At 38.3% G+C, this 71755-nt stretch overlaps 3 protein-coding genes, 5 long non-coding RNA genes and 1 pseudogene across 23 annotated transcripts in view; 5 read left to right on the top strand and 4 right to left on the bottom strand.

The window, feature by feature from the left end:
* Positions 1–8534, top strand: part of LOC129739941 (Golgi apparatus protein 1-like) — a 10049-nt pseudogene extending 1515 nt beyond the window's left edge.
* A 6322-nt stretch (positions 8535–14856) lies between these two features.
* On the bottom strand, positions 14857–30420 carry LOC129739944 (uncharacterized). Of its 2 annotated transcripts, none has more exons than XM_055731495.1 (3): positions 30256–30420; positions 29778–30177; positions 14857–17123 (listed from the first exon to the last, which is right to left on the bottom strand). In XM_055731495.1, the coding sequence occupies exons 2-3, from the start codon at positions 30160–30162 to the stop codon at positions 15298–15300; spliced, it is 2211 nt and encodes a 736-aa protein (XP_055587470.1). In that variant the 5' UTR covers positions 30163–30177; positions 30256–30420; the 3' UTR covers positions 14857–15297. The 2 variants fall into 2 exon arrangements, with proteins under 2 accessions (XP_055587470.1, XP_055587469.1); XM_055731494.1 differs by having other exon boundaries at positions 29778–30174.
* On the bottom strand, positions 17163–28230 carry LOC129739938 (uncharacterized). 4 transcript variants are annotated; one of them, XR_008736021.1, is made up of 2 exons: positions 20396–28230; positions 17163–20336 (listed from the first exon to the last, which is right to left on the bottom strand). XR_008736021.1 is itself a non-coding variant. In XM_055731489.1 (2 exons), the coding sequence occupies exon 2, from the start codon at positions 26980–26982 to the stop codon at positions 20806–20808; it is 6177 nt and encodes a 2058-aa protein (XP_055587464.1). In that variant the 5' UTR covers positions 26983–26993; positions 27057–28230; the 3' UTR covers positions 17163–20805. The 4 variants fall into 4 exon arrangements, 2 of the variants coding, with proteins under 2 accessions (XP_055587464.1, XP_055587465.1); XR_008736023.1 differs by having other exon boundaries at positions 17163–20607; positions 20669–28230; XM_055731489.1 differs by having other exon boundaries at positions 17163–26993; positions 27057–28230.
* Positions 30421–33120: 2700 nt separating the features above from the next.
* LOC129739961 (uncharacterized) lies at positions 33121–33716 on the top strand. The gene is made up of 3 exons (XR_008736035.1): positions 33121–33233; positions 33292–33449; positions 33525–33716. It is a non-coding gene; the product is annotated as an uncharacterized LOC129739961 (long non-coding RNA).
* A 2475-nt stretch (positions 33717–36191) lies between these two features.
* Positions 36192–42981, top strand: LOC129739960 (uncharacterized). 11 transcript variants are annotated; one of them, XR_008736032.1, is made up of 11 exons: positions 36198–37087; positions 37168–37319; positions 37746–37894; positions 37962–38429; positions 38496–38818; positions 39874–39950; positions 40014–40299; positions 40363–41385; positions 41746–41803; positions 41875–41972; positions 42039–42979. It is a non-coding gene; the product is annotated as an uncharacterized LOC129739960 (long non-coding RNA). The 11 variants fall into 11 exon arrangements; XR_008736029.1 differs by adding an exon at positions 37389–37625 and having other exon boundaries at positions 36192–37087; positions 40363–41972; positions 42039–42981; XR_008736025.1 differs by having other exon boundaries at positions 36192–36483; positions 36543–37087; positions 40363–41972; positions 42039–42980.
* A 664-nt stretch (positions 42982–43645) lies between these two features.
* On the bottom strand, positions 43646–48645 carry LOC129739964 (uncharacterized). Its single transcript, XR_008736039.1, has 12 exons — positions 48517–48645; positions 47712–48415; positions 47090–47655; positions 46645–47025; positions 46301–46586; positions 45891–46187; positions 45582–45826; positions 45283–45417; positions 44941–45207; positions 44765–44883; positions 44072–44216; positions 43646–44012 (listed from the first exon to the last, which is right to left on the bottom strand). It is a non-coding gene; the product is annotated as an uncharacterized LOC129739964 (long non-coding RNA).
* A 7120-nt stretch (positions 48646–55765) lies between these two features.
* On the bottom strand, positions 55766–60415 carry LOC129739963 (uncharacterized). Of its 2 annotated transcripts, XR_008736037.1 has the most exons (7): positions 59806–60415; positions 59532–59740; positions 59106–59314; positions 58039–58772; positions 57685–57976; positions 56857–57380; positions 55766–56228 (listed from the first exon to the last, which is right to left on the bottom strand). It is a non-coding gene; the product is annotated as an uncharacterized LOC129739963 (long non-coding RNA). The 2 variants fall into 2 exon arrangements; XR_008736038.1 differs by lacking the exon at positions 58039–58772 and having other exon boundaries at positions 59111–59314.
* A 505-nt stretch (positions 60416–60920) lies between these two features.
* LOC129739965 (uncharacterized) lies at positions 60921–61516 on the top strand. The gene is made up of 3 exons (XR_008736040.1): positions 60921–60954; positions 61013–61212; positions 61280–61516. It is a non-coding gene; the product is annotated as an uncharacterized LOC129739965 (long non-coding RNA).
* Positions 61517–64134: 2618 nt separating this feature from the next.
* Positions 64135–71755, top strand: part of LOC129739939 (protein slender lobes) — a 10583-nt gene continuing 2962 nt past the window's right edge. The window contains exons 1-4 of the mRNA XM_055731491.1: positions 64135–64323; positions 64386–64696; positions 68290–69138; positions 70761–71755. The exon at positions 70761–71755 is cut by the window's right edge and continues 898 nt beyond it. Of these exons, the coding sequence (XP_055587466.1) occupies positions 64293–64323; positions 64386–64696; positions 68290–69138; positions 70761–71755 (2186 nt within the window). The 5' untranslated portion in view covers positions 64135–64292. The remainder of the gene's footprint in view (positions 64324–64385; positions 64697–68289; positions 69139–70760) is intronic.

The raw sequence follows: 71755 nt of genomic DNA, 5'->3' as shown, positions 1-71755 counted from the left end.
AAAACAAAAATAGTACCTACTAATATTCCAAATTTCACCTATTCAGGTTGCCAGAAGCAGTGTTTTTGCTTGCCGAATGTCGATGGCTGAAAAATTCTTATCTGGCGTCGCCTTTCCTGCTCCTGATGTTCAACATCATCGGAGGTCATACCAGGTGAGAAAAGTTAAACTTGTTAAAAATTTGGCATTCATAAAAGATAAATTCCATTTATAATGGAATACTGCAATATTTTTTCTCTTTTGCAGATTCTGGAAATTGGAAAGATGCCATCACAAGCCAACATTAGATTTTAGTCATTTGTACACTATCGCTGCAGACCGTCCTGCCTTTCTAATGGTTTCGAGGATAATATTATAATGTTATTACGGAACGTCCAGTTATGGTTTGATGATGACCTGGAGAAATTAAGGCGAGACAACTGGAAATGGCCACAAACCGGTAAGATTATTATTATTATTAAATAAATATGCCCTTATTCTGCGCCGCGCGTGAGGTGACGTCGGTCGAGGCATCTTACCCTCATGGGACTCTAGTCACCTTATTCAGATAGTCGGGGTAAATGAAGTGACAGAGGTTCATTACCAAAATTCATCCGAAGTGACGTTCCTCACCCAAAGCGACTCCTGGAATGGAGTGACTCGACTATCGTCACTTCACGTGCGGCACAGATTGAGGATCATGATGCTTTTATAAATTAATTATGTTTGCACTTAAACCACTGATGAACTGATGTACAAGCTAAGCCTTGAAAAGTGTGTAAAGTCCCGACGACCGTTTTGAATCAATTTTATGTTTTTTGGTTGAGCCACCAGATGTCTCCAAGGACACCAGAGAGAACTGTCAAGAAGAAAATGAAATGTAAACAAAAAAAAACAACAAACTTTTAGTCAATTATGAAAAGGTCGTATCTATTTGACGAGTTTCGATCAAGTTGATGTTGAAGATTCGTTACACATTTCTGATTTGCATTATCAAAATTTTACGCTTAACGCTGTTTTTCGAATTGCTTCAAACTAGCATGAAGCACTTAATATAAACAGATATGATGCGTGAAAATGCCCTCTCAGAGAAGCCTAGAATCTGTATGTCTTTGTTGGATTGTTAATTTTAAGCTCAACTGGATAAAATAACTGGTTCGTCTGGCTTTGTTAGTTAGCCTCCTTAGTAAAAAGAATCGAGGTAAAATGAACCAGATGAATTTATCTTGCTGTGAATATATTGAAGCCGTCCATTTTTCTACGATGTTAGTTTATTAATTTTTAAGATCATATACAATTGCGCTCTTCCAAGAATCAGGTACTTCAAAAGTTGATTCGGCTTGCTTGAATGATAGCATTTGTATATGTGTCATTTCGCCAGTCTCTCTAGTGACAATATTATAATGATGCTATTTTTTTCAGCTGAAATTTATTCTTAGTTCATCTAATTACATACATAGAGCAATTCATCTAATTGTATTTAAATTTATTTATTAATGAGTTCAAACACCATTTCGCCCTCTCGAAAAATTCTTACTTGCAAAAGAGCTATCTAGAAACAGTGCCATCTGTTGCGCCGTTCAAAAGTTACAAGTCAAGCAATAGATGGCACTGTTTTTCGTCACTTTTTAACGGCTTCTTTAAAAGAGAGCACTGGAAATTTTACACAAGTTTTTGAAGATGTTTTGTTCGAGCTTGTACATCAGTTCATCAGTGCTTAAACCCTCCACTCTGGTCACTGGTTGTACAAGAAGTGAAGTTATAGAATCAACCGGATGTGTGTCTGATCAAAGTGTTGGCATCATAGGATGAATGAATTATTATTTCATGTTAGTTAGGGTTACTATATGTATTTGATAATGAATGTTCATACAACTTAACATACTCCCCCCGCCGAGAAAGTTATTGAATAGGCAGTGGACACAATTTGCCAACGGATCTTCTGATTTCTCCCTTAGCTGTTTTTAAAGTGACTACTCTCACACGTCCTCAGAACGCAGCTGTCAAATCTTGCTGGTTCTTCTTCTCTTTTTTCGTCGAGTTCGCTTCGACGAATTTTTATCATCGCTGGACTGGACACGTACCAGGGAACAGGTTTACAGTTTTTCGGCTCCCTGAAGTTCAGCTGAATTAATTAAAAAAGTTCCTGTTTTAGTTTTCTTTTCTGAAGATTTCGAGAGTGAGCGAAATGTTCCGCCTATAACGGACCGACTTCCGGTCGAGATTCGCTCATCTGTTTTCCAAGTGTGTCAGAGAAAAGTCGAACCAGAAAAAAATTAATACCGGGAACAAAAGAACAACAAACCCTGGGATACCAACTGGAAAATTCAAGTTAATGTGATGGAAGGATTCGGGAAAGCCATCCTTCCGATTCTTTTGCTGGTAACCGTGTGGTCACCGACAACCCAAGCTCAGGCAGTCATCAATGCGGGTGGCCCACAAAATCCGAAGCTGCTGGAAGAGGTAGCCTGCCCGGAGCTTAGGACGCTGTGCCCGAATGTGCCGGAAACGGCCGGGGATCTGAAGGCCCTGGATGGTGTCCAGAATTTGCCGCAGGAACGGGTCGATGCGCTCAGCGACGACTGTCAGCATCTGATTTGGGCCCACACCTCGGCCCTGCTGGACGATCGGAACGTGCAGCGGCTGATACAGAAAGGTAATTTCTTCTGAATTTATTTTCAAATTATGATTTTGAAAAGCTGAATTCTGGATGAATAACCCAGTTTTGGATGCGTCAAGTTAAAAAAGCAGTATTTTTCGTCAAATATATTGCGTTTTTCCCCTTTCAGGTTGTCCAAAGCACTACGACAAGTTCCCCTGCACACCGAGCGCGGATCTTCCGGGTCAGTATCTGTCCTGTATAATCGACCATCGGGATCAGGTCAAGGGAAACGGTTGCCGGGAATACATTCAACGTCTGGAGTACGTAGCTTTCTCCGATTACCGGTTAATAGGGCCGTTCCTCAAGGATTGTACCCGGGACATCGAAACCCTGAACTGTGGTCGCCTGGGCAACGATAACAAAAAAGTTTCCCAAGAAGAAACGATCGCCTGTCTCCAAAGCCATCTGGACACTTTGAGTGAAGTTTGCCGCAAGGGAGTGCTGCATCTGTCCGAGATTCAGGTCGAGGACGTAAAGCTGGATAAGCCGCTGTTCCTATCCTGTGACGTTGATGCAATTCGATTCTGTCCCTCGATTCCGGCCGGGTCCCAGCTGGTTTTGAAATGTTTGATGAAAAATCGGAACGATGCTGCCATGACCGACCATTGCCAAAAACAACTGCTTCGAAGAGAGAAGTTGATTGCCCACGATTATAAGCTCAGCAAGGGTTTGACGAGGGCTTGCAAGGAAGACATCAAACTGCATCACTGTCGCCGGGGTGTTTCCGACGATAAGGACGTGCGGTTGGCACAAATTTTGCTTTGTTTGGAAGGCGTTCAGAAGAACAACACTAAGCTGAGTCAGGATTGTGTGGTCGAAATCAACGACCACCGACGAATGCTGATGGAAGACTACAAACTTTCGCCGGAAATTCTAACTGGATGTGCTGGGGACATTGATAAGTTCTGCAGCAATCTGGATGCCGGAGGCAAGACTATCCACTGTTTGATGGATCATGCTCGACCGAAGAAAAAGAAGGAACGACGCGTCACTGAAGTGTGTCAACGAGCTCTGGAAACTCTGGTCAAAGTTGCCGATGCAGGCGAGGACTGGCGGGTTGATCCTGTGCTTAGGCAGGCCTGCAAACCGGTGGTGGATGTAGCATGCTCCGATACTGAAGGAGGCGATGCACGAGTTATGTCCTGTCTGATGGAAAAGTTGGGTACCAATTTCATGAACGCCGATTGCGAATCCGCCCTGCTGCAGATTCAGTACTTTGTAGCCCGAGATTTTAAATAGGATCCGCAGTTGTACAGGTAACGAATATGCACAAAGTAGAAGCGTTTTTTTTAATTTTTTTTTAATTTAATGTTTTAGAAACTGCAAGGACGACGCCATCAAATTTTGTCGGGCGAAAAAAACTTGGGCGATTTGGACACGGCCCAGATGGACCCGGAACAAGGTCCCCTGATCCTGCCTTGTTTGCACCGGTACACGTACCACCCGGAAAAGGACTTGCAGCTGAAACAGGAATGCTTCCAGGAAGTCAAACGTGTAATGCGGCAGCGAGCCCGATCGGTCGATCTCATTCCGGAAGTCGAAGATGAGTGCATTGACGATCTCTCCTACTTTTGCTTCGACAAAACAGGAAAAGGCGAAGAAATGCAATGCTTGCAGGATAACCTAGACAAACTTGCGCAAAATTGCAAAAACGCCGTGATTCGTTTTACAGAAGAGGAAGCCGCTCACGTAGAACTGAATCCGGTAATTATGGCCGTTTGTGGGGACGCTATGCAGAAACACTGTTCCAACATTCTAAAAACTGGCAAAGACGAGGGAGAAATGATGGGAGTGTTTGATAAACTACAAAAACTACGCAGATATGAGAGTCGACACCAAATGTCGCGCCGCAATCGAACACTTCCAGATCATCTCCCTTAAAAACTATCATTTCACCTATAAATTCAAGGAAGCCTGCCGCCCGTACGTGACCCGCTTTTGCCCGCGCAGCAACACCAAGTATGACGTCGTCGCTTGTCTGAGCGAGGTGATGCGCAACGATACCATCAAAGAGGCGAAACACTCGATACCGAAGGAGTGCCGCAAGGAGGTCCGGGCCCAGCTGTACCAGCAGCGGGAAAACATCGACTTCGATCCGCTGCTGAAAGATGCCTGCCAGGCCGAGATCGCGAAGCTGTGCTTCAACGTGCCGCACGGATCCGGTCAGGTGAATAAGAACAATGCAAGTGTGATTTGTCCTTTCATTCGTTAAGTGTTATCATCTAATCGTTGCTTTTGCGTGGATTTTCAACATTCAAGTGATTGCAGATTCAAGATTCAGCATTTAGAATTCAGAATTCAGAAGATTCCGAATTTACATTGATGATTCGATTTCAAGATTCAAAATTCAGATGCAAGTCTCAGATTCGAGATTCACATACAGAGTCAAGAACTAAAATTCAAGGTTCAAATTAAATATTATAATACAAGATTCAGGTCCACGATCCAAGACTTGGATTCTGTTTGCACTTAAACCCTCCACTCTGGTCACTGGTTGTACAAGAAGTGAAGTTATAGAATCAACCGGATGTGTCTCTGATCAAACAGTGTTGGCATCATAGGATGAATGAATTATTATTTCATGTTAGTTAGGGTTACTATATGTATTTGATAATGAATGTTCATACAACTTAACAAATTACAATACAATTACTGCTATCTAATCATCGAGAATAATCGTTCAAAGATTGGTTGATACTTTTTATTAGGAGATAAGAAATTTAATTTAGTTTAGTAAATTATTTTATTTTTGGTAAAATGATTCACAAGCGGCTGATCTGATTTTAATTTGATTTTTTTTTCTTATGCTAGCAACGGTACAAAGATGACACCAAAACTAGTACGGCGACTTCATTCACCGAATGAGACGTCTGCCAACCACGAAGACGATTCATCAATCCGCGCTACTATATTGTCCCCTCTTACAAAGGTAACCAATTTAACAATAATTCATTTGAATCAGTTTATCATTTAGCAATTATTGATTCGTTTTCAGATTTTGTTGATAAAATTATGCCGAGATTGCTGGATTGTCGATTTTGACAATCTTTGGATGCCACTGGAGCCAGACGTAAACCAGCGTAATGATAAAGCAATAAAATGCTTTAGTGTTGAAGTACGATTGAGTCTTATGCTACGCCAGGTACCGAACTTTAACGAAGTTTCAGTACCATAGGTCTGAAGAAAGGGCTGAAAGATGCTCAAGGCGGTTGCTCAAATCGATAGTTATAATCACGAAAACAAAACCTCATCGCATCACCCGGTTAAACCATTAAAATTTTCCTCGATCAACGTGACGCTGGTTCCGAATCAGCAACAGTTCGCTGCTATCGGAAAACGGCTTCCTCCTCTTCGGCACCCTAGTCGACGGTCAGCTGGGAGGGCATCCTAGAACTCATCAACATGCCCGAGGGCAGTCTTAAAATCCCAGTCAATTCCATCTCGGCCTCCCAGTTATGCGAGGGCTTGAATTCACTCCTGTTCTGCTGTGTTACATTTGCCGACAACGAAACGCTTCCACCGCACACTAAGTTTCACTTCCGGGAGCTGATCACCCGGGTAGAGAATTAGTCGCTCTCGCTACGTTCTGGGGGCAGAAAGAATGTGCATGACAATGAGAAACTCCTGCTGGAAGTCGGTCAGTCACTGAAGCAAATCTCGAACAGGTAATTTTAAGTCAAGTTAGTCGATTTTAAGGAGCTGTGTCAGAAGTTTTTTGCATGCTGTTTCTTCTTTCTTTCCTTCCTTCCTAACTTTACAAATCTTATTGTATAAGGGGGTTATTTTTCGTTTGATACTCAATTTTCCTCTCATAAGAAGCGATTCCTTCCAGGGATGATTTTAATGATTGATTATAATGAATAATGATAAGCAAAACAAGAAAATACCAAGAATCATTGCTGCCGATTGCAGACATCGAAGAAGGAAGAGGGAATGTATTTTGTTTTTTGTTTCATTTTGAATTTAATTTTAGATTTTTTTAAATTACTGTTTTTTTTTTGAAGATAAATATATTCAAACAGTTAGAATAAAGTAGATTATCATATTTCAACCCGTATGTTGATAACTTAAATAAAACAATAATTTAATTTTTAGTGTTAAGTTTTGCTAGTATTTTTGTTTCAAAAAACCATTTAATCAGGTAGGGTTGTGAGGCAAGTAGGATGAGGCTAAATCTGTAAGATAGGTTAATATATCCATAATCCTAGGGTATAATTTTGTGATATTATGATAGGTATAAGATAAAGTGTATCTGTTATTATATAAGTTGAAGTTGTTGTTAGATTGAGCGAGGTTTCTTATTAGATATTGATAAATGATATGAACGAACGTCCTATTTGTTCTCTGTAACGTATGTTTCCCGTATCTGACCTTTTTTGATAATAAATGTAAAATTTATGATTTTTTTTCTTGTAGGTCTTTTTGACTTGAACAACAGCCAGTCAACAAGAGTCGGTCACCGGAATGTCATCGTAATTTTCATGTCGCCTGAGTAGCCGTTATTAAGCAATCTGGTTTCGGCTGACCAGCGTTATTTTAAACAACTGTTCATGATTCTGAGATGGCCCCACGAGCTGCCCTCCGACTCTGTTTAAATCGCAACTTGTCCGTGTTCATGTAAGTATAATGGAGTTTTACTTAGTTTTCAATAACGTAAAAAATAATTTGCAAAATTTGATCATAAAATATTTTTAATTTTACATTTTTAATTACTTATTAATTAATTTTAAATAAAATTAGGATAGCTAACGAGTTCAGTGTAACATACTATTTAAATAAGTTGTAAATTTGGTGCACTTTTGTTTACAGTACTTTGTAAAGTAAAATTTGGAAAAAGATTTCAAAAATTCAATTTTCCTAAATATATTTCAATTTGTCTTTTTAGGTTGAAAAAGGGGGTTTCTTACCGAACGATAATAGGTGCAACATGGAGAACAGTAGCCTCAATGAATCCATGAGTAGCATGGACAAATCTCAGTTCGATAGTAGCGGCCAGTGGCTTGGTTCGAAAAATTATTATTATTCACCGGTTGGTTACGAGTCTATCCGAGGCCTGGTTTCGGAATCTTCAGTTGAACCAAAACTGCAACAGTCCCATAGGAGCAACAACGGTTCGGAGAGGTTAAGGAACAAGCCAAGAAGGAGTAGAAGGCTAAGAAATTAATGAAGGAGTTGCCCCCGTGTTCGAGGAGATGGAGGTATTTGCTGCTACCCCATTTTATTGATTTTGAATTATTTGAAAATCTTTTTCCTTTTGTATCCGTAGGTGCATTTCATCCTTCAATATCTACAAATCACAGGAGGACTTCTTTAATGAACGTCCTGCTCATCTTTCACAACTGTGAAATGTACAACGATGACGATTCGCCGGTGGGCACAGCTGTTCATAGAATGTGCCAGCTTTGTAGAGGCGTTGGGCTGAACTGACCGAAAAGCCGGCCACGCAACAACCACAACGACAGCAATCATCATGACAGCAGGATCAACAACACTCCGGATACTCATATTGATGCCAGCAGTTAGCGTCAACCGTTTCAATTACTTTATCAGAAGTTAATTTAAACAGTTTTACGTTAACAATAAATAGTTAAATTGAAACTCGGTAAAATAATAGGAAACCAAGGCCTAAAATGACCTCCTAGTGGAAATAACAGGTTTATTTAATAGATCATGTAAAAAACTGTAGGCAAATAGGATTGTAGCATTGAGACTGCGTTAGAAAATTCCCAAAATGAATGTTCACTCGGTGTTGAGAGGTTCAATTTAGTTTGGAAATTTCAAACGTTAAACCATTAAAAATTGTTATTACTTTCTATTATTTTATTATAATTATACAATTATGTTTAATACTAGTTATGATTTAAAGCATAAATTAGGAGAAAAATAAAAAAAAACAAATAAATTTAAATACCTTTCTTTATGAAGAAAAACCGAAAAATCTAAATGAATGGCAACAATGCTAATCGGCCCAGAAACGGTTCGAAAAACCGTTCGGTTTCGGTCCGAAATCGGTCCTTTTTTCGGATGGATGCAATGGCAATCGACCCAGAATCGGTTCGAAAATTCGTTCGGTTTCGGTCCGAAATCGGTCCTTTTTTCGGATGGATGCTATGGCAAACGGCTCAGAAACGGTTCGAAAAACCGTGCGGTTTCGGTCCGATATCGGTCAATCGTTTCGGATGGACGCTATGGCAATCGGCCCAGAAACGGTTCAAAAATCGTTCGGTTTCGGTCCGGAAACGGTTCGTTTGTTTTGACATTTGATCTGCTCGAACTGGTTGAAAAAACTTATCGTCGTCCGAAAAAGTGTTTCATTTTCGCGCGATTTTGTACTAAACTCGGCCCGATTTCTTATACGATTTCGGACCGATCGAGCAGATGAACGGACAAAAATCGGGCCGATTTCGGGCGATTTTTCCTGTCTGGGTACGTAACATAAATTGAGAATAGATGTTAATAAAAACCATATCAAGTATAAATAATAATAGATGTCACATTATTCTCGATTTAATATAATTAAATAAAAAGCTTTTGAAAAAAAGAAACGAAAAGAAAATTTTAATACTTTTTCGATGAGGTAAATCAAATATTTAATTGTTTATGTTTATTGTTTGTTCTATAATTTTTGTTTTATTTGAGATATTGAGAGATTTCGTATAGATTGCTCGGAGTTTTCGCCAATGGCAGCATATTATTCTGTATCCATACATAAATTTACAAAGTGAAACAAGTTTTTGTCAAACAAAAATGTCGACAAATCAAAGGAAAATTTCCTTTGACTTTGGGATAAACATTTCTCGTTTCTTTTATCAATGTCAGCAATAGCTTGAAAAAAAAATGCTTTTTCATTTCATTTTAACAAAACCTTATTCCATTGATTCAAAGCAATTTGATTAAATCAATTAAAGAATTGTTTCAATTGACCTTTTTTTTCCTCGTTGTGTAGTCATTTTTGCTTTTAAATTAATGAAATCCTGGTAGAATAGTTAAAATCATTGTTCTGTCAAAAAGAATATTCGTAGAATTAATTTTAAGACAATCAACCGTGAAACTCAAAACTTATGCCATTTTTCCAATAAAATGGGTTTTTTCTTCTCAATTATTGAGTGTCTGTAATGAAAGTGTTCCCGTTTTAAATTTGCTCCTACACCGGTGGGGAGTGGGTGTTTTAGCCGATTCTAAAATTTAAAATTTTGCTAAAACTGGTATACTTAAAACCAATATTTACGCCTGAACCGTTGCAGGTGCTCTTAGCATAGTTTGTCAGAGAGGCTGACCAGAATAAGGATTAGGTTTTAGAAGAACAGCATTCCCAGACAACCATTTGGTGGGTGTTTCGAATTTGCAACGCAAATATACATGCAAATATACCTGTAAACATATCGTATATAATGTAGCAAAACCAGTATATACGTATCATTTTGGAGGCCATATAGGTACATTAGCAAACATATTCTTGATTTGGATTGTATTAAATTACGATTTGCACGACTTGTCATGCGCATCATTTACGACTACCCTGATTCTTTTTGGAATATACTATGACAATTTGCATTATCATATAGATGGTTGAGGTTGTAATATACGACATTTTTCGTAACAATATGGAAAGTTTGACGATTTATTTGGTCGTCTTTTGCGACTTGAGTGCAGGGCTCTCATTTTCCGTCAGTTGAATAAAATTAAGATTATTATTTTTTTTATACTTTAAACCAATCAGTTTATTCATCCATAAAAATAATAAAAATGAGATTATTTCAAAGAAATGCATTTTTTGCTGTCAAATTCAAGTTTATATCGTACAAGTTTATTATTTGCCAGATAGCTGATTTTATTGTTAGTACCTGGACTTGATCCCCTGACCATACGATCTGCAGCTCATGATGGTTCCTCGAAGCTATCTGGGATATATAAATTCAAGGGGATTTGCTTCAAAGGCATTAAACCAAAAGCAAATCGTATATTTCTATAACTTAAATCTTTTAAACCGTAGAACACGTCATCGATGATCTAAAAATAGACCAACATTTTGAAGCCACCTTTAATTCGATTCCAATCATCGATGTCCCATTATCATAAACGATTTTACTGAACTTTTTTGTATTCTTTTACGATTGCCAGCAGATACGTTTTACGAAAATCAGACATGCGAATTAATTTGCAAAGGTATACGATTGCATGCACATTATTACGAATCAATACAGTTATAAACGTTTTTTATTTCGAATTATTTTATGCATAGCACGACAAAATCTCTCAGTCACGGCTGATCACCATATATGGGTCGTTTCACGGATTTGTTTGCGAATTGTCGTACACAAAGGTCGAGTTCATATGTACATAAATACGAGTCTCACTTCTTGTCGTAATAAAATCATGCAATGCTTTTAAATACGATAAAGAATATGCATGAACCGCACATTGTAGGTGCAGATATACGAAAATGAGTATAAATAACATTCTATACGATGTAATCTGTAAAAGAAAATACGACTTCTGGTTGTCTGGGTTGTGCATTTCATGTTCTAAGTAGACGATATCAATCAATATATTTAAACTAGATGGTTTGAACTAGGCTTCCTATTATATATTGATAGAGGAAATGAACTATATTATCCTATTTTTCTTTTCTTTTTTGTATTTCTTTTCATGTGATCTTTTGATGATGACGAACAAGCATTCAACCATCTCCTCTCAACATTGGACCCCTAAGATGGTTTCGCATGATGTGGTGGTCATCCCAAGGATTTAATCAACACCTATTGGCGATTCGCAGCTCAAAACGACACTCAGAGGGCCCTGCGATCAAAATGATGATGTTATGGACGCAAGTGTCAAAACGCGTAGTAGTTTTCCAAAACACAAGAAGGTTTTTGAAAATTTCGCAGTTAAATGGTTAAACAAACTATTTAGTCAGTTTTGATTGAATAATATGGTAAGAAAAAGTGAATTCTTGAATCGCCTATACTTTTCGAAACATGTTAATCAGTTTTTTTCATTAATTTTTAGTTCTCCGGAAATACACACGGAAAATAAAAAAAAGGTAAAATTTACCTTTTTTTCATTCACCTAGCAAAAAGGTAAATTTTACCTTTTTCGCATTCACCTAGCAAAATAGTAAATAATACCGTTTTCCCATTTACTGATTTAAAAGGTAAATGCTGGTTGGTTTGATTGTTTTCTTCAATAAGAATTTAAAAAATACAAAATTCTTTCAAAAATGATATTTATTGGAGATAGATAGGGACTGGTAATTCGGCTTCGCGTTCTTCTGAGCCGCTATGGCCGCTGAATCCACCTAAGTTGCGTACATTCATGGCCTCCTCCGTTCGACTAATCCGGTCAGGTTCGGCTTTTCCGGCTGGAGTATGATGTGGAATACACCTCAAAGCTCTATGGGCCGATCTGAAACAAAATCAACAGTATTATGACGAGAACCAGCACAACTAATGTTTAAGAACATTTACCATTCTATTCCGATTTTCACATATTAGGCACAAAGCAAAACTTGTTCCTAGAATGACAAAACAGCTTAACCTCAATGAATGGGTTCGGCGAATAGTTACTTTTTTTTAGAAGAATTGTACCGTTTTGTTTAGCTCAATCCAGGTCAATTACACCTCGCTACGAGGTAAGTTTTACCTTATTTGGATTTACCTTTTTTTTATAGGTGAATTATACTTTTTTATCGAGCTCAATTCAGGTGAACTTCACCTCGCTACGAGGTAATATTTACCTTTTTTGGATTCACCGTTTTTCTCGGTGAATTGTACCTTTTTTCCAACCTCGATTCAGGTAAATTTTACCTCACTGTGAGGTGAGTTTCACCTCGAAGAGGTAGAAGTTACCTTTTTAGCTTTCACGAGCGTTCACCTTTGCTAACTCGGTAAATTTTACCTTTTTATTATTTTCCGTGCATGAAAAGTGTCAACTTGCAGCTGCTTGGAAGCAGGGGTGTCAGGTGTCCTGATTTATCAGGATTTGTCCTGATTTTCGAGAGACCGTCCTGATTTTTCAAAAACGCTTGAATTGTCCTGATTTTTGAAAAATTGGCCTTAAAATGTCCTGATTTGTCCTGATTTTTAGAAAATATCCAAATCATAACTTAATTTATTGTTAAATGACGAGAACATCAAACAAATCTTAAATAAATTTGTTTAACCAGTTAAACCAAAGAGATTCTTTGATTCAAATGACATTCAAATGAGGTTTTTCGATATGAACTGCAGGCCAGCCAAGGTTATTCTCGCTTCAGCTGCATAATTCGAGGCGTCTTCAGCACCTATATTTCGCCTTTAGTTATGCAATCTTAGCAGAACTGCATTTTGTTTTCACCAATTTGGTGGTGTCCTGAAAAATCATGATTTTTTCTTCGCGTTGTCCTGATTTTTGACAAAACGACCTGGCACCTCTGCTTGGAAGGCCTATAGGCATTTCCTGAGACAGATTTTGGTAGGGTAGCATTTTGTTTTTGTTTTGAAAAATGTGAACACTTACTGGTCGCCATTTTGAACTTGGAAGATAAGCACTGTTAAATTATTTCTTCAAAATATATAATTTTTTCAAATTAACATTACATAAGATCAACATTACCTTCAAAGTATGTCATGTCTACATTTTTTTCAATTTTAGCTAATTTAAAAAAATTAGAATTTCGCATAACCATTACTATTGCATCGCCAATTTGGTTTCGTTACTATCCGGCCATTGAACATGCGTAGTGTTGTTGTTATTTTTACCCTACCACCAGATGCCGAAAATTGTAAACATGAGGAATCAGCTGTTTGGTTGACAAGTCGGGAAATGCCTTATACGCGGAAAGATTGTTTAATGTGCCGTTTTTGAAGCAAAAGTTTTCGAAAAAGGGACGATTTGGAAAAAATACGGCTTGGAAAGAATTTTTGTTTGCAGCATCATTGGATGAAAAAATAACTTGAACCTCTTTCGGAAAACAAGTGCCAAATAATGTGACGGAACGGACGGAACTGATTAGGAACTACCTTGGCAAGGGATGTTTTATTTGTCTACGTTACCTATCAAAAATATTATTCGCATCGGCCTGACAAAACCACACACCAATGCAAATATTTATGCATAGCTATAAGTGGTTTTGAGTCATTTAGAATTTAACAGTTATCACTTGTATTTTGGTAAAAAAAAGTTAATAAACGAACAAATTACTGTTCATTGTTCTTTACTTTAACATTGGTTCAATTTTCAAGGAAATTATCAGGACGTATCTTTTTTACTGATTTGTGTCTGCGACCCTTTAAATTAGAAAAAGTATTTACACAGCCCGGACATCGCTCAACATCTTATTGAGCAGCCCATTCACCTCCTGAGTACTTTTTGTGGTTTGAATTGGGAAATTCAAAATTGAATTTGACTGAAAATTTATGCGAAATAATTTTTACTAACGAAAAAAGCAATGAAACTAGTAAAATAATGATTTTCTTACAAGATTTAGCAATTATAATGGTTAGAAACTTGATAGTTTCCACAAAAAAACTTAGTTTTTAAAAAAATTTGTATTAACTGACATGTTGAAAAACTGCTATCATCACCCTTTTGTTAGTTCCATTAGTGGCAACCAGTTGGCGTTGCATGTGAAATAGCTTTGCTGCAAATCGTCAATTATAGTACCTGTTATAATAAAAGAGTTCTATAACATGGTGAGGGCTGTCCATTTTATTTTATTGTTTCAAATTATATATAAAATACCTAATAGTAGTTAGTTTCGTTAAGATTAAGTGAGCGACCTGTCTTAAACCGCCAACGTAATTCCTCCAACTGGTATCATGAGAGGGTTAGTTCACTATCTTGTTCTGCTTTAAGTTCATATTCATCCTAAGTGGACTTGAGGAAGTGTAAGATGGTATAGCCAAAATCTTAAGATCGCTTACTATTCTAAGCTGCCTACTCTAAACTTCAATTCCCTGACCCCTCTACCAACATTTCCTTTTCAGCGTCAGCTTCCCACAGCTATTTAAATGCAACAAAAAAAAATATCACGATTTTTCAATATTGCAGCTATACCTTCAAAAGAACACATTAAATGTAGTAGGTAGGTAGTAGGTAAATCGTGAAATAAAAATTCAATTTAATACAAGCTTCGCGGGCTGCACAAACATGTCTCCAGGGCCACAGGTTGCTCATCCAAGTGTTAAAATATCCTCTACCATAAACATCGGATTGGCTCAGAAAAAAAAAACAAATTAACTTTCAATATAGATTTATTATTAATCAACAAAATTATTTGAAGTGGTTCAAATCCAATAAATCTTTCTTTTATAATCGAGTCGGTTTTATATAACCTACGCTTAGTTCTGTGTCAATATTTTTTTTTCGATTTTTTTTTTACAACAAACACAGTTTGTTCATAGTGTATTAGAAAATAAACGATTCAAACGAATGCAGGCTTATTACAGGTGCAGTACATTTCTCTATTCGAAATGTTTTGTTTTTGTTTTTTTTTTCTCTCTACACTCTAATTTCAACAATTCGAAACCAAATACTTCAGTTCATCTTCTTGTCAAAAGAAGATTGGATAGTTAGTTTAAAAAAAATGTCAGTCTGATACAACAATTCGATTACAGCAAGGCCTAAGGGTACTGCTGTCTGTACATTCATCTAAATTACACATTCCAGGAAAGTGGTTACCATCGTCCGCCACCACCACCTCCTCCTCTTGCACCACGTCCACCACCATCTCTACGACCTCCCCCTCCTCGTCCACCCCGACCTCCTTCCCTGGCATCGCGTTCCTTTTTAGCAGCAAATCGATCTGCCATCGCACGAATCTCATTCGGAACTTCTTGATCGGCTTCCTCCAAAATCTTTATCAACTCGGAAGCCACAGCCCAGTCCGTACGCGTAAAGAAGCTCAGCGAGATTCCGCTCCTTCCTGCTCGACCTGTTCGTCCCACACGATGAACATATTCTTCAATATTACGAGGAAAGTCATAATTTACAACGTGGGTAATGTCCTCGATGTCCAGGCCACGAGAAGCCACATCGGTTGCAATAAGAACTCTGACGTCACCGTTTTTAATGTCTGCCAAAGCTTGCTCGCGATCTGCTTGATCCCTGTCCCCGTGAAGACTTGTGCAGTTGATTCCGGACAGCACAAATTCGCTCGAAAGATCATCGGCTCGTGTTTTGCGCCCACAGAATATGATAACCTTGTCAGTGGGACCCATATTTTTCACGAAGTTCATGATACGTATGAACTTGTCTTCCTCATCGATTACCTCTATCTCTTGAGTAACCGTGTGTGTCGCTGCTAAGTCTAGCGTACCAACATAAATCTGAATCGGGTTACTCATATAGCTTTGTGCCAACCTTCGAACACCAGGAGGCCATGTGGCGCTGGTCATGATAGTTTGGCGGTCTGGGCGGATATCCAGCAGAAGTTTTCGTATTTGAGGTTCAAAACCCATATCCAGCATACGGTCGGCTTCATCCAATACCAGATATGTTATACTGGTTATGTCGATTACATTAGCACTAACCAAATCGTTTAACCGGCCTGGCGTTGCGATAATTATCTCGACACCTGCTTCAACTTTGTTGATCTGAGCCCGACGGTCGCCGCCGCCATACAAACAGATGGCCTTTATGTCCCGGAATTGATACTTGAACACTTCTTTTTCTATTTGTAGCGCTAATTCACGCGTTGGAGCCATAACTAGCACATTAGGGCCACCACGTTCACCTCGTGGCACCGTTTGTCCCTCAATATGGATGAAAGCCGGCAACAGGAAAGCCAATGTTTTCCCTGTGCCTGTTTGGGCGATTCCAATAAGATCTTCTCCTTTCAGTAGCACGGGCCAGGCCTGTGCTTGAATAGGTGATGGTTTTACAAATTTAGCTTTGGCAATTTCTTCCAACAGATCTGGATAAGCTCCAAATGCTTGCTCAAACGTTTGCACTGGATTAGGAATAGGAGCGTCGGTATCTGCATTTTCTTTGAAGGTACGGTCAACAACAATATTGTTGTTTGCTAAACGGAAAGTATTGACCTCTTCTGCGGTCATGTTTGCTACCTCTGGTAGTTCGTTATAGAAATTCTTCGTCAGCGGAGGACACTTCTGCCAGCGTTCTTTGCGAGCCTCATCGCACTGTTTATTCAAGGCATCCCAATCGATCAGGCCAGGACTTGTGCTACGATTATTGTTATCATTACTGCCAGAGTTGTAAAAATCGTTGCGCGATCGATCTCGATTGCCATCATTTGTACGATTGCTGAAGTAATCATTCCCTCCGCGTCTATCGCCACCTCTCCCTCTTCCACCGCCACCTCCATAGCCTCCTCCACCGTAGCCTCCACCACCGCTGCCAGATCCTCCACTGCCACCGCTTCCTCTTCCTCCGCCATCACCTGATCTCAGGATATCAAAAACGGCTTGGCGTGCTTTTTTCACATCATCCGAACGGCCCTCGAAGCGGATGGTAGCGCGGCCATTTCCGGGGACGGATTCATCTGGAATTACAAGAAAAAATAAACATTACCAGATGAATTTGAAAGACAGAGTTTATCAAACACGTTTAATTTGTAGGTAGCAGAGGTGCAAAGAGATCCCATCATGAAACATGCAGTGCCGATTCTAACAGCCCGACGTCAGCTCCGAAAAAATCATCTTGCAAAGTTGCAGACTGATTCTATTTCCCTTACGTGCAGAGCGTCGAACGTGTCTGCAAGTAAAAGTCGCGATGACTGCACGTTACGAAAATTTCAAACTTGCAAGCCCGAAGATAAAATCCCTTGAGCCGAACAGAAAGAATCATTTCCGAAGATAGCTACAGTCTGCAAGTTGCTTGCATGCAGCGCGATGATGCGATGTACGTTTGCAAATTTGCAAGTTGCAACTTACAAGTTACAGGACGGTGGACTCGTTCTTGTGCGGTTGGATTCGTTCCACTAACCTAGGACCGACCGAACCGAATCCATGGAGAAAGAAAGTGATAGGCCGAAGAGCCACAGCCACCGACCATCAATTCAGTTGCCGTTCAGCCATCGAAGCGTGCGTGTGTAGCGTATGTACATGGCTGTCTGCAAAACACTCGGTGCGCCGCCGTACTACAGAAGTAAGGACATGTTGGAGTTGTTGTTGTTGTTGGTGCCTTCGTGCTCGTTTCGTTTCCTTCTAAGACGGATTCGAAAGGAAGTGGTGCCCAAATTTTATTTGAGTTTTCAATGATCATTCTAGGGTGTTTAAGATAAATCATCAAAGCAAATAAAAACTAGTTTGTTTTGATTATAACTTTGTCATCTTACAAGTTATTTATGAATACAAAAGTGTTAATAAAAGCTTATCCGAAAAATGTTGGAAAATCATCTTTATTGTTTTATAACACAGCTGCGGCCCGAAAAATTCAATCCATTCTCCATGGATAGGATCACTTGATAAAATAGAATCACATATTAAAGATTCAGTATTGAGAGCAGGGTTGCCAACATGCACAAATTCAAGGAGCTTGAAAAGAAAAATCAAAGAAAATCAGGTTAACATAAAATGATCGAGCTGAGTGCCTTTTTTGGTCACCGTTGTAAAATGAAATGGAGTTGATACACATTACCGTTCATAGTTCTATTAAATAAGCTAAGTGCTCACTGTCACTTCAACCTTTAAACGCGATGTTATTTGATTTCATGCCATTAATTCATATTTCGTATCAAAGCGTTTTTTTTAATGTGATTCAGCGTTTTTCAAATATGTGATTCAGCAGTTGTTTGAAAATCTACTTTTTTGGACTTGTTTTATTTAAATTTTGATATTTGAGATACTTATCAAAGCCTTTTGCAAAAATTCTTCATAGTAGTTCTCGCGAAGTTAAACTTAAAAGTGGCAGATTTCAAAAGTTCGTTACGAAAGATACGCAAACAGCTTTAAAAACTTGAATAAAAAATTCCGATTTGTATGAAAATGTTCATTCATGTTAATCCTTTAGTCAATTTATTTTGATAAAAAGTACATAAGTTGCTGACTTTGAAACATAAATCAATAATTTATTCAGTTTCCATACTTCTTATTTTGAAGATTATGCAATTGACTGATTGATGGGCGAAAGCGGGATATGTTTAACCGTGAAACGTCCAGCTTTTTATAAGCAGTTTCGTAATATCTGAGATAAATAGCAACCGTTGAGTAAGATTTTTAAAATTTAAGTTTCTACGAAGACTGCAAGTAATTTTGGCTTTGAAGTAAAAGAAATTTTTTCTTCCTTCTGTTGAGACGAAATTCTGATGAAATTTTATACCAAAATGAATTATAGATATTTTTCAAAGTATAACTTAAAACGCTTTACAGTCTTCAGCAAAGAAGTAAAAAATAATATATAGACAGTAATTGATTTATCATAGCACTGATTTTTAAAAGCCTTATCAGTAATACTGGATGCGATAGACAAAATCTGACCAAAAATTCTAGTTCAGAACGCGAAATTAATTAAAAACAAGTTATAAAACTTTGACAGAAGATTCGAATCAAACAGTGTGTGAAGTTTTTGAGTTCAAGGTTGGAATGACGACGAGCAAGCACTGAATTTCTATTGAGTTTTGTACCGATCTGTAAAAACTTTCTGTAAAAACTGTAGATAACTTGGTAAAGATGACGTGATTCTTATACATGTCTAAGCAAATGAAACTGAATTCTAAAATTGAAATTCACACAATTTAATCTGTGATCCTACTAATCAAGTGATCCTGCCTTTGGAGAATCGATTGAATTTTTCGGAACGAAACTTTAAAGAATTTTAAGGCAGCTCTGTTATAAAACAATATAGATGATTTTCCAACAGAGTTTGGATCAGTTTTAATTAACAACTTTGTGTTTATAAATAACTTGTAAAATGACAAAGTTATAATCAAAACAAATTTGCTTGTATTTGCTTTGATGATTTATATCAATCACCCTGGTATGATAATTGAAAATTCAAATAAAATTTGGGCACCACTTCCTTTCGAATCCGTCTTAGAAGAAAACGAAACGAACACGAAGGCACCAACAACAACAACTTCAACATGTCCTTGCTCTTGTCGTACGGCATGCCGCTTCGCTGGCTGAACGGCAACTGAATGGATAGTCGACGGCACCTCGGCCTATCATTTTCTTACACCATGCCATGGATTCGGTTCGGTTTTAGGTTGGGTTGGGGTGGATCAAATCGAACCGCACAAGAACTGTAACTTGCAAGTTTGCAAACGTACATCGCATCATCGCGCTGCATGCAAGCAACTTGCAGACTGTAGCTATCTTCGGAAATGATTCTTTCTGTTCGGCTCAAGGGATTTTATCTTCGGGCTTGCAAGTTTGCAACTGTTCCTAACTTCGGAGAATCGTTTGTAATTTTCGGAACGTGCAGTCAAAGGATTTTACCGCGCGGTTGGCTTTTACTTGCAGACACGTTCGACGTTCTGCACATAAGGGAGAAAGAATCAGTCTGCAACTTTGCAAGACGATTCTTTCGTGGCTGACGTCGGTCTGTTAGAATCGGCTAAAAGTCGTGCGCTGCATGCTACATGTAGGGATCTCTTTGCACCTCTGGTAGGTAGTGTTGCAAAGGCCCAGATTGCCTGAATATCATAATCATACAACCGAACAATGATTTTCTCCTTCAAACTTCTGTTGGAATATAATTCACTAAAGGTTCTCGCAGCAGCTCTAGTTGGAGCAGGAGCAGGAGCAGCTCAAAGCTAAAAAACAATGAGTTTATTAGGGCAAATAGTTTTACATAGGATTTTTTGTTTCTTACATTTGTCTCCTTTAGTACAAGAGGAGTTTCCGTGTTTTGATGCCAAGTTATAATCGAGAGCATAGATTTCTGGCCTAGAGTTCGAGAAAATGCGCATTATTACAAATAATTCTGATACCAATAAAAGAAAATCTAACCTATATCGGCCCTTTTGAAAGGAATGCTCGACTGTGCGTGGTATCAGCCTTAGATCGGGTTTTTACCGATGTGCGCTAAATATTACAAAAAGTTAGATTTAGTCAAAGGTTCACAACAATTTAAAAAGGTACTCACGAATGGCACAAACAACTTTAACAACTAAAACTATCGTTAATTTATAAAATATACGCAGAGCGTCACTTGTCTTTCTTGGTTCGTCGCAAATTTTCACTTCTAACCGTTTTCTGGTTTGACAGTTCGTAGCGTGGCCGTTAGGTCTGTTCAGATGCAGCGACGTCAGGGATGCCAGAACATTCTCCACCCCGTGAATCCGGAACGGCCTCCGTATCACCTTGCTCGGATTCACCGTTACCTATCTCCATAACGGCCAGCTTCGCCACCGGTCTCTCGAGTCGTCCAGATGTCGTTTGTACTGCAACACGTCTGATCCTTCCATCCTTGTTCGGGATTAGCTCCACGATCCTTCCTCGGATCCAGGTACGCCGACTGCCTTCCGCAATATACACCAGGTCTCCAAGTTTAACCGACACCACATCTTCGAACCACTTGGACCGCTTGTTCATATTAGGAAAGTATTCCTTCAGCCATCTGTCCCATGTAGCATCAGCTAAATACTGCGAACGAAGGTAACTGCTTTGCAGTGCTTGGCTGAGACTGATTGGATCACGCATAGGGTCCTGATCTCCCGTGGAGTTACCCAAAAAGTGGTTGGGTGTCAACGCTTCGTAGTCGGCCGAACTTTGAGGCATGTACGTCAGTGGACGAGAGTTTATAAAAGCTTCTGTTTCCGCCAACACCGTCAGCAGAATCTCGTCGTTGAGTTTCCTTCCGTCGTCGAGAGCTCTCATCGATTCTTTCACGCTTCGCACCATCCGCTCCCATACTCCACCCATGTGGGGAGCGGAGGGCGGATTGAATAACCAGCTTGTTCGGGCGTTGGTGAATGTGTCGGAACAGTCGCTGTTGATTCTCTTGATCTGTCGTTTAAGCTCGCGATCGGCACCGACAAAGTTCGTCCCGTTGTCGGAAAATATTTGGCGTGGGGGACCTCTTCTTGGCACAAATCTCCTGATCGCCATTATGCAGGAATCCGTCGTTAAGCTGTACGCCAGCTCCAGGTGAACGGCATGGACTACCAAGCATGTGAAGACCGCTACATATCGCTTTTCCTTCCGCCTGCCAACGGTTACCTCCAACGGCCCGAGATAATCCACACCGGTATACGCAAAGGGTCTGGTATACGGTGTCAATCTTTGCTCTGGCAATGGCGCCATTCTTGGTGGATGTGGTTTACATTTTTTAATCTTACATACCTGGCAGCTTCTCGATACTTCGTTAACAGCGGACCTCAGATTCGCGATCTGAAAACGCTGACGGACTTCGTTGACAATTGTCTCTCTGTTTGCGTGTCCAAAAATTCGGTGATAATGCTCCAAAAGCCTTTGGGTAACTACATGCTCTCGGGGCAATATTACTGGAAATCGGGAATCGAAGGACGCGTACTGCGCATTCACGGTTCTTCCTTCCACTCTAATAACACCAAATTCGTCAGCAAACGGGGAGAGTTGATACAGGCAACTAGTTTTCTCAATCTTGATTAAATCCTCTAGGGCTCTTTCACGATTTGATATCAGCACCTTCACCTCATCAGGGTAGTGCTCACTTTGAGCCAATCGCCAAAGGATGTTCTCGGCTGATTGGTATTCGGATTGCTTCAACGGTGTTTCGATATTCGGGATGGTTCGCATTACGTATCGCTTCACATTCTCTACGGAAGGTACCGTCTCGATGGGCAATGCTTTCTTTCGTCGACGACAATTCGAAATAAATCGCATAACCGTAGCCAGTATGCGTACCAATATGGTCCATTTAGAGATTCTAGCAATGTCAATTAGCTGAATGGGAATATCAATGTGGTGGAAAAGGTAGTGGGTTCTCAACTCTTCGTTGGTGCTTTCATTCGGTGATTTCTGTTGTGGCCATCTATCAGCAGGTTCGTACAGGAATGATGGGCCATTAAACCAACGACCATCCGGTTTTGGATCCGTATCTTTATTCCACTTGGTCAAACAGTCAGCGATGTTCTCTTTCGAAGGCACCCAGCGCCACTGATCCGAATCTGTTAAGGTCAGAATTTCTCCGATGCGAACGGCTACATATTGCTTGAATCTTCGGTGGTCAGATCTAATCCAGGACAAGACGGTGGTAGAATCCGTCCAAAGAAATTTCTCCTTGATTTCCACCGTGTGGCTAGAACAAACGTTTATCAACATCCTAGCACCCAACACAGCGGCTTGAAGCTCTCTTCTGGGAATCGATTGCACCTTGAGGGAGGCCACCTTAGCCTTCGCCATCACCAAGCAGCATTTCACTTTTCCATCCTCGATGACACGGAAATACGCCGCGCATCCGTAGCCCAGTTCACTGGCATCGGTGAACACATGTAGCTGCAATGTTTCGTACCCTCCAGCATGATCTCCACCACAGTAGCACCTGGGGATCTGAAGGTTGTTGATTTCTTGGAGAAGCTTTGTCCATCGGACCCATTTCTCGAAAGCTTCATCCGGAATGTCGTCATCCCATTGTATGCCGCATCTCCAAAGATCTTGGAACAGCATCTTCCCGTGGATTGTATACGGGGACAGAAGACCCAATGGGTCGAAAAGACTCATAATACATCGAAGAGCCATTCTCTTAGTCGGTCGTCGTTCGCCGCAAACATACGGCGCCAGCTCACCACGTAGGCTGGTAGGAAATTGGAAACAATCCTGCCGTGGGTTCCACTCCAGTCCAAGGACCCTCTCGATGTTATCGCCTCCTATGTCACTGATAAGTGAGAGCGATTTCTGTTCCGAATTCTCTCCGACTGCTTGTAGCACCGATTCATCGTTGCTAACCCAATTTCTCATGGTGAATCCGGCCCGAGCAAGGGCTCCTTTCACCTGAATCGCTCGATCAGCTGCTTCCTCGGAAGTGGGGGCACTATCGAAATAATCGTCCATATACGTTTTCTCCTTAATAGCTGTCGTAGCTTTCGGGAAATCCTCCCGACACTCGTCTGCTATTTTGTGCAACACGTAGATCGCCGAACAGGGCGAGCACGTCGCTCCGAACGTCGCGACGTCCATAATATACACGTCGGGCGGTTGTGTTGCGTCGAATCGAAACAGGAATCGTTGGTAGTTTTTGTCAGCTGCTCTTATTCGGATTTGGTGGAACATTTCCTTTACGTCGCCACCAAATCCGATGCGCCACTCTCGGAACTTGCATATCACTGAATGCAGGGGGACCAGTAAATCCGGACCTTTTAATAGTTGATTGTTGAGGGAAACTCCACCCACTGAGGCAGCCGCGTCCCACACCAGCCGTCTTTTGTTCGGTTTCTTCGGGTGCGACACCACATTCAGGGGGAGGTACCAGACGCGCTCAGCACTAGTTTCTGCCAACTCTTCTTCGGTTGCCTTATGGGCATACCCTTTTGTCAAATAGTCTCGTATTTGTTGGTGTACGTTAGCCTGTAGTTCGGGGTCTTTTGACAGCTTGCTCTCTAGACATTTCAGACGCCTCTCAGCCATGTACCGGTTATCTGGGAAGCACACTACATCTGCTTTCCACAGCAATCCAGTTTCGTATGCACCGTCACGGAACACCGTGGTTTCCTCTAGGATCGTTTTACTTCGCTTGTCTTCGGCAGATTCAAGAATCGGCGCAAACGGGTTCTGGGGTTCCTCCAGAACGAAATGTTGTCGGATGAGGTCGTTAAGCTCTTGATCTGCGTCGCAGTGATGGAAGTTAACTCGGACCGAGTTCTTGTCATTTCTTTCTCCTGCCTCGTTAGGCCCATAGATGGCCCATCCGAGCAGTGATCTCACGGCAACAGGTTCGCCAGGTTGACCTTGCCGACTTTCGATTGGGGTTAAAATGTCAATGTTATCTAACCCAATAAGCACTTCAGGCTGAGCATCGTTAATTGAACTGATTGGGATATCTTTCAGATGTTCATAACGATTAGCTAATTCGTCGTAGCAGAGGGTTTGCTTCGGTAGCTCAAGTTTCGAAACCGTGTGTGCGGTAAAAGAATGTTGTTTCGGATCTCCTAACTTCGAGATCATGCATTTAATGAGCTTGGATGAATCTTCGTTCCGGGTTACACCGGAAGTCCACTGCAATTCCAGCGGATGCCTCTTTCCCTCTATTCCTAGGCGGCGTGCTAATGACGATTCCATCATGGTCAGTGATGACCCTTCATCGTAGAATCCAAAAGTATCGACAGTGCGATTTCCGTTGTGCAGGGTAAGTGGAAATATTCGAAAGAAAAAAGCTTTTCTGAATTCGTTGTGGGAATTACAAACAGATTTAACGACTGTTGCTTCTCCCTTTTTGGCTTGCGCTGGAACATGGAGCAACGGATGGTGCTGAACTCTACAGCCTTCGATGTTACATCGGATTCTTGATTTACACTTCCAATTACCGTGCTCATTCAGGCACATTTCGCACAAATTCCACTGGCGTACTGCACGCTTTCTTGAATCGAGATTTAGTTCTTGGAACTTCGAGCAGTTCCGAACCCGGTGATCTATGCCACCACAGATTGGACATGGCTTACGTTGTCTATATTCTTCCTGGTTTGCATTACTGTTAATGTGAGCATGGAAATGTCCCTCTTTCTTCTGCGACGGTTTTGCATACTTCGCTGCCTCAGGTTTCGGCGGTACAAGCGTAGTAACCTCACAGGCGTCCTCGGCCAATTCCTCCATATACTGGCCAAATTCCTTCAGCGTAGGCTCGGGGAAGGAGCGTTTATATCTCACCCAAGCAAGCTGATGATGAGCAGGGAGCTTCTCAACCAATTCGCTGAGCAAATCGGGATTCGATAAATGAGCTCGTAGACCTGCAGCCTCTAGCTGGTCACAAAGGTGCTGTACAGCTGTGGCAAACTTAATAAGGCTATCTAGACGCTCAGATTTTGGCGATTCGAGTTTGCGCACTTTAGCCAGCATGTTCCTTACAAGAATTTCGGGCCGTCCATAAAAACGTTTCAGTGTTTCCATTATCTTCGGCACGCTGTCAGGAAATGTCAATTTTGTTCTCACTGCTTCTCGAGCCGCCCCTCGCAGGCTTTCTCTAAGACGGACAAGATTCTCAACGTCTGAGAAACCGCAGGCAGCATTGGACGTTTCGTAACTATGGAAAAATATTGGCCACTCCTCAGGCTCTCCGGCAAACACAGGTAGTTTTCTGGGCCAGACTTGGCGAGCCAACACTTGTTCTGCAGACGGACCAATATTCAGGTTGGCAAACGCTACCGGTTGTGGGAAAGGATTTATGGGTTGCTTTGGAGGTGGTACTTCAGGAATCAGGTTCATAATTGGCACACGGATTCGTGCCGAGTGACTTCTAGGTTCGGAATGAACTGATTTCGATGTACTCAGTTCGACTATCCGAGAGTTAGCGTGATGCTCTTCACCTCGTTCCACCATGGCGTGCAAAATCTTTCCGCTTCGAGCTTCGGCGTTCGAAACATCAAAAACCTCTTCCGGATCGTTATTGTTTTCCTCCAGCTGATTGCGCAACCATTCCTCAGCCTTTTGACTTCCACTCGGCGCTGATTCGGAAACACTTTCCGATCCCGAGTCCTCTACTAGCTTCTCTTCCAGCTGGTGCTTCTTCTTTAAGAAGGATTCCTCAGAAGCAAGCTCTTCTAGACGGATAGCCCGTTCCTTTTCTAGGAAACGCATTTCCTCTCTCATACGGCGACTTTTAATTTCTCTTTCTGCTACCAATTTGGCCAACTCAAGTTCGGTCCGGATGCGGGCGCTGGATGTAGTAGATCTCACAGATTTGCCGGCACTTCTCACGGACGAATCTTTGTTGGATTCCGCACATTTCTTCCTAGCTCCGTTCTCAACTTCAGCCCTTCCTATTCTCGTTGAACTGGAGTGAGGAGCCTTTGATCGCACGATGGGTGTGCTGAAATCGGCGGTGTTTACGGACTCTGACGGGTCTGCAGAAGGTGGTGTGCATTTAGTGCATCTCCATGGGCGATCCTTTACGCCGGGAGATTGATTCGCACAACTCAGATGCCACCAGCCTAAACAATTATCGCACGACACCATTCTCCGTTCCACCGAATTAGGTCTGTTGCATCCACCACAGTCGAATCCATCTTGGCAATCAATTTCCTCTTCCGAATTGACCATCTCGAAATCTTTAGGGTTTTCGAAAATCTTTGAGGATGTTGGAATATAATTCACTAAAGGTTCTCGCAGCAGCTCTAGTTGGAGCAGGAGCAGGAGCAGCTCAAAGCTAAAAAACAATGAGTTTATTAGGGCAAATAGTTTTACATAGGATTTTTTGTTTCTTACATTTGTCTCCTTTAGTACAAGAGGAGTTTCCGTGTTTTGATGCCAAGTTATAATCGAGAGCATAGATTTCTGGCCTAGAGTTCGAGAAAATGCGCATTATTACAAATAATTCTGATACCAATAAAAGAAAATCTAACCTATATCGGCCCTTTTGAAAGGAATGCTCGACTGTGCGTGGTATCAGCCTTAGATCGGGTTTTTACCGATGTGCGCTAAATATTACAAAAAGTTAGATTTAGTCAAAGGTTCACAACAATTTAAAAAGGTACTCACGAATGGCACAAACAACTTTAACAACTAAAACTATCGTTAATTTATAAAATATACGCAGAGCGTCACTTGTCTTTCTTGGTTCGTCGCAAATTTTCACTTCTAACCGTTTTCTGGTTTGACAGTTCGTAGCGTGGCCGTTAGGTCTGTTCAGATGCAGCGACGTCAGGGATGCCAGAACACTTCATTGTAATATCTAAATCTTTATCAAACACATTAAATTTTGAAACCACCATAGTTTTTAAAGTCACCGTGGAGTATATCGTTATTTCAAAATACTTCATAGTGCTCGAAAATATCAGACGCATGATATAAAAATGAATATTTTCTTTGAGATTATGATTGTTACTATATGTACTTTATGGTAGAATTAAAATATTAATCATATCGAACATGAGTTAATTTCGGCTCTTTTAGCGCAATTACAAATTTTCGTTTAGTGACTGTGAAGAACGCCATTTTGTTTGGAAGAACAAAACTAAGACAGAACAGAAGAGCGAAACCGCCCAAATCCTCGAATTCTGATGGATTTCATCTGGCCGGGTTTGAACCAGCAGATGAATTGTCAGTCAAAGCATTCTCTTGGCTGGAGGAAGCCGCAGCCCGTGGCGTAGAGGATAGCCTTCCAGTCTTCTAAGCCAACGGTCATGAGATCAAATCCCGGTCACGGCATACATAGTACACTTTCTGTGGGTTGGTGGTTTTAGCATTTGTAAGATGCTAGCCATCATATCCTCGAAAGATGTACGCTTAGAGTTAAGTGAAAGGAATCTCTTCGAGGAAACATTAAGTTTCATTGAGATCCTGTATGTGTTTGTGTTCGTTTTAAAAAAAAAATAGCTTCCGCTGTGATCAACCATTGCCTGGCAATGGCTGAGGTGAGAAATAAATTTATTCTAGAATCATACGACTAGTAATGAAAAAAAAAACAATTCTCTTTCAGGTACCTACTCCTACGTGAAAACATTGGCGTGCAATTACACCCCGAGAAAATACGGTGTTCGGAAACCGAATCATTCCTCCAGCTTCTGGAACCGACCAAAAAGCTGGCAAGTTTCGGATGATACCCACTGACATGGATCAAGAAAATAGTCTCAAGAAATATCTTTTTCCAATTGAATTTTTGTTATGTATAACTAATGCAAAATTGTTCGTTTTATGATGTTTTTTTTAAATAAAGTAAACGATGTGTTTTAGTATAAGGTACACCGGGGTAAGTGGGGACGCGGGGTAAGTGGGGACGGTGGCTATTAAAACAATACTATCAACTATTTTTTCAAACTTTTAATGCAGAATGTTAAATTTACTTGTAATCTATCCAATAACTGTAAAAGAGACACGGTTCTGACAATAACGGATGTTTACGATGACTTTTCGTAAATTTTCTATTTTTAACTACGATGTGGAGTTGATGTGCATCTTTTTCAATCGCGAATTTATCGTAAACTAGCTGGCTCTTGACGAAAAACTCTACATGGAAACAATCCTTACATTAGAAACAACAAGTTAGGAAAAGAAACGACGATTAAAAATTTAGAAAAAAGAGTTTATTTTCAAAAATCTAAAATATTGTCTCCAAACCCTACCTGGGGTAAGTGGGGACGGCTTCAAACATACTTGATGTTTAGATATTTTTTCAATTTTCTCTCCTTCATTCAATACATTTTAGCTTTATTTAGCATACGAACCATGAAAAGTTGGGAAAAAACTTGTGTTTTCTGGAATAGGCATAAATTTTCGATAAAATCGGATCTCGTGTGTTGCAACATAAATAACACACAATTATCACTACCATGAACTTTTTTTCAAAATTTTTGACGGTTCGAGCAATAAAGTAACGTATTCAATCAAGAAAACACAAATTTGTTGAAAATTTCCTGAGAAATCAAAGGGAAAATCTACCGTCCCCACTTACCCCATAAAGCGGGGTAAGTGAAGACACCAGCGTCCATAACACTTCACGTGATAACTTTTTTCGCTTTTCGTTTATCAAGCTCATCTCTTCAGCATTTGTAAACAACATGTTCTGCATCACATTGAATGCAATTTTATCAAAATTGATCAACTGCTGATTTTTTAATGATTTTTTAAAGTTGAACTATACGGAAAACCGTCCCCACTTACCCCGGTGTACCTTATATGTATATACTCTTGGAAGAAATAATTAAAACTATAAAACCATGAAAATTCACTATCCCAAATATTTTTAAGCGCTATGAATAAACAATTGTGTTCGTTGTTAAAGCAATGAAAATTCCTTAAAAAACAATGCATTTCACAGTTTTCCTTGAAAATATTAAACATTTCAGGTTTGCGTTTCAGGATGTATGAAAAAAAGTTTATTTTTTCATTAAGTTGCAACCCCCTTTTCATGGTAAATTTGGCAATACCATAAAATTCACTGTCAAAAAATATGGACAGTACATTCACGGTTTCATGTTTCATGTACCATAATTCGCATTGTGTCTACCATAAAATTCTTGGTTGCGTGAAAATGAAATTCATGGTCTTTTCACAATGTTTTTCTATTCGGGTAAGTAAAACCCGTCTCGAAAAAGGAATATTCAATGCAAAAACAAGTAACTTACCAATAATGACATCCGACCGACTTTCCGAGCGAATGCGTTTTATGATGACACCTTGTTTGCCGATTATCCGAGGAAGGACGGAACAGTTTACTTCAATGTTATCCTGGTCGTCCGAATTTCGATGTCGATTTCCTCTTTCAAAATCGGATCCTCCCTTGTTACCACCATATCCCCCTCTATTCCCTCTGTAACTTCCACCATCGTTTCTGCTTTGGTTATAGCTTCCTCCTCCGCCACCACCTCCTCTTCTATCGGCATTATAACCATCTCTTCCGCCGCCGCCGCCGCCAGTGTAGTTGTCATATCGTCCATCATTGATGTCGCCGCCACGAGGACGCTCCACCGCTGACTCGCCAAACATTGGACTATCATCCCAATCGTCCATTTTTGCGAATACCTGCTAGCGAATTTAATCTCGTTACTCAATAATCCACCGCCATATGCAAATATCTTATAAGAAAAGAATTTTGTTGCTTACCGAATGTAAAACAGGCAGAAGATCGTTTTCCACAAAAATGTCTAATAAACCAGCGAGCCACAAAATTTTTTATCCGCACTTCACAAGCTGCGTCTATTGTTCTCTACCGTTGCCCATGAAATACAGCAAAACCGATTAACGGATCACCTAAAACCTCTTAAACGGCTGCAAATGAAAAAAAAAAAACAAAAACATGAACCCGTTTTGCTTGTTGTCGTTAGAAAAGTAAAAATTTTCTTGCAAATTTCGAGCAGTATCAGTGATGCCATTTCTGCTTATTGTTTAGAATGATCACAGAAATACAATTTCGTTAATTCAATCGTTATGGTACACTCAACGAAATCGACACATTGAGGCTATGTGTGAGCCTATATAGATTTTTGCAATTTGCCTCCCAATTAAAGATTATGTGTCCCTCATATAACAAAAAACATAGAATGGTTATGTGTGCCGACACATATAAGGCATAGGCGATTCAAATTCACGTTATAAAATTCTGCATTTGATAGCTATATGCAGGACACATATATTTAATAATTTTTTCTGCTGTTTATTTTCACAATTTCTTTCAATTTCCCTCGATTTTTAATTTAAAAAAAATACGCAAAAATTGTACTCAAACAAAACTTACAGTTTTATTGCTTAATCTCATTGTAAATATTCAAATCATAACACTGCTTGCGTGTCAAAGCACTAACTAAAAAAACACAAACATAACTCTAATTATGAAAACTATTGCACTAAATGATTGATTTGCAGCACTATATCAAAAAAAAAAAAATTTGAGTTGGGCGATGCATTCCACACACAAAAAAAAACCATCTGAGGTAACAATTCTTATGGTCCGGAGTCAAGCTGCTGTCATTGTCCGACGTTCCGCAACTTCCGGGCCATACTAAAATGATTAGATGGTCCATGAAGTTCACTGGGTATCACCTGAAAAATTAAACTATTTTATTAGTTTGCCAATTCAATTTCAATTTCCACTTCTAACGCACCGCACACAAGTATCAGGAAGAAGAAAAACTCTGCTGTAAGACGGCTGGAACTTTCCTCCCTTGCGGTTGTTTCTGTAGGAAGCAATATGCCGGAAGGCGCTCTTCTCCTCGGATGGCGTTTGGGTCCGATTAATTTTCTTTTCCGCTTCATTTTTGCGTTTGGCGGCACCGCGAAAACTTTTCTAATTTTTTCGACCGCGCCATTTTGAAGAAGGAATTTATCATCGAAAAAGATGTTCGATGATTTTCGGACTGTTTTTACACGCTCATTTTAAAACAGTCAGACTGTATATAATTCTCACATTAGATTTATGTGGAAAAATAATGATTATTATTTAGTTCTAATAAATTCGATGTGCTGAACAATTTTAGATTCGTATGTGTGAAAAAAACATACATTTTAAATGTGGATTTTTTGCAGTGTATATTTAAAAATCGATTTCAACGCAGTTTCATGTAAAGCCCTACACCCAAAATAATTTTCACTTGAAAAATAAGTGACATCTGTAGTAAATTCTCGCCATACGTAATTTCATTTGAATTTTAAGTGATGGGTCAAGTGAATTCACTTACACTGAACCAAACCTGGCTATGAAATTTAAAAGATCGATCCAATAAATCTTATAGTTCTGGTACTAATAGAAGCTAAAGACAAATCCAGTAAAAATTATAAGAAAGTCCAATGGATTACAAAAATTTTCTGTGCCAAGGAAAGTATACAAGAATTTCCTATAAATTTCATCAGTTTGAAAAAAAAAGTACATTTGGCGGGATAATTCGTCCTTTCCGTGTACTTGAGCTCGTTTCAAGTTTGTTGGTTTTTCGATTGGTAAGTAAATTGTTTTTAATGTGATTTTCGAAATAGAAATTGCTAAATTTCAAAATGCGCCGTGGAAATTGATGATATATGTATCCTTCTTTAGGTAAATCTGTATCCCAGAGGGGGAGCAGCCCAGAAGAAAAAATCCGGATTTGAGCGGCTGCGAGTACGATTTTATACTACAACAGAACAGGTAATCCATGATTTTAAAAATTAATTTATGTTGAAATTGAAATTGTGGTTTGCTTTTAGATTATACATCAAATTGTCAGAATAGTCGGAAAAAAATAAATCTAATGTAGTCTGCAGACGGGTACACCAGATAGCAATACGAAATGTGGTCAGCGGCCAACACCTTAACCACACCCGATTTAAACGAAAAATTTGAGCATATCCCAGATGAACTGTCGGTACATTGCTAGTCCTCCAGAAAGCAGTGAATTGTGTGTGAAATTGTCGATCGAGTTTGTTTGGTAGACGAGAATAAAATGTATTAACCATCAATAAAAACTTAGAATAATTATTCAACTTGGAAATAAATTTGAATAAAACTAATAAACTGAACGAGCATATTTTATTACGCGATAAAATCATTCATTTCATTACATTAAACAATAAATTTTATGAATTTGGCTTGCTTTAAAATTCATTGGAATTCCTATAAATTCAATCCTTTCTCTATTGATAAAAAGTATTGGATTTTCTAGTAGTGCGAAAATACTACAATTTCTAATAAAGCTTACAGCCCAATTTTGTTCAGTGTAAGTGACCGGTCAAGTGAATTACACTTTGACGTTCGAGTGAAATTTATCTGAATTTCTAAGTAAGTTTCTACACGCAGAAAAAGAATGGGGGATGGTTTCAACAAAACGAATTGTTATTTTATTTTATATATTCGATGCAGTTTTTTTGATACCTTTCACGAAAAAATAGATCGAAAATAATAACCAAATTTTGTTATTTATACATGCACATTTTTAATTACTTACAAATTAAATTTGATTTAATTTGCAACCAAAATTCGGTTTATTTCGTTCGACGTGCAACTTAAAAACGATAAGTGAAAAAAAGAAAAAAAATATACAAAATTTTCCAGCATCCGATCGAACCAAACAGTTTTAGCTGGAGCTCATTCACCGTTTCTGCTGGACCAGACACCGGTAGATTTCGAAACTTAAGTTTTATTTATTCAATCTTTTTAGCTATTTTTATTTGCAGGAAACCTCGGAACCTGGAACATTGGGCAGGCATGCAGGCACGAACGGGTACGTGCTCCTGGAGGGCGCATGCCGGAATACAGCCTGCCTTTCAGAGCCGCAGGAATCTAGATCCGATCCTGAACGGATATTCTCATCCGCATATTTGTTCCATGAAAGGTAAGCTAATTTAATAATTCAAAATCGTAATCAAGTTTAGTTAAATATTAACGAAAAATCATTCATTTTCCACAGATCGATGGGCGGAAGAGATTCATCAAAACTCAAACTCCAACTCCATAGGGCCGACATTCCTTCAATCCCGCATGGACGGCCATCAATAGGTCCTTCCAGAGTTGGCCTTTACCACAAGCAGCATCGCCGCTTTCATTATTGGAGCTTGAGGAGACAATGGTTGGTTTGGTGGCTTTACCCCGTTAAATAATAAATGGAGTGAATAAATAAAGAAAAATTGAAAAAAAACATTTCTATATCAATACAGCAGAACCTGAAAATATGTTCTAGTTAATTTATATGAAATACATTGAATTGTTACTAATCACTTTAATTTTTAAAACCACAAAAAAAATGTAATTTTGAACAACGAAAATGAATTTTCTTTCCAATCTCAATTTTTCAATTTTACCCAAATTTTTTTTATTATTATGAAAATGAATATGGTTTATTTTCAAAAAGGGCCTATATTACCTTAACATAAACGATAAGTTCAATTCCAAGTAGCGTTTTTTATCGATTTAGACAAAAATATATTTCTGCTTTTTCCCAACCAAAATTTTTATTATTTTCGGGCCAAATTTGATTGATATTACAATAAATTTTTCTGTGTGTAGTTAATTATCTCTCGCGTTTTTAAATAAAAGAACATTTATAGAACACCATTTCGATTTCAAATACTTACACCGAAAAAACTTTTCACATGAACGCTACGTGAAAATGTACATAGATTTTTGCCACCATGAAAATCACGTGAAATCTACGTGAATTTCAGGTAGCAAACAGAACTCGCGCAGCAAGCAGAATTCACGTAATTATCATATGAGTTGTGTGTGAAAGAAACGTAGATCGCATGTGAAAAAGAATTCGTTCTGCCACATGCGAATCACGTAGATTTCATGGAAATATGAACGTAATAACTTTTTCGGATTTTATAAATAAAAACGTGCTGATTTTGCAGTTCATTTTATTAATTCCAATACACGAAAAACTTTTCATTTTCACTATAGAATTTACACTTCACTAATTATTTTATCCATTACTAGCACGTCACTTATTATTGAACATAGAAAAATAAAATCTGCGCGAAATTTTTACTTGGTTGCGTCCATAGTAATTCTGTCCGTCCGTTCTCCCAATTCCAAATTCTGTAAAATAAAATTGCAGAATATTAAAAATAACGAATAGGTATACAATCAAATTTTTACTACTCACGTCTAATCAGCTTCTCCATCACCTAGAATTTCTCTTTCTAATAGCACAAACTGTTGGATCCGCGCCATATTGAATACTGTATTCTTTCACATAGATTTTACGTGAATAAGTTATTCAGAGCTATGTGAACATCACATAGAATGCACCAAATCCCTTTGTACTTGGTGAATCACTGGATTTTCACGTAAATCGAAGGTGTCTTTGTTTTGACAGCGAACGGCTATGTGAATTTCACGTACGCATCAAATGAATTTGTATTAGCTTCTAGGTGATTCACGTAAGTCAAGCCAAAATTCACGTAATGAGCGCCTACGTGAAAATCAAGGTGAATTTAACGTTTCTTTTTTGGATGAGTGTACATTACGCTTTCGCCATAAAATTCCATCGTAATCCCAAGGCAGATCGGTTACTGCAGATAGTGCGACTTCGAAATCTTCCCTGCTGCAAACCAGAAAATCTGTCCAGTTCAACCCACAAGCTGAAACATGATAACACATTTAAATAACTTTTTCTTACATCACGTTTAACACAAACTACCGCCAAAGTCGCCTAGTAAAGAATTAGGAAAATCCAAATCCAGCATAAGCTTTAAACGCTGCTCTTTAGAATTTGCCATTTTTAACACTGAAAATAAACACCATAAACACAATTACAACCCGACATTCACTTGAAATTCAAGTGATGGGGAAGTGAATATTTTTTCTCACTTCAAATTCAAGTGACGACTGAAGTGAATGTTGATGAATTCACTTGAAATTTAAGTGACCGCCAAGTGAAATGTATATGTCACACTTGAATGGAAGAAAATCACTGGATCCTTGTTTTCAAGTGAAAAATCATGTGTATTTTAAGAGTGAATTTGGGTTCAGTGTACAGTAAAAGCACTGACCACACTGACTTGACTCTTAGAACAAAAATTCAACCATTTCCTGTCTAATTTTTTGTTGTCAGCTTTTGCAGGTTCGCAATACCGACGGCAGGTGGCGAACCTGAACAATTTGACAAAAAATGCCCTGTAGGAAAAATGGTCCTGTTTAGCCCGATTTTATCGTAGAAATTGCGTGTTTTAATTTTAAAGTTGGGTGGCATTTCCTAACTGGGATAGCATTTCTTCAAATCGATCGATGCGCACTCTGGAATCGACATTGCGTACTGTTGGAAAAATGATTTTTTTTTTGTTTTTTTTTCTGGAAAAATTATCCAGAAAACGAAATCGAGTGTCCAGTCAGTATGGTCAGTGGTAAAAGTGCGGAAGACTGAATTTCTGACCGATTCGGCAGCACTGAAAAAGCTTCTGAAATCCTTCAACACTGCCAATAACGAAAACATTCGCATGACTTCTTGTTGATGTGCAACTGCACTGAACCAAATCTGGAAATAAAATCTACTAGGTCATTCCAATAATTTTTAAAGTTAATCGCTCATATACAAAGTAATGATTTATCCTGTACAAGTTATTGGAAAATTCAATAGATTCTGCAAATGTATTTTATCGAAGAAAAACATACTAAAAAGTATAGGAAAATCTAATGAATACCATGAGCTTTATAATCTTAATCAAATGTATTAGAAAATCCATTAATTTTCAAATGTTTATATTTATATAGAATTTATATTTTGCATATCTGATAAATTTACTAACAATTCGCATCGACTCGACATCGACTGATTTGTAAGGTTTGGTTTGGTAAGAAAACCCGTAAAATGGCCAAAAAAGTACTGAAAACTTTACGCACCGAGGCCGAAAACATCGCTAGCGATGAAGGTAAGTGGAAAAACTGTTTTATATAGCTATAATTTTAATTTTTTCTACCCCCCGTACAGCTCGCATTAGATGCGAAAAAAAACTCTACCATCCGGCCGGACAAACGCCGGAACTGTTCCAGCGCCGAACGAGGTGAAAACTGGGCAGAAACGACCATGCATTCACATCATGAACAGCAGGCGGAAAAAAAAATCACTCGTCCAGTTCCTCAATCATGATTGCGAAAACATAATCACAACATTCCGAAGGCTGGAGCAAGAGATCAACACCACAGAAGCAGCTACCCTGTCAGGAAGGTTTGCTCAATCGGGCCGATTACAAAACAGAGATGCCAGCACTCGAATTCTAGCGGTTAGAATTCGATCTATTATCGGCTCGATTTCCATCCGCCTGCTCGATTGCTCGAAAACCGACGATATTTTTTGCAGTGCTGCTATGAACAAAACGAAACACGAGCAGTTTTCAATTGCAGCAATCTGGGCGCGTGTTTCGTTTTGGTGCGTGATTGTTGTGTTGTGAATGTTTCCGCTGTTTTTGTTCAGAAACATTTTGAGCGCTGTAGTAAAAAAAACCATTGTCCGGCGATAATTTAATAATAAGCAAGGTATGTTAAGATTGATTGAATTCTAAACAATCAAGTTTTATTTACATATATAATTTTCTAACCCATTATCGTCCCCACAGTAAACATCGGCTCATGCAAACAAAGCTTCCAAGGAAATGTCCCGTGGGTAAAAGCTTTGGTGGAATTTCATCCGGACCCACTCAGAGGTGGTCGCTTCACTTGGATGACTTTTAATTATTTTTTGGCGTGATACTTAAAAGTGGAAAGCAAGGTAAGTACCGATGTAAAAAAAATTTTCTTTTTCAAGATTAAAATTTTAATTCTTGTTGATCCAATCTAGATTCGAATTTTGAAAATGTTTGATTGATTGCATTTGAATATCCTCTGAACCGATCATTTTCATCGGTTAAGGTCGCGGTACACCTCAGGTGAAAATGAAAAATCTTATTTTGTCAAAAACTCAAAAAAGTGACACATATTGGCTTAGTAACATGGTGGAATCGTTGGGGAATAGTTAAAAGCTGAATTTCGAACCGGTCTCAGAGTTCCCCAGCAACACCCAGGCCAGCATGCAAAAGTAAAATTATTTGAATTTCTATGTTCAGCGGTTTTTTTTTTTTCAAATAGATCAAATGAAGTTATATTTTCCGATCGTAAAATTTTACCATAAAAATAATTAATGATTTTGCCTTCTCAGATCTCTTGCGCTTGCAGTTCCATGATGTTAACGTATGAAGTCGTATGGGGTATATGGTCGACTTTGCCGGTCCATCATTTTAATGCAAAAAAAACGCGCACAACAGAAGAAGAGAAAATCAAACATAAAACTGGCCCCGTTTCCGTTTGGTAAGTTCTTATTTACTATTAACCATTAAGGAACAATTAAAAAAAAACACCCCCTAACTATTTCCAGTGAAGCTGTTTTCATTAGTGGTTGCACTAAGCAATAGCTAATGCCTTCTTCAGCAGTCTCGCCAAACTGGAAAAGCGGTGAACTTGACGGTAATCCCGGTGGATTAGAACAAAGTCTTCGTGAATCCTCCACTTCCAGCCGACATAATGGGAAGTTCAACACCGTCACTCAACTATTAGCTTAAAAGCAGCAAAAACTGTTGGTGTCAGCAGCAACTGCAACAGCAGTATCAGCATCGGTTTTTCACCTGCTGCGTCGTCGAAACCTTCGGTGGCCGGATCCAATTTCGGGTCGACTATGCGAGACCGCGCCCCCACAATCTGCAACAATAGGCTGTGCTAAATCCTAAGTTCAGACAATAGGTACAAACAGTCTTACTCCCGTTCGATGTGATCATAGAATGAAAGCTACAGATTTAGAGGAATACTAGAGCTGAGAACGAGTTGCTGGGTATGAGGACGATAACAGGTAATCAAAGCTCTTGTAATAATATTTTTTGCTATTTATTACATTATTTCAGTATTTGTCCTAAAGCTATTTTTTTAGTGAAGTGCAGCAGTTGTAATTGGATCCACTAGATGCAACATAATAAAAGGGGCGCTAAGACGGACGAATGCTGTGGTCCTGTGTGTATTCATTGTATACCGTGGATTCCTCGCAATGCATGTGAAGACGTTTTTGGCTCAGGAGATTGCCATCGATGCCAGTATCAATCTGCAGGATAATTGCACATAAAAACAATCGTCCGTTCAACATGACTTTTTTTAACTCATCGCTTTTGGGATTTCTACAAACAGCTAAATCGGACGATGTCGATTCGATGATGGACGTAAAAGAGCGAAAGGTTACTTATAATGGTAAGTTTTCCAATTTTTTTATTTATTATTTTCGATAGATTTTTTTTATAATCAAAAGATCAATACCAAAATTTTTTTTGTCAATTTAAATTCAACTAAGAGGATCAGGATGCAACATGAAAAACACAGATTCAGATTACTTATTCATTAAATTAGCTCTGAGAACCATAGTCAGAATCAGAGAAATGATAATTATCAATAATCTTTTTAACTCAGGCGTATAATCAAGAGTAAAAATTTAAAAATTAAAACTTAAAAATATAACTTTAAATTAACGATTAGCTATTTCAGTTATTCTTATGCTTTATATTGAAACTTTTTAAATACATGTACTCCTAATTTTTCGGAGTTCGACCAGACCGAAATGAACGCTAATAGCATTGAGCTTTACGCAATAGTAAATAGTAAGCAAGTATTGCAATAGTAAATAGTAAGCAAGTATTGCAATAGTAAATAGTAAGCAAGTATTGCAATAGTAAATAGTAAGCAAGTATTGCAATAGTAAAAAGTAAGCAAGTATTGAAAAAGTTAGCTTGAGCTTTACGTACAACTATTTTCTTGTACAGACAAACACTATAAATTCAAATAAGTGCAATTAGTAGTTCATAATCCTAGAAGTTTTTTCAGGTCAATCAAACTCGCTGTTTTGATCTAGCAGCGACTGTTGTATCAATTTTCTTATGGTGCTTAGTCCAGCCTGGTCGAATCTCGACCAATTATGCTTAGATGGGTTATGATAAACCTATAAATAGGTATCATGATTATGAATCTAGTTTAAAAAAAACATTGAGTCATTCTTAAGAATTGAGAAATTTTTCGTAGGTATTTGAGAATTATTTTTTTTTTTATTAAGTACCTGTTCTACTTTTTTAAATTAAGCACAAACATTCAAAATAACAAGTACCAATGAGCTTAACCAAAACCTACTAAAGGGAAAAAATGAACTTAAAATGAAAAAAATCTAACAAAAAAATTAACTTCAATTTTTTTCAAATCAAATTTTTAAATCAAGTTATCGATTTTGTAATTATTTTACATCTTATTTAATTTTCCAGGTTTACCGAACTCTTTGACTCCGAAGTTTGTCCCAACCAAGCAGCTGTTGCTGATGACTATGAGTTCGATTACGTAGGTAATTTTTAAATAATTCGTTTTGATCATAGATCATCTATTCATTCTATTCTATTCATTCCAGCTTTGTAGAGTAGCTAAAGGAATTCTAGTAATTTGATGACAGCTCCAGATGATGTTGAAGTAAATAAATAACGATTTTCCACTTTCACTGACGAGTTGTTACCTTGTCGCGATAGCGATGCCACAGACACGGTCAGTGAATGCATTCGTCGAGAAAGTGGGTGAAACTATATTTGGGCCCAGTCATAGCTTCCCTATACCGATCACCCACCGTACAATTAATAGCTCTGGTATGGATGTCCTTCACGTGCCTACATCGTAGCCTCCACCGCTTGGTCGGTCCAGTGGTATGTTCAATTTATGCATCAACAATTGCTATTCAAATTTAGTAATTTTTTTTTCATTTACAGAAAAAGATGCATGCACTATACTTTTGTCGGAAGATGAATCCCTCAAAAAGGGTTTTGGCACAAAAAACTAAACCCACATTTCGATTCGATCACCCGGGAGTTTTTTTAGTTGCCATAAGCAATGATACTAATCTGCAGAATGATTCTGGTAGCCATTTTTATAGCCGTAACTTTTAACATGCAACGTCAAAGATGTAAATGCGAGGAAAATACATTAAGAAAAATTCAATAAAATAAATTTGAAGATGATTTACCGTGATTTACCATCGAAATAAACCTCCGGTGGTACAGAACAAGGTCATCAACAAAAAAGCCCAGTAGCAACAGCAACAGAAGCATCAAAGCTAGCCCAAAACTTTGATTACGGAGGTGTTGAAAAACTAGTATCTTGTCAACCAATTTCGTAAATTGAGTCTACCATTTCCGAAAATTTCGGAGGGTACGAAACCGCAGCTAGACCAAGTATATCAACTACTTCAATCAATATTCCTCCGTATTTTCTCGGATAATGATGAAGTTGTGAAAAAATCGGGATCTCAACCTACTAGGAAAACAAGTTCGACTGCTACCACTGCATGTGCTATAACAACAATTGGTGCACCAACGTTCAGCTCCGGAACGATGACTGGTAATTTGAGTGATTCTATTTAAGATCAGTATTGGTCAGTGAGATCATCGAAAGGAATTTTATTGAACAAGTTTTTTTTAATGTTATGTAAGTTAAACGACATGCTATCTATTAATCGATGTCATATTCGTTTTTCTTTCATTTCAGTTTCAGTCAACAGAAAAAAATTTTACGGGCAACGTTCGGCTGCATCAATTCGATGGGTTCCAGATTGAAAAGCGGGACAAGTATTCACATGAGATGAAACTGCCAATATAAACGTACCAACCAAATCATTAAAATCGTCGAGTGTTTCAACAGCATCAGACAAACAGATACCGCGGCCTGCCTAACCTACACTATGAAGCACACAAGAAAAAAGTTCGACCTAAATTCCTTGGCTGTGTACTCTGAAGGTAGTTATGATAAGTAATGGAAGAGAAAGAGAAATTGACGAACCATCAGATCTTACTATTGCTAGAATAGAAATCAGGACATTGATGCCTGTCAATATTAATATTGTTCAATATTGACGCCAATAATGTGTTCCTACAATTTGTCATTATAATGTTTGTTAATATTTAATAGACATCTCATACAAAATATGAAAAACAAATAGAAAAATCCATTAATTTGAGAAAATTAGGTAAAGTCGGAGTGCTATCGATTTGGCCGACGAAGAATCGAATAAAGAGAAATTCTGGTGCTCCTTTTTACGTGAAGACTTTTTTGAAACGTTTTTGTTAACATTTTTATCTTTATTTTTAATCTTTCAGATTCTATCGAAATATTCACAAACTGCTCTTCGAAGGCCCCATTCTAAAAGAACTCTAGGTAGATTGTATGGAATATATATTTTTTACCACTCCCAACAATGAATAGAGCAAATTAATTTAAAAAAAAAGGAAACCCAGTAGCGCCACGACCAATGAAGAGCCGTCATCTGGTGCTGGAAACGGTTCCGACGCAGTCATTCCCTCAGTGGTTGCATCAACAATTTCCGGTATAGAATACATTTCCCTACCAGCCGTTCAGCCATCATCGATTAATATGAAATTTTCTATTGCAGTTCCGAAGGCCACCACCATTCCTTCCATCCCACCAGGAATGTTCGCCCAACACATCGTATCAGCCGCTGCTTATACCTCTTCTTGTGCCATTACCGATTAAGAAGCGGAAGATGGTGACGACGATTATGCATCGTTTCCAGCGAATATGATCTTCGGTCAGTCAAAATGGGCGATGAAGATTAGAATCAGGTGTTCTGTGGCCGTTCAAAGTTGTTCAGGACGACAAACAGTTTAAGAGGCCTCGGCGAGTTGAAATTTTGTGTAGCAAAACTGATCCAAGCAAATTTCGAATTGTCATGCGAGGCGAACAGATGCACAAAATTGCTGCCAACCATTCGATTGAATAAGCTTGCGCCAAACATCGCAATGTTTTATAGTCGAAGAGGCAGCAAACGAATGTATTAGAAGAACAAAAACTAAAAAATAAACTAATGAAATAAAAATCTAGCTTTTTGTAACAAAACCGAAAAACCTAAATGAATGGCAACAATGCTAATTGGCCCAGAAACGGTTCGAAAAACCGTTCTGTTTCGGTCCGAAATCGGTCCTTTTTTACAGATGGATGCTATGGCAATCGGCCCAGAATCGGTTCGAAAAATCGTTCGGATTCGGTCCGAAATCGGTTCTTTTTTTCGGATAGAGGCTATGGCAATCGACCCAGAATCGGTTCGAAAATTCGTTCGGTTTCGGTCCGATATCGGTCCTTTTTTCGGATGGACGCTATGGCAATCGGCCCAGAAACGGTTCGAAAACCATTAGGTTTCGGTCCGAAAACGGTTCGCTTGTTTTGACATTTGATCTGCTCGAACTGGTTGAAAAAACTTATCGTCGTCCGAAAAAGTGTTTCATTTTCGCACGATTTTCTACTAAACTCGGCCCGATTTCTTATACGATTTCGGACCGATCGAGCAGATGAACGGACAAAAATCGGGCCGATTTCGGGCGATTTTTCCTGTCTGGGTACCAGGAGCCAGTTTTTTTCACCGACGGTGGAAGCGCACTAAGCCGTCGATGATCGTATCACCATCGCCACCACTAGCGGCAACAGCAGCACCACCACCCAGACAGGAAAAATCGCCCGAAATCGGCCCGATTTTTGTTCGTTCATCTGCTCGATCGGCCCGAAATCGTATAAGAAATCGGGCCGAGTTTAGTACAAAATCGCGCGAAAATGAAACACTTTTTCGGACGACGATAAGTTTTTTCAACCAGTTCGAGCAGATCAAATGTCAAAACAAGCGAACCGATTTCCAACCGAATCTGAACGGTTTTCGAACTGTTTCTGGGCCGATTGCCATCATCCCTCCGAAATAAAGAACCGATTTCGGACCGAAACCAAACGGGTTTTCGAACCGTTTCTGGACCGATTGCCATAGTGTCCATCCGAAAAAAAGGACCGATATCGGACCGAAACTGAACGATTTTTCGAACCGATTCTGGGTCGATTGCCATAGCATCCATCCGAAAAAAAGGACCGATTTCGGACCGAATCCGAACAATTTTTCGAACCGTTTCTGGGCCGATTGTTATAGAGTCCATTTCAAAAAAAAGAACCGATTTCGGACCGAATACGAACGGATTTCCGAGCCGTTTCCAGGGTTGCCAATCATTCAGTTTTTAAAAATCTAAATTTTTATTTTTCAATGTTTTTTTTTTGTACAATTTTATCAAAATAATCCAAATCAAATAAAAAGTAATTACTACAACAAACAATTATCATTGCATTTTTCGAAATGCATTTTCCTCGAGCCGCTCATCCAATAGAATTCCAAACTTTGACGCTTTTTGTTAAAAGCAATATGGCTATAAGAAGTCATAATACTGGAATCATTCTGCGGATGGGAATCGCGTTGCTGATGCCAAAAAAACAAACTCCCATCCGGAGATCGCACGTTTGCTCGAGGGATTCATCCACCGACAAAAGTAGGGAGCAAAATTTGGCCTCATACATCTTTTCTTTGCACCGTTGAGCTCTGTAAATAAAAAAAACATTAATGTATATAGTAATTGTTGTGTTACAAATTTATCATACGTTATGGAGCTGGTGTTGTGTTTTAAACAATTTTAAGCCGAACGGTGGTGATGGCACGAAATTCTGGAATATTAAAATCGACGTTGTCAGCAACGGTAGCTCGGCTGGGAAAAACTTAGGAGTAAGAAAGTTAAGGTACTCAGGCCTGGAAATATGAAATAATATTGTAAAATTTTAATAAAACTGTTAAGCCTGTTTTGAATATTTGATTTAAAATGATTTGAAGTTCAATTTTTAATATCACATAATGTAACAACTACTTATATAGTTCAAGTCCTATTTTACTCCAGCAGGTTTAATTGAATTTATTGGTGCTTGGAATTAGGAGCTTAACTTAAAAAAAAATTATGTGTATCTAATAAGACAATGAATAATAAACAAATTTCCAACGAAAAATTCGAAAAATTGGCACCTACTCTTAGTATTTTTCAAACTTAATTTTATTTCATATGATCATTCACCCAGTAATTAGAAAATTAAAATTGAAGCATAGGATACATTTCTGAGTTCATTTTTTGAGTAATACAGGTGTACATAACATGAACTGACAACTTGAATTATATACGAATAATTATGTATCTTATGACAACTGGAAACTATAACCAGAGTCTTAGTAGCACTTATACCCATATAAGTTCAAATCTCAAAATGTTCTGGGATGCTTTTAATTTGACTTAGATGTAACAGACTAACCGTGCTGATCCGAAAAGGTTGTCATAAGATCGATCATCAGCGGTTTATTATTTGATGTAGCAATTGGTAACCGACTTCACAAACTGATTAAGCTCCCTCCCTTTCGATCCAATTCAATTCTAAAAAAAGTTATAAAAGAATCTTACAACTGTAAATGTAAAGTACACTATTTATACCTGAATTTCTTATGAACAAGAGGCCACCTGAGAATCCAGATATTCAACGATTTTAAAACTTTATATGTTTTCGGCCGCTTCAGATCGTAAAATATTTTTAAATAAGCCATGATGCTGAGATTCTTCTCTCCAGCTCTCAATTGGGTTGACTTTTGGTTTTTTGTTGGTGCTTCACTCATATCAAGCAGCTTCTGCGTACACTGTCAAATTCTTTGAAACTATACTGCTCAGGCAAACCGTTAAGCTTGAATCTCTGTTCTAGAAAATCTAGAAAAATAAAAAGTATTTTGAGTGATAATTTTTTCAACATCTCAGTTTTATGAAGACATATATAGAGCTTACCAGACTGTGATACCTGACCCATGATCAAAACCATCATCGTAATTTCTAATATTCAATGAGTCTGCGGTTGCAGAACCTTAATCGTAGCTGGTAGAAAGAGTCTTGCGTGACCCATTTTTTTCGTTCTCGAAAATTCTGTGGGGAACATCTTTATCATAAATCATAGTTCATATAAGACGTTGCGTCACTTTGGTTACAGTTATGAGCCCCAGAGGTTTCATGTGATTCGTTGCAACAATCAAAATGACACAATCGATGATTCGATAGACTTAGTATTTCTCTGTGTTATTTCTACTTACACAATCCTTTGCAGATATTTCATTATCATATTATATAAAATTTTCGGGGCACTATCGCCCGATGTCAGTGTAACACCAGGTCAAAACCAGTGCAACACCGTCCGAATAAACAAACAGTTTGACAGCACCTAGTGGTGCACCAGTGCAACACTAGAGCAACACTCGGCGTAAACAAATACGGTATAAGACTGCTTTGGGATTCTGTGTTGACGGTGTTACCTATAATGTTGAAAACGCCAATGAACCTAGAATAGAATCAAGTGATTATAGTGTCAACAAAACAAATCAAAAGGATTTAAAACACCTCACATCTTGGCAGCAACTTTTAGTTCTTATTAATCCGCAGCTCAAGAAATGATCCGCAATCAAATCGCCATCCCGCTTGCTGAGCATCCTCGGCCATGCTATCGGCTTCGTTCAAAATGACAAACTTGTGCCGACCCTATGGGAGTAACCTTCTGTTGAGCGAACATTTCAATCTTGTCCTGGACCACATCAATTCTACGTACGCTAGAAGCATTCAGCACGATTGCGACTTCCCGAAAATTTTCAGCCAGCAGAATGCGAACCATGCAAAGGATCGTTTTTACCAACTCCAGCAGAGCCCTTTTAAAACCAAATTACACAACATTATTAACTTTTTTCTTTGAAGTTGTCCCTGTTTTGGGGCCGCTAGGGTCATATTATTAGCATATCAACAAAAAGAATATTCAACTTACCGCAATAATATTTGGGGGAATGGCCTGAGTGGATAACCGACTAACTTGCTAACTGTGCCTTGTTACCTACTGGCTGGTAGTTTGCGATCGCTCGTCTCAGTAAGCTTATGGGAACATGAATTCACTTCCGTCGAAGGCAATTGCTTCCCAATTGGTCGAGCCAGTCCATTATTGTTTTGGAATTTCTTGTTTTTATGAGGTGGTAAATAATTTTCGTCAGCTCCGATCAAAATCCAATGCATGGAGTTTTTTACAACAACTGGTCTGGAACGAGCTTGAAGAATGTCTGTAGATGAATATTTACAATAATTAAAATTTGAAAATCTTTTAATAAGACAATTAACCTGGCGCTGCGATGGATCCTTAAATATTTGGATTGATTCTGCAAATTTTTCCATCAGTTGCCGTTCCTGAACCAAATATGGCTAACGATCCGGTGCTAAGGCTGCTGATGGTAACATTTCCCCGTAGGACTTCTGGGAATCGCTTATGTCCAAATTAAAACGATTCCAAGCTTGGAAATGGATTTGATTTAACTGACGGGACGGCATAGCTACTGGTTTGGCTGGGGTTGAGCCAAATGTGAACCCGCCAGATCTGAAACCGAAACCACTGGAGCCTGTTGTAATTGTGGTGACTGTTGGCTTTTTAGCTGATCTCCGCTGTTGCTTTACAGAGCTCGATATATTTGTTTCTCCCAATTTGTGTCGGAAAATTTGGCGGACCTAGTAAATGAAAAAATAAAGTTCAATTATTTTTATTTTAAAAAAAAAAGCTTGCAAAGATTACCTGATTGATCAAATCTTCCGCTGTGTTCCAAATGTTGCTATCGGTTACACTTCGAATTTGAGCAACATTCGACACATCTATGCTGGAAGCTTCCGGTCTGACAACACCAGAACGAACCCTGCTTGCTCCAAAACCCAACTGCCTGGTCACATTGTTGGTATGCTCCAGTCAGATTTCTCCGCCCGCGACATCACACTTTTAGGCTAGGAACAGCTAGGGCAAGCACTATGTGGTGACAACCTTCTGGCTAATTTGTTTCTCACTCTGCGGCATCATCGTATTGGAGCATTCCTTTCTCTGCTGATCCCGGTTTGTCGCTTTACTGGTCTTATTTTAAACTGTTAGCTACTTTTTTTAGTTCTCCTCCTTAACTGGATGTCTTTACGGAATGTTCAAATGTCGGATGATGTTTAACTTTTTCGCTGATCATTGGAATCGAAGCAAAACCGTTTGCAAAACTTTACCGAAAACAACAGTCGCTCTCGGAGTTGAATTTTTTATCAGTTAGCGCATTTTGGCTTATATGGGAACAATCTAAGCGTCATTGACTAATATTTCCATCAAACCTAGAAAGAATGTTTACTTTTAATTAAAAAACAAATGATTGCTTGTGTAATCATACCTTCCGAGGATCGGGTTCTAGAATGCTTTCACAGGATGAAGATTAGCATGATAACATTTTGCCTATCGTGCAAATTGGCCACAAGCGCAGTGATTTACTTTCTCCAACTCCTCATGTAATTTGAGTGTTTCTTGCATCTTAGAGGTCACAAGTTCAGAAGCACTTTTCCTTTCAGCAGATGGACAAAGCGTCAAAAACTTCCTTCTATTCAACACTGTCAGCAATTTGCGATACTACTACTTCCACTTTTAGAAAAACCGGAAACCCCTTGAGTTTTTGATAACTGACCTCCGAGAAGCAGGAAGACATTAAACTTAAAAATCATTTGTATCTTCCTAAACAAAAAATAATCCCAGTCTGACAACATCTGTACTGCTCGGATTCCGATGTCTCAAATTTTTCTTCATCCGATTCGGACAAAATTACCCGGGAGATAATGCATGAGGGTGCGGCGGAATTCGATTCGGATTAGATGTATTGTTTGGTCCATCTGCATTTCCAGTTCTTCCGACTTTTTTTTTGGGATAGTTGAAGACATTTTTGGATATTCGTTGGCCCAATGCTAGGCTAATCGGAACTTCCGGCTGGTTTTGCTGTTTGGATGCCTGTTGCTGTTGTTTGATAACGGAGTGGATTTGCTACCGGTTATCGGTGGAACGTTAGTTGCTTGTCGAGCCGTTCCAACGAATGATGACCAATCCAACCTTAACGCGGAATGTGAGAAGGAGCAATGTCAATATTTAAATATTCAAATACTCGATTTTAATTCAAAATAATGAAAAACGCAAATGGCGCTTCGACTTACCAATTTGAATATTGGCTTACGAACTATAAACTCAATTACAAAACCGATAAAGAAAACTCTAATTGCCATTTATTTTCAGTAAAATGATTCGCATTGCGACGAAACCAGACTGAAATGACGGTTTTCTCGTTGGTTCGTTTTCGTACAGCAAACAAATAAAACTGCTCGTGTTTCGTTTTGTTCGCGTCGCAGCACTGCGAAAAAATATCGTCTGTTTTCGAGCAATCGAGCAGGCAGATGGAAATCGAGCCGAAAACGGACCGAATTCTAACCGCTAGAATTCGAGTGCCGCCATCTCTGTTTTGCAATCGGCCCGATTGAGCAAACCTTCCTGACAGGGCAGCGACAACAGCAGCACCACCAAATCCAAAAGCAGATATCCGCCGGAAACGTTTCTCGCATCGCATCACCCCACCTGCTGTAAGTTATTGTCATTTTTTCTTCTCCCACGGTGTACGTGTATAGGAGATATAAATAAAATATTATAATGCTTCAAGCCCAGATGTTTTATTTTTCATAACAAATCCATTTAAAAATCGCAAGTAGAATTAAATACCCCAGACAACCAGAAGTCGTATTTTCTTTTACAGATTACATCGTATAGAATGTTATATATACTCATTTTCGTATATCTGCACCTACAATGTGCGGCCCATGCATATTCTTTATCGTATTTAAAAGCATTGCATGATTTTATTACGACAAGAAGTGTTTATGTACATATGAACTCGACCTTTGTGTACGACAATTCGCAAAAAATCCGTGAAACGACCGATATACGGTGATCAGCCGTGACTGAGAGATTTTGTCGTGCTATGCATGAAATAATTCAAAATAATATACGTATATAACTGCATTGATTCGTAATAATGTGCATGCAATCGTATACCTTTGCAAATTAATTCGCATGTCTGATTTTCGTAAAACGTATTTGCTGGCAATCGTAAAAGAATACAAAAAAGTTCAATAAAATCGTTTATGATAATGGGACATCGATGATTGGACTCGTATTAAAGGAGGCTTCAAAATGTTGGTCTATTTTTAGATCATCGATGACGTGTTCTACGATTTAAAAGATTTAAGTTATAGAAATATACGATTTGCTTTTGTTTTAATGCCTTTGAAGCAAATCCCCTTGAATTTATATATTCCAGATAGCGTCGAGGAACCATCATGAGCTGCTGATCGAATCGTCAGGGGATCAAGTCCAGGCGCTAACAATAAATTCATGAACGTGGAAAAAAATCAGCAATCAGGCAAATAATAAATGTGTACGATATAAACTTGAATTTGACAACAAAAAACACATTTTATTGAAACAATCTTATTTTTATTATTTTTTGGGGATGATTAAACCAATTGGTTTAAAATCCCAAAAAAAAATATATTTTTTTCAACTGACGGAAAATGGGAGCCCTGCACTCAAGTCGCAAAAGACGACCAAATAAGTCGTCAAACTTTCCATATTGTTACGAAAAATGTCGTATATTACAACCTCAATCATCTATATGATGATGTGAATTGTCACAGTATATTCCAAATAGAATCAGGGTAGTCGTAAATAATGCGCATGACAAGTCGTGCAAATCGTAATTTAATACAATCCAAATCAAGAATATGTTTGCTAATGTACCTATATGGCCTCCAAAATGATACGTATATACTGGTTTTGCTACATTATATACGATATGTTTACACGTATATTTGCACGTATATTTGCGTTGCAAATTCGAAATACCCACCAAATGGTTGTCTGGGATTCATTTCATTGTCTAGAATAATCATTTTTACCAAATTACGATTATATTACTTTCACTGGAAATTCCTATAAAATTTATCGGAACGCTAAACTATATGCGCAAAATTTTGCGCTCATCTATAAAAAGTATTGGATTTTCTAGTAGTGCAAAAATACTAAAATTCCCAATACTGTTTATAGCCCGATTTTGTTCAGTGTGTGTCGTAGATCATGATGCCTCTATATATGGTGATCTCATATGCCAAATCGCCATTCCGCCATATTGAAAAAAGTTTTGACAGCTGGCTGTAGTGTTTACGAAAAAAGGGGTCCAGGGATGCCAGGTGTTAGAGATAAAAAATCAGATGGCAAAAAAGTGTGTATGTGCACAAGCCAATCGTAAACGAAAGATCAAAAGATTCAAAACCGTACTGGGGTTTAGTTTATTTTATTATATTTAAATTGAGTTTTCGGAAAAAAAGCAATGATATGAGTATATTCAATGAATTAATTTGTATTCTAAACACTTTTTTATAATAAAATTACAATACAGTTCGGTCTATCCGTATGTTCCGAAAAAGAAAAACTTTTCATTGACCGTTATGATAGAAAGGATCTTAAAGGGTGGAACAAACAACCAAAACCCTAAACCGGATGTTGCTTGTTCCTTATTCTTGTTACCTTATCCAAAGAGCTATTTTGTTTCCCTCCAATCGAAAAGTGTTGGATGAAAATAAAAGTAAATCGGTTCTGCTAAAGGAATGCTATAAATTCTGCTATTGATAATTTTCATGATTAAATGATAAACGATTTTATGGTTCGAAATTTTTTTTTCAAATAACTGTTGCATCATGTAAATACTGCTTAAGCCTTTTTCAATATTAACATATTCAGTTAATGTACCTTCACCACCACCCACGAGCAGCGCTGAGCTGGAGCTTTGCTGCACTTGAGGATGACTAGCAATTGGACAGCATCACCTGCAGAATCCTTCAGGGGCTCAATCCATTCCGGACAATCAACAGTCTGCAGTGGATCGAACTGATTCCCCAACCCACTCATCGGACTTATCGTCATGCTGCTCAGGCGCCTAACGTTGCGCCTATTTTCCTATTTCAGCTCATCGGTCCCATCATTCAAAAGTACCAAAAACTTCATCTGATTTTCCCAAATGCTACCCATCAGATCCGGATTACTCGATTGGATCTTCTGGAGCAGCGATGGCAACAGACGGGGGTCCTCCTGAAGCAGCTTTTTCATCTCGATGAAGATCGGATGTTCCTGCAGAAGGGCGCTTCTCGGACGATGGAATGTAACGCCTCGCCATGTTACCATCCGATTCGATGACTTTCTGCTGCTTCTAGATAGCTTTTGAAAGAAAAAAGTTTTGAATAAGCATAAATTTGTCATAAGTAATGCAAAATTAATGTTATTCACCGCTACCGACAAAGCTGGCACCGTCGTTTATAGGTCCAACTTCTTCCAGCTTTGCTTACCAGCCCGGAGCTCAGCCGGAAGATTTTGTTTCGATTCTATGAATTATATTTGCAAAAATCAAGGCGAAGTCTTTGTCTAAGCAATAGCTTGGTGATTGGCAAAACTTCGTGTTTTACAAAAAATCAGAGCACCTGGCATCCCAGCCAGCCAGCAGCCAGCCGAACAGCCAGCTGTCAAATTTCGGCTCCTCCTCCGCATCCAACCCTCGTCTACTTTTTGCCAAAGAGAGACCACCATATCTAGAGGCATCATGTCGTAGATTGTGAAGTTGATTTTCGTTTTGTGAATATTATTTAATTTATTCTCCGTTGTAGTGATGGTAAATTTCGCCCGTCACGCTTGACCCGACTAGTTTTGTTTCATCAAACGACTGGCACTATTCTCAATTGACGGAGCCTCACTACTCGCATGACGGATAAAGCACGACAACAATCAACATTTCTCCATCATCGACTGGCGAAGCTCCTATATACACATGTAGTGGTATGAATAAGGTTTAGCAATTCCCGCATAAATAAGGATCGTAACCAAACGATTTCTTAAATAGTCAAACGACGATTTGATGAGGCGTAAAAAAACGCTTTGCAAACGATTATATGAACCGTGGAATACATTGCTCGAATCGTGAATTTCTAATTGATTGTATTTTTAATATGTTGTTAGGTTATGTAATTGTTAAAAACTGTTAAAGCACTTATATGGAGGAACTGTTCATCAAACAGTTGAGATAACATCCAAAAATCGCTCATGTAAACATATTTCGCACTTCAAACTGTAATTGTTAAAGTAATTCTTGAAGTTCGCTGTTAAAGAGACATTTAAGGTTGAAGTCGTGAAAAGATTTGTCGTAACGTTCTCCAACGCTATGCGTACGTTATTTGGAATCGTTCGTGAATACCGGGAATTTTCGGATTGAAAGTGAAAGAACCAATAATTTTGGATATTTATGATTTATTTATTAATTAGTCATCTGTATCCATACCTTTAATGTTTTAATGTTTATAAAATTTAATCCTCCATCCAATTCGAAGAACTCTTACGGCTTTCCGGCTACTCCGAATGATGTGGTGACAGCTGACATCCATAACCTGGAATATGCGAAAAGTGAAATAAGTTCCAATATCCTGTATATTTTTTCTTTTCTGTTCTGCTAACTGGCCTGGTACTGTTGATTTTTTTAAGAACTCAATCCACCTACCTGTTACTAACAGCAATCCGATGTTCCCACGGCGGCTGGGTGGTGAAATTTCCCCGGACATCGCCGCTGCTCTTGCCGGAAGTTTCGATACTTTCATGAGCCTCCTGGCTCCGTAGTTGAAGTGTTGAGCTGCTGAATGGCTGGAGGAAGGAAACTGGTGTTCCTTTTTAATCTTCGGAATAATGACCTTCGTACTCCGATCCATTTTTGTCGCAGTCGCAGGATCCCCGACGAGATGCAAAAAAACAAAGCAACGATTGATAAACAACACGCGCGCGAACGACATCAAACAGTCAGTGGTGCCAAGTATGAGGATTTTTCAAAATTTAGATTTTTTTATATTTCTATGTTAATACAAATTTTAATATGATTTGAGAAAAAATAATTTCTGATAATAACAACCATAACTTATTCACCAACAATGCCAACTGAATCAATAAGAAAATTACAAATAAATTTGAATCAATATTTAAATTTGTAATGAATTATTTATTATGATTTTTCATGAATCATAGAACTATATAGTAAAATGTTTTTAGATTACATAAACAAATAGACTATCTGATTTCTCCCACAGTAATTCGTAAAAACCACAGTTAATACTTAGTAACACTGCGACAAGACTTCAAGAAGTTCAAGTTTTCGAAATTTCAAAGTACTAAAATTGCTGTAGTAAGTTATTATTTCTGACAAATACTCAGTTCGACAGGTTATTACTCGATTGGAATTACACTGACACAAAATTCAAAATTCCAATCACAACACGGCGCTTCTTGTTTAAAGCCTCTTCAGTAAAACGATAAAATTTAACTAAATAAACATTTAGTAGAACAAAATGGTCAAATACTTGTTAACATTAAAATTTGGCAGCTCTGACCTGCTTTTCGGTCATTTTTGACGTGGAGTTTGACATAAAGATGAACGCTGCGGGTAACGGTTGCTGATCATTTTTACGATTAGTGATAAAATTGAATTATCGTCCATATCATTGGTTCACCTTTTCAGATTTCATCACTTTTCACATGAACGTTCTTGTTTCGTTCTTATCAATATCGAAGTAAAGTTCAATATAACAGCTACATTAATAGAGACGATCACTTTTTCTGGAGCAGTAGATGTTTGGTTTAGACTATTAGAGATACAGTTTTTGAGTATGCGGGTTGCTTCGGCAGCTTTTACTTAGCTCGAAATCAAGCAAAGCAAAAGCCCAAAGCATTTGCTTAGTTTGGTATGAAAAAACATTTGCTTAGCGGATGTGTACTAAAGTCTTAGAACATAGCTTTTGCTTCGAAAAATAGAGCTATCCAACCAGCAGAATCTGAAGTTTTCTAAAGTTAAATGAAAAAAGACGATCAGAAAATTTAAAAGTCCGGCTAAAATAGCCATGAAGTCGACGGTGCGGATGGTGGGTGTAAGAACGACCGGAAAGTTTTTGGTTATTGCGTGCTCGTATGTTGATGTTTAAAGAAAAATGAATACATATTCGAATATAGTCAAACGACAAATGGCCTAACTTTAACATTTATCATAGCTCTCCCACACGTATTCGAATCGGGATAATCCGATGTATAAAAAATAGGCAATAGGCGCGCATCTTAATTTAATTTTTTTTTTAATCTTAGAATTATAAAAAAAATCATATAAATATGGAAGTCTGAATTATGTTTTAAATTATTACAATTTTCTTCCAACTTCAAGCCGATTGGGACTTCTTCCACTCTAGCCGGAATTTTTAATTTAGAATATTTACTGATTGATTTGTTTAGTTTCATCTTAGACGAATCATTTCATACAACGACAGGAATATGAAAAAAAAAAGCTGGATTATCACTCCGAGTTTTCTTTAACCATGTTGAAAATGCCTTTTTGAATTGTATTGAAGTGTAATATTGCTAATTTAATAAATTCATGACATTGCTAAAGAATTTTTTATTGGAAAAGTCTGCTACCGAGCATGCTTAGAAAATAAAGCTATTGCTAGGAGATTTGTCGAGCGATTACTTCAGATTTGGGCTTTATTCATACCAAATTAGCTTGTTCTAAAAGTAAAAGCTCCTGACAGAGAAAACAGCTGTCAAAAAAAACTTTATTCATATCAACCGAAGCAATTGCTTTAAGCGACTGCTCGACTGCTCGATTTAGTTTAGCAAAAGCAATTGCTAGGTTTTTTTCATATCACCTATGGTCAAAATTTCTCCTGAGAGTGACTGGCAAATCTCTTCACACTTCGATCGGCTGCTGCCCAGACAGGAAAAATCGCCCGAAAACGGCCCGATTTTTGTCCGTACATCTGCTCGATCGGTCCGAAATCGTATAAGAAATCGGGCCGAGTTTAGTAGAAAATCGTGCGAAAATGAAACACTTTTTCGGGCGACGATAAGTTTTTTCAACCAGTTCGAGCAGATCAAATGTCAAAACAAGCGGACCGTTTTCCAACCGAATCTGAACGGTTTTCGAACCGTTTCTGGGCCGATTGCCATCGTCCCTCCGAAATGAAGGACCGATTTCGGGCCGAAACCGAACGCATTTTCGAACGAATTTCAGACCGATCGTACGGATCGAGCCTTTCAAATGTCAAAACAAACGGGCCGAATCCGAACCGAAACCGAACGCATTTTCGAGAGATTTTCGGGCCGATTGTACGGATCGAGCATTTCAAATACCAAAACAAACGGTTCGTTTTCGGGCTGAAACCGAACGGATTTTCGAATTGTTTTTGGACCGATTACCATGGTTGCCAGTATTTTAGAATCTATTTTATTTTCCAATTTTTTTTATTTACATACAATTTACGAATACAATCCATTATAACTCAGTTGTAAGTAGTATACCAATATTTAAAGCTAATTCGGAAGTAATTCAAATCATTTGTTTGGTAATAAAGAATTGCTGTTGACAAATCCTGAATCTTTGCCCTTCTGCCTGAATATATTTGTCTCAATTGAACTGCCTAGCCCTGCTGTTCTTCTTAGCGATTCTTGAATCATACAAATCTAATGATGCCTGAAATATAAGTAAACGAAAATGCACTTCCTGCCTTATTATTGTAGAATGTACATTTTTCCTAGCCAGAAAATATTTTATGTTAAGTTGCAATTTGTCATTGCTTAGCAATTGTCTCGGGGCTCCACACCACAATTAATTGCTTTTCCGAAGTTTTATCGGTGGATTAACCTCTTTGCCACATTTGTTTTCTTCCACCAGGAAGCCACGGAAGATTGCAGATTATGAGTTTTCGCTCGACGATTCTCGACGGGCCAAGATGCGCCTTTTGCCAACCTAAAAAGATAAACTTGAAATATTTTTCTCTTTTTTTTATTTTATCAATGGATCAGTTGTCATCGAAATTGTTAAAACTCTTTTAGCCGGAATTTTATCAAATCTCAATAAATTAATGTTTCAATCAATGTAATTGACAAATGGTGATTGTATTATTTTACTCACGGAAATCACAAAAATAATCTAAATAGCCCTAGTCAATGAAGGAACTTTAAAGTAGGAATAAAACTTTTAGAAATATCATTTTAAGTCAATGCCTGACAATATTTAGATAAGGAAAAAATAAATATATAATCCATTGATTTTTTTGGAACTAGTAAATGAGAATTACGTATTACGAAACATTGAATAATGGAAGAGTTGAAAATATTGAAAAATTCCCAAAACTAGGAAACTTCTTATTCACGTATTGTTCAATAAAAAATCCAATATGGTGATTGAATGTTCCTTCGAATTTTTCTATAATAGATTTTTCAATGAAGGCCTGTTCACAAATTCAGAAACATGTTAATTCGATACCTTATAAATATCTGACTGTAATATTCTCACTACTCAAACCTCACTTATAGTTTAATATAAACGAAGGAACGTTTTTATGTTCAATTCAATTCCAAACAAAAATCATTACCTTATTTCCAGCAGGCAAAAACATCATCGTGTTCATGTTCACCACCGGTACAACAGTTAACTGTTAGCATCATTAGAAGACTTATTACTTGATGACTTCACCTAAGGGAATTCCAGATAGATGTTGCATCTCCTAGTTGAGCTGGATGAAATTTTGCTATATTGTATATAGTACAATGTAGTACTTGTTGAAGCAGATGAAGCCGCCATGATTTTAACTTGTTTGTTTTTCTGCCAGTTCTAAAGGCTGATATCGAGATCATCGGGTCCACTGGCCAGCTGTGTCTGCGGCAATGTTCGATCTATCGACACACCCGTCGTGTTTCTCTAGGTAGTGCAATTTCATGGAAGGTTTCATTAACCTTAAATCGTATGAATGAAACGGTGGAAACGGTACGACAGTCCGTGGCCGAATGTCCCGGTATGCCGAAATTTCCATTAACGGAGAAGCATCTCCGAGAAATGATTAATCCAAAACGTTGTTAGTCACGAGAACGTAGTTCGGCTTTTTCGTTTCCTACCAAGCTGGAAGAGAAAAAAAAATATTATTTCAGATATAAATAGCTTTTATTTTATGTAAAATCTGATTATTAGTCGGAATCCAGAATATGTAGAATAAAAGAATCTAAAGAATGTTCAAATTTACATTGAAATTTGCAGTTTCAAGATTTCATATGATTAGGATTATTTTGACTATATAAACACAATTCGACACACCCAATTAACAAAACGTATAAAATAAATAGATTACAAATCTATTAAAATTTAAAAAAAATATTATGTTTAGCAAGCATACACCACATTTAAATAAAACAAAAACGCAACTTACCTTCGTAGTTTGAAACAGCTTTCATCCCTTCATAGCTTATCAGATGCTAAAAAATGTACGTTTGACTTGCAAGCACGGCCAATTTTAGATTTTCATCCAAACATTAGTATTAAATAGAAAAAAAAAATTAATTCACCAACCAGAGAGTATAATGCGCACAGCGTCACTAGTACGGTGTCACTAATCGTGTCGTTCCACGACTGGATAAGCATTTTTTGAACATGATGATTCCGGCATTAATTTCCTTGGTTAGGTTAATCCGTTCGTTGTTGCCCGGTAGGTCAAAAAACATCTGCTGGAAGATAGCAAATAATAAAAGATTCATTTTGAATTTTATGGTGACAATCTATTAACCTTAAATAGAACGACAGTATTTAATTTGTATAATCAATAAATAATTGCTTAGTAAAATTATAACTTTGAACAGTTTCACATGCCACGGGATCACACATGCATAACCGTTTGTTGGTACTACTTTGAGAAGTTCGTTTTGATGGTAGCTTAACTCCACAGTGTTGTAAAGTAGCAGTCAGTACCAGATTACTCAATGGTGCAATTAACGCCTCATTAAATTATTTGAGATGTAACGGAATGCCGATGATTAATTGCCACAACAGTTAACACTCCCATATGTTGACCGATCTCAACCAACATTCTAATTACGACATTTTTTTCATAAAGGATTTTAACACATGGGGCATTCGTCCCTAAATTGCGACAATTATGATTGTACTGGCCTTATAAACTGATGGCCTTGATCCAGCTTCTCTCGTGCTGATATCGAGGAGAATGAGAATGTTTAACTGTATCACCGGTCAGCTGATCATCGGCAGAATCAGAAATTACATTTCTGTTTAAAAAGTTAGCTGTTTTTAGCATTTCAATGCTGGACATTGCTCGTTACAAGATATCGCCGAGATTAATCTATAGAGGGCAACATCCGATCACCTATGTACACTTGGCCATTATTCTACTGGTAGTCAGCAACTCCCTTGGTAAGTTTCCACCAGAAGAAGGCTGCCTACTTACAGTATCGGATCGATGCCAACAAAGTGTGATATCTCATTTGAGTAGCAGTCACGCCATTCCTGCAACAGAACAAAGAAAAAAACTATGTTAAATACATCAATAACTTTATGAACTACCATCCTATCATATTGTATCAAATAAATACTCACTGCGTTATTTTAAACTTTTATCAATTTGATAAAAGGAAATAAGGTGCTCCGCGAAAATCGCAAACACGGGTAAGGTGCAAACAAGGCAGTTTTTGCTTCATAAAAAAAAACATCCGAAAAATCAACATCCGGCGTCAGAAATCATTGAAGAACTTTTTTATATGATTTTTTAGATGTATGAAAACGATTTTGTTTGCACTTACCTCATGTGAGATAGTATTGTAATATTTTTCATCAACTCACCTCACCTAATCCAATCGATCACGGCCAACATTATCGATTTTTTGCTGATGCTAATGCCAATGTGACGGGTCCTAGAAGGCATAACTGCCTTCATGAGTTCGTTTTTTTTTTACTGTTGTCAGATTTTTGTGAATGGGTCCGCCTTTATGAAACTCGGGGTATATGTATTTTCCACGATCTGGTATTATTTCATGCTACCCCGCATGACCCTGAAAAATAAATAGACAGATGAAACAAGATTTCAGGCTCCGAATAAATTGACTCTGTAAACAAAAATCTGTTCAGTTCAGATTCTCATTACCTACAGATTTCAGTTTCTGATTCCATATTAAAATTCAGATATCAGATTTGGCTTAATAGGTATAACAAGAATTTCGATTTCGTCAAAGAAAACGTTAAAAGTTCTTCATTTCCTTAAATTCTTACCTCGAATGGCATAAGCTAGGCTATCTGGAAACGCTGCAATGTTTGGTACATGCGGAATTCGTCCACCCCCAACTGCGGCTTCGTCGTCGGAAAGCACTTCCAAAAATACTTGGGGGCGATTGTACCAAAATCTAGTGTACTGCGCGACCGAATCAAGATCGTACAATCCGAAGTTATTTCTATTCTACCCAAAGGTATAGCTTTGGATTCTGAAAAATAAACAGAGTTTTGTTTACTATGATTGAATAACTTTAAGGAACCGTAAATGACTTACCTTCGTAACACTTAACTAGGCAGTTCCGTAGTGGTGACGGATCACAAAAGGGGATCTTTTTTATTTTCTGGCGGCATGAAATCAACTCCACACCAACCGGATTTTCGACGGGACGGGGTGTTACTAGATCCACTTTGAATTGAGCAACATTCGACACATCTATGCCGGAAGTTTCCGGTCTGGCAACACCGGAACGAACCCTGCTTGCTCCAAAATCCAACCATCTGCCTGGTCACATTGTTGTGCTTCAGTCAGATTACTCCGTTCGCGACATCACACCGTTAGGCTAGGAACAGCAAGGGCAAGCACTATGTGGTGACATCCCGGGACTTCTGGCTAATTTGTTTCTCACCATGCGGCGTCATTAGAGCAGGAAAATTTTGTTCCATTTCCTCCTTATCCAAAACAACACCGGAACATGATGGATGATTTGAAGGCGTAGCAGTACCCGACTCGCTTAAGCCTAGTCCACACTAGGCAACATGAACGGCGATTTTTGTTATGAGACGAACTTTGTTGTCTGTTGTTGTTGTTGGAAAAATGAGACGGTCGCAGTGTCTCCCGAAGAAAATGGGAGACGCTGAGACCGTCTCGAGACGAACCGTCTCCTAGTGTGGACTAGGCTTTAGAATCAAAAAATTTAGAAAAACACAATTTCACAACAATCACGCATGCACCAAAACAAAACACGCACCCGGATTGCTGCGATCGAAAACTGCTCGTATTTCGTTTTGTTCATCGCAGCAATGCGAAAAATATCGTCTGTTTTCGAGCAATCGAGCAGGCGGATGGAAATCGAACCGAAAATGGATCGAATTCTAACCGCTAGAATTCGAGTGGTGCCAACTCTGTTTTGCAATCGGCCCGATTGAGCAAACGTTCCTGACAGGGTGACGGCAGGTATACACGGTAAATTTAGATTATTCAGACACTGAATAATTTCAGTTCAGCGGTCGCACCATGTATGAAGATGAAAACAACTGAATTGGATTCCTTCAAAATTTTGAGTTGTTTTCCTTCAAAGGTAGCGAAATTTTTTTACTAATCGACGACGCACATTATTTCACTGAGAATGAATGGAAACAACTCAGAGCGTCTCGAAAACAAAAGTTAGTGTTTTTCAAACAGAAGTTAGTCGGACAGCGATGGGTAAAATTTTATAGTTGGTTTTATTTGTTGTATTTATCTTATTTGTTCCTTTCTTTAGGTTGATTTCCACCGGATGCGGCGCAGCTTTTTGTCATTTGGATTTGTGAATTCCCGGCTGAACGGCAGTTAACACCTGAAGCTCTCCACCGAGTACGCCATTGTGAAATTCGTCTGTTGGCCGAAGGAGAGATATGCGCTACTTATCGAACAGCGGGAATTGATTGCTGCTGATCAGCAACAACGAAAAAAATGCGACGGGTAAGATTTGAAAATTTACGATTCTTCTTAGTTTTAAGCGATTTCTAATCTAGTTTTCCCTCAACAGGTCTATTCCTGACGGATTCGGTTTTGTGTTCCACAAAACTCCTGTACTAACGCTGGGATCGGTGGAAGTCCCGGCTAGCAAATATACCACACGGATGTCCCCCAGGATCGAGTACGCCATCGGACAATTCGTCTGATTGGCAGGAGAACAACCAACTGCTACTCCCCGAACAGCAGAAAATGTTGTTTGCCACTCACCAACTTCGGCGAAAACAAAATACGATGGTAAATAAATATATTTGACGGATTTGTTTAATTGTTTTTTATGTAGTCCGAAATTTGAATTAATTTCTTTTAAAAAATATAATCCCTTTAGAAACTGTGTCCAAATTTTAAAAATTCTGAGTTGTTTTGGCTCAGACCGTTCAAACGCGTCTTAAAGATGCCTGATTGAAAACAACTCAAAATTCACGAAACCCCCTACTATTCATTTCTGAGTTTTGCCGTTCTAATCAAAATTTGAGTTTCCCCAGTTTTGGCGCATTTTGAATTGTTTTCCTTCAAATCTGAGTCAAGGAGAATTAGAGTGCAACTAATTGAACGACTTGCTGGCAGAGAGCAACAAAAGCAATAAAAAACTGAAAACGAGCTTGCTGGCAGGAGCAACAATAATAATAAATGCTTTTCTTGTTCCTCTTCGGTCGTCTTCGGCTTGCTGGCAGGAGCAACAATAATAATAAATGCGTTTCTTTTTCGTCATCGGTCGTTTGAATGCAATTGCTTGACTAGGTTGTTATTTTAGCTTCAAATGAATGGGGAATGAATGACTGGCAAACGAAGTGACTGGTCGTTAAGGAACAGTCAATTGAGTTTGACGGACCAAGAGGCTTCACAGTCACAGCTTCACGCCTCATGACGATGACTTTTGACAAGCCTGCTCCGTTGTGTTAATTGTTAAAATAAAAATTAAATGCTTCTTTCCGTATTGCTCCAATGAATTTTCTCTGCATTCTTGATTAATTTCAATTAAAAAATTCAAAGTCACAGTCACACAGATTGCAATACCTGCCACAAATTTAAAATGGTAAAAATGGTTATGCTCGATTGGAACGACTTTTGACAGTTCACTCAGAGGAAATCTTATTATAAATTTCATAAGATACATCTTATATGAACCACTTTTTTGCGTCCAAACTAATTTTTCATAAGAGTCTTATGAAGTTCTTTCAATTTTCATACGATGTTCTTATGAAAAATAGAAGAAACGGCATTGTGAAAAAATGATGAACACATTCATTCATAGCATCAGTTTTTTTTCATCATCTAACAGTACGAAGCAATCGCCAGTTCATAGTTATTTTAGTTTTCCTTCAATGTTAAATGCTATTGTTATCTCCGGAATGGTAAGTTCGATTTGATGTTTTTGGTGTGAACGTTGAATATATTAGTAAACTAAAATACATTATTTGTTTACTTTTCAGCAAGCTGATCGGCAAAAAACGAAAGGTCGAAGATTAAGATGCGGCAAAAAAAACCTTGATGGGGCCGTCTGTTGATGCGCTGCTGATGGTCACAATGAAGGATTTAATTTTAAACGAATTTGGCAAACAATAAAGTGAATGTTTTCAGCATGAAATATCGAGAATTTTTCTTATTAGAAAGTGATTTACTGTTTCCATAAGAATCTCTTATGAAAAGCAACAACCTCTCATTGAAGTAGGCGTTCATCTTCAGAATTCATTCGCGTCATAAGACAATCTTATAAATTTCATTAATTTTTGTTATGGCGCCACTTCATAAGAGAATCTTAGGCCGATGACATAGTGAATACGATGCGATGCGATGCGGTGAATGCGGTTCAATGCGGTGAACCACATTTGATGAAAATGTATGTGAATCGCTTAAACCTGACATACTCAACGCGGCGAAGCAGATGTCAATTTGTTCCGCCGCTCGAGTTCGCGTAGGCTGCGTCCGTAAATTTTCCGCCAATTCGCATCGCATCGCACTCACTATGTCATCGGCCTTATGGCATACATAATAGTATTTTTCTGAGTGTGCTAGTTCCGTCTTTTTGAATTGTTACGCGAGATTTTCGAGCAATTAACGGCGGGGCGAGGGCGAAATTTTCAAATCAAGCGTGAGTTTTCAAAAGGACGTATGTCGCAAAAGTAAACAAATTGAGTTACTGTTTGCACGGTATAGTAAATTTTATTTTCTTCTGTATGAATTAACTGTTTGTACAAAAAAAAATAATATGCCGTTAGTTAAAAAAATATACAAACGACCTATGTCATCTTTTCTCAGTGTTTTCGAAATTCTTCTTTACACCTCTTTTTGGTAAAACGACGCATCTGTCAAAACAAATAATATCGCACACACAGCAGATAGGATCGCAGCAAACCGTCGTATGCGTCAAATCAGATACGTCGGTTTTTTCACATCATTGCAGATGCGTCAGTTTTAAAATAATTATTATTTTAAAACTGACGCATCTGCAATGATGTGAAAAAACCGACGTATCTGATTTGACGCATAATGAAAACAATTTGTCCAAGCGACGAATCATAAAGGGTGTATGTAAATATTAAACTGTCACAACGACGAATCATTATGGCGTATGTGAAAAAAAACTCAACAATACGGTGTAAAATATTTTTTTTAACAAATTCACTAGGAAACAGCAAAAAATCCAGTATGCTCAAACCTATAATTAAAACATTATTGTTTTTCCTACAGCTGCCATGATAAAACTTGATTCTAGATCAAACAGCTTTAAATAGCATTTATTTATATTAACATAATTTTGTCCCTCCTTTTTCTCAGATTTTGTCTGATGTTACATACGTCCTTTTGAAAACTCACGCTTGAAATCATCATTTTCGGATCTTTTCTTCTTATTCGCGAACTAAGCTGTCAAACTTTATCGTCGTTTTGTTGTGCGTAATTTGAAGTTGAAAAACGTGGAGCGGGAGTTTTGCTAGCTACGGTTTTCAAAAATTGTTGGATTTTACTTGATTTTACAGAGTTTAAACGTTTTTTTTTTAATTATTTCTGATATAAATTAATGTAAAATGAATCCGGAAGAAGAATCTTCTACAAGGGGTAAGCGACTCGAAAATGTGTTTGTTTTTTTTTAATCTCGACTCATTGCGTGTTTCAACCAGTTACCAGAGGTGCCCTTCGAAGACGATCAATCGATCAGGATACTACTGCCAACACGGGTACACCGAAAGCTAGCACCAGCAAAAAAATTGCACCCTTGGATCCAATTCAGGAGACTGGATCAATCCAAAAGGCGAGCAGTGAAATTGGCTCACCGGTTGCTGTCCAGAAGCCTGCACGAGGCGTTAAAAAAGAAACCACCTCGGTTTCTGAAACAAAAACGGGACGCCATCAACGAACGGCTTCGATTTCGGAAGACACTTTGAACAATTCTCAAGATGTTCGTCGGACTCCTAGGAGACGTCCTTCCCAGGTACTTACACTTTGACTGGCTCCTATGTCCAATTTGTAGGTTTGATTGATAGTTGTTCTTTATTGATTTAACGTCAGCCCAACGATATAAAATTATAGTTAGGGCAAAGATACCGTCACTTCATGATAAAGAAGTGGGCTTTGCCGCGAACATTAATAATTAATGTAAGAATTATTCTTCTATACGGACTTTCGATGTTCGCAACGCCACCTTAAGAGTTCGGGCAACAAGATTCATGCATCTAGCCAGACCCATGTAACTTATCGAAAATTCTTTCTATACGCTCAGTGCTGCTCCCTTCTGAGAAGGGGTATCATAACAGGCGACTAAAATAGCTTGTACACCCTCCATGGGGGTCGATGGTTTGAGTATTCAACAACTTCAACGTCAAATAACATACAAAATTATCAAAGCAACCGTTGTTCGTATTCGCACTGTTGGTATCAATTTCAACATACTTGTTTTTATGAACAAAAAGATTTCCAATTGAGCATTCAATAGATTATTTTCTTCTCGAACAGAGTAAAATTTGAAAAGCAGAGTTTCGGTTTAATTCAAATTCAAATCATTTTTTTCCGAATGGCAATATATGGTTAATAATTCGTCCGAAAGGTCAACCAAAATATATTTTTACCATTTAAAGCATTGTAGATGGCTCTGAAGTACTCACTTCCAACAGTTATACTTTTAAAGCAGATTTATTTTTCCAAGACACACATTGGTTACCATGGCTAGATGCATGAATCTTGTTGCCCCAACTCTTAAGGTGGCGTTGCGAACATCGAAAGTTCGTATAAAAGAATTAATGTTCGCGGCAAAGCCCACTTCTTTATCTTGAAGTGACGGTATCTTTGATCTAGCCATGGTAACCAATGTGTGTCTTGGAAAAACAAATCTGCTTTAAAAGTATATCTGTTGGAAGTGAGTACTTCAGAGCCATCTATAATGCTTTAAATGGTAAAAATATATTTTGGTTGACCTTTTGGACGAATTACATTAGTTTACAAAATTTAAAAAATATCGTGAACTTAATTGACCGACCTATATTTTTAATGTAAAATCGGGCGCTGAATCTGAAAATGAAATTTAAAAAAAATCCAGTAGAATAGTTTTTGAGTTATGCTCCAAATACGAAATTTTGGAAAAATAAAAAAGTACATGAGCTTATACCGTATTTGTTTATGCCGAGTGTTGCACTAGTGTTGCACTGGTGCACCACTAGGTGCTGTCAAACTGTTTGTTTATTCGGACGGTGTTGCACTGGTTTTGACCTGGTGTTGCACTGCCATCGGGCGGTGTTGCCCCGAAAATTTTGTCAGTGTTGCGAGAGAGCGTGTGAGTGAGCGAGGTAGCAATACACTGGCGACGATTTGTGTTTGTTTTTATCGGGTACGGTCGGTACGGTGGAACACTCCACGCGTGGAGAAAACAAATACAGTATTAGATTGAAATATCGCTGACTGCATAACAGTAATTTGAAATCTCTGTTTTGCATATTGAAGGTGAACCAATTTGCTATAGATCATCTGAACATCATTTTTGCCCATCATCAACAGTATTGTTGATATTAGTGGCTTCATGAAAGAAAAAATATAAAAAACGCATTTTTTTAGAAATTTTTTTGTTTGAGTGAATGTTTTAGACTCGATGTTAGCATTTAAAAAATCTGGTTTTCTATTAACCTTATGTGAATTCAAAAAAAAATTTCAAATGGTTATTTTTCAAAATCGGTTGAAAATTGAAGAAGTTACGGTTACTTTACCATGACAGTAATTTTCTGCATTTTTGAATAATTGAACGAACCGCAGTTTACTAATCATAATATAGGAAGAAATCAACATGGTAAATTCGCTCCTAGTCGAAATTATTTTTTAGCTTACCAGAAGGTCACATGCCAATTTTCAGCACGATCTGACCATGGGGAGGGGTTGTTTGAGTCTCAAACCTGAATATGATTTTAGGGTATAATGCTCGGGAGAAGCAAAAAATACTGGTTATTCAATAAAAACTTTTTTCTTCACAAGCCGATTGTTTTTTCTGATTGATTTGATTGAAGCCTAAGTTGAGACAAACATTTCACTCGAAGACTGTAACACGATTGAACTTGAAACAAAAAAGTTATTGCGGTTCAAAGGCCGCAAACTTTGTCTAACACGCAATAAGTATTTTTAACGCATTGCGATTTACTTATACGAGAATTTTCGACCGAAATACAATCTTCGAACCGCAATAACTTTTCGAGTCTTCGAGTGAAATATTTTTCTTAACTTAGACTTTAATAAAATCAAACAGGAAAAATAATCGGCTGGTGAATAAAAAAGATATTATTGAAAAACCAGTATTTTTTGCTACAGTGAAAGTGTATGAAGTGCAACAAAAACGAAAATTTGTTCGAGCTCATCTTAACGGTGCTGAAGTGCAACTGCAGTTGGACACTGGATCCGACATCAGTGTGGTATCGAAGCGTGTGTGGGAGCAAATCGGGAAGCCTTCCACCACCCCCGCACTAGATAATCTACGGTTTCTGGTGCCCCCCTCTGGCTCCTTTTCAAGTTCCAGTGTGACATCAACGTCAATGGCAGTAGCGCCGTGGGACATTTCACGTGGTCGACAAATCGTTCAACGTGCTCGGTATCGATTTGCTCGACGCTTTTGGGCTCTAGTCGGTGCCGATTTCCTCTTTTTTGCAATCAGAGTGCCAAACCATCCACATAGTTGGAGTCATTTGAGGCAGCACCACGTCCCAAAAATGCAGTATCCAGCACTTCACCACAGCACAATCGTACAGCAAGGCTGAACCATTTCGAGACATTCGAGAGGGGAGAAGTTCGGTTCCAATAATCTCCAAATATTTCACCGATGTCCCGTCTCTCTCTCTCTCAACGTCTCCTTCTCCCTCATCATCAGTGACCATGCATGTGGAGTTCATATTAGCGAGCGAACAGCTGTGCAGGTGCCTCGTCGTTCTTCGCGAACCAGAAGACCGACGATCCGGTCAGCTCGCACCTGCTGTATTAAGGGAGGAGATGTTATGGCGTGAAACACCCTACAACAATACCACTGGGCTCACTGCTGGCAGCCTTTCTGTCAGCTAATCGACGCGCGAACCGACGGGTAGAAAACAACAACAAAAACTACTCATTTTATGTCTTGTATTGTAAACGTTTAGTCGCAACGTATTTTATCTCGTCAATGAATCGTCTATTTTAATATGATGTGTTAAGTAACTACTCTTGTATCCGTGCTACCCCAGTTTACAACAAACATAAATTTTACTTATTGATACACAAGTTATTTCGAAGAATGCGACTGATCACTTATTTGAACAATAAGATTCCTCAATTTTCCATAAATTGTAATTTTGTTTTAAATCCTATACATATCGTTCGAAATTTCATAACTATTTTTGACCTTGCGTTTACACGGTTCTGTCGATTGAGGTTAAGCACAATGTTATTATACCTATTGATCTACCTATCTTGGATTGCCTCAGCCAATTTAATGTGTTTTTGTAAAGTTAAAATCTTATAATACTTATGCCTACAGAATTTCTAAACCTTTTTTAAATCTATTACGGTTTGACTATTTAACAGGACGTAACTGTTACGCCGCAGACGGCGCCTACTGCAACCAGACGGATGACGCGCAGAAATAGCGTAACGTCGGAAGATGGCTCACTAAGTTCTTTGCCTGTCACTACTCCTAAGGCTACCAAATCTCGTCTAAGTGTTGCACCGCCCACAATTACGGAAGATGATGAAAAAGAGGAAGAAAAGAGCAACTCTTCAATCGCGGAAACTGATCTTAGCGATTTAGACGTGCGCAAGTTGCGTAACCGATCTATCTCGGCCTCTCCAGTGGCTGGTAAAAATACCACCATTGATTCTTCTAAACCCGAGGATACTGAATCAAATGAAACGGAACAGAATAGCTCCAACCAACTTAACGATTCTACGGGAAATGCTCAAGATGTGGTAATTGTTCTTGATAGTTCTAAAGCTTCGCAAAACCTATCATCCATTTCCACAAACCTTGATCCAAATGTATCGGAGCCTTCAAAGGACAGTAAATGTTCACCGAAAAAAACTCCTACCAAGCACGAATTTCAACCTACTACCGAGGAATTCAACAAATCTTCAAAAATCGAGCAACCAAGTCTTCCAGGATCAACAAAAAAGAGCAGCCCAAGTTTACTGAAAAAAACTCCGACTAAGTCTGTCGCAAGAGATCCACAAACACCTTCCGGCGAATTTGGCAATTCACCGAAAGCTGAAACTCCGCAAAAAGTTTCTCAAAGTCCTAGTAAGAACCAACTGCAGCGGAGTGTAAAATTCGACGAAACTGGCACACCGCCGCGACAGAATCAAAGTTCCTACCCAAAGACTCCGGTTTCAATCACTAGTGGATCGAAGTGCCCAAAACTTAATGAAGATTCTGTTGACGTAAGTATTCATTCTTGTTTTCATGCTTTTCCATCAGATATTGAATATCACATTTGCATCGCCGGGAAAGTGACAGAAGTACTGAGGACCATAATTTGAACAAAAAATGTTTTACTTATTCTTCGCAATCCCCTTTTTTACTTTTTTCCAAGTTCTCTATCTTCGAATATTTTTCCGATACCCGTTTGATGTGATCTGCATTTCAAATTCAAGTTTAAAACCATGTTTTCAATCATTATTTACAAGTAGTTTATTAAAGGCCTTCTACTTTTATAAAATGTCTTCAATCAGTATAAATAAGAAAAAACTCGATCGTTTTTCAGTTCCATGGCGAAGGCTCATTTCTCCTGAAGAATAAATCATATAACTGTTTCAAATTATGATTTGCATGTGCTTAGTATTAAATATAAATATTTTGGTTCCCTAGAAAATAGATTTGAAATTTTTGTCATTCAACACTTTTTTTTATACAGATCTTGGGCTAGGTTTCATAAGTTTGTCAATTTATTTCTTTACCTAAGCATATACAGTACCGTTCATAATTGTATAGAAAATGGAAGCAAGCGCACTGTCACTTCGACTTTAAACTTCCATAACTTTTTACTCTAATGATATTTTTAGATCAAATTTTTTTTGCGTTAGAAAGATCAACTATCGCACTATCATATCACAAAATTTGAGCTTTATGGAGTTTGTGTGGCCTGAGAAACAGTAATTTTACGAAAATCGGACTTTTTGGACTTTTCTCATTCAAACTGCAATATCTCTATAACTACGCTAAATTTTTTATTGAAATTTTGCACAGTGATTGTTGAAATATGAAGCTAGCATGCCTGAAGTTTTCGATAAGTTCTATCGATGAGATCAAAATTTACGCGAGGTGCAATATTTCAGGCATGAACCTTGAAATGCGATTTCTATAGAATTTTGGACGATTTATGAGAACAATATCATTTCCTCCACCAATCAGACAAAAAATGTCTGGCAAAAGCAATGAAGAAAAGAAAAAATGGAATAAATGGTCCATTTGTGTTTTGAAATCAAAATCTCACGATATTGTTGTGATTTTTCGGTTGAAATAGATTAACTGGTTGTTAAACAGATAATATGATTTTCCTATGAAAACATTCGTCTAAAATTCTATAGAAATCGCAATTCAAGGTTCATGCCTGAAATATTGCACCTCGCGTAACTGTTGATCTCATCGATAGAACTTTTCGAAAACTTCAGACCTGCTAGCTTTATACTTCAACAATCACTGTGCAAAAGTTCAATAAACAATGTTGCGTAGTTTCAGAGATATTGCAGTTTGAATGAGTTTGAAAGTTTCGTAAAATTACTGTTTCTCAGGCCACACAAACTCGAGAGAGCTCAAATTTTGTGTGATAATAGTGTGATAGTTGATCTATCTAACGCAAAAAAATTGATTAAAAACTGTCATCAGAGTATAAAGCTATGGAAGTTCAAAGTCGAAGTGACAGTGCGCTTGCTTCCATTTTCTATACAATTATGAACGGTACTGTATATAAGTTCGCATTTTCACAAAAACAAATATTTCTGTTTGAAATCAATTGAGTTCACATTGATTGGATTAGATATGAAAAAATCCTTATTGTTTGCAGCCACATCTGTCAGATGGATTTGAAATCAACGAAACTTTTAGTGATTCTCCAAAAGCAGTCGATGCCGCTCCAGTGAATGTTACAAAAACTACAGAAGCTGCTATCACACCTGAAGAAACATCTAGAAGTCAGAGCATTCAAAGTGAGACCAATGACACAAGTTTTGATCAATCTTTAGCGAATGTGGTCGAAGACGTCAAGCAAAATCTGAATAAAGCGGATATTTCAATATCGTTGTTGGGAACACCGAAAGCAGCTATACGATCGGAAAACCCCAAATCCCATTTTTGTCACATTCGTACAGATTTTTCCAGCACGCCGATCGCAACGTCCGAGAAGAAAAAGCCAAAAGATGATTGTTCAGAGACCCATAACGTGAACGTGAAACATTCCTGGAGCCCATCCATCAAGGGCAGCAACGAAAAGGGAATCGATGTTTTCAGCGTACGGAAACAGGAAGAAGAGAAACTTGAAGCCGCCAAAAGTGAAAAATTAAACGAATCGTTACAAAAATCTTTGCAGAATAAGTCACCTAAAAAAATGTTAGCTGTTTCGGAAGACGAAGACGAAGATGGGGATGAAGAAGTGCAAGCGTCCGAACTACTGGAACGGGCTTCTTCTGAACAAAACAGTTTCATTGATGACGAAGCTATGGAGGTTGATGACTATCAATCGGGTGATTCAATGGATTCCGAGACTCGTCGAGAGATGGAAGAAAATGAAATTGAAGATCATGGGGAAACAATTGGCAGTGAAGACAGCGAGGATCAGGAGGAAGAGAGTAACGATGAGGATTCTTTTGTTGTATCCGATAATGAATCGGAAAGTCTTTTGGAAGGTACCGGCGATGATTTGGAATCTGAAGAAGAACAAATAAATCCCAAACAAAAAAAGAGAAAGCGAATCCTTTCAGAGCAAGATTCTAGTGCCCAGGAAGATAATGATGAAACTAAATCAGAGAAAAGTTCTCTACAGGCTCCAACAACGCCAGAGAA

Source organism: Uranotaenia lowii, chromosome 1, assembly GCF_029784155.1.
Source record: "Uranotaenia lowii strain MFRU-FL chromosome 1, ASM2978415v1, whole genome shotgun sequence".
Classification (NCBI taxonomy): domain Eukaryota; kingdom Metazoa; phylum Arthropoda; class Insecta; order Diptera; family Culicidae; genus Uranotaenia; species Uranotaenia lowii.
Note: the sequence above shows the minus strand (reverse complement) of the source record. Positions and strands in the feature narration are given on the sequence as shown.

Excerpts from the sequence above, each read along its gene's own strand:
- LOC129739938 (XM_055731489.1), bottom strand. The coding sequence starts at position 26,982 with ATGCTCTCGATTATAACTTGGCATCAAAACACGGAAACTCCTCTTGTA.
- LOC129739944 (XM_055731495.1), bottom strand. The coding sequence starts at position 30,162 with ATGGACGATTGGGATGATAGTCCAATGTTTGGCGAGTCAGCGGTGGAG. Across the intron at positions 17,124-29,777 it reads TCGGTCGGATGTCATTATTG|ATGAATCCGTCCCCGGAAAT; the intron begins GTAAGTTACTTG and ends TTGTAATTCCAG.